Here is a 68,607-nt window from a genome sequence, read left to right as displayed (position 1 = left end):
CGAGAGTTTGGGAACCGAACTCAAGAAAAGATTGAAGGCTGCGGGACTCGAACCCGAGCTTTTCCCATTGCAGCCGACTCCTTAGCCCACTCAGCTACCAACTCGCTTGGCAAATGACGCCGCGAAACTTGTGCTGATGATACCAGATGAAACTGAAACTGATGAAAAGATATCATTGTGTTGGATTCGAACCCAGATCCTGCTCATAGCGGACGACAGTCATTCTTGAGTATAATATACACTCTTTCCCATTCAGCCACCGTTATACGGTACTCTGAGGGAGGAATCAATTGGTGGGGTCACACGTTCGGTTCGATTCGAGTTCTGGTTAGCGACACTGGAGCTCGAAACGCGTCGCGAGTTTTGGCCGCCCCCCACCGGTCTTCTGGCCCACTGTGCGCTGGCCGCCTGCCGCGAAGAGATGCCATCATAATTTCCGGCAGCGCTCAGAGGTGCTTAGAGTTGTATCGCTTCATCGCACGCTAGGTGCGGCGCTGCCCCGCGGCCCTGTGGCCCCACGCCGTCCTGTGGGGCCCCGCCCTACGGCCTGCCTGGCCCCGCCTGTCCGCCGCGCCGCTACACCTGTTGAATTCCCTCACACCGGCCGGCCCCCTTAACAGCCTGTGCATGGGTGCCGTGTGCCCCTCCCCCTCGCGGGGGGAAATTGCTGGGCCGATCGGGCAGTCCACTGTACTTGGCGGCCTGGCTGGCCTACAGGCTGGGCGGGGGGTCGCGTTGAACGGGCGGCGTCGGCAACGACTTGAGCTCGAGTTGGTCGTGGGCGGAGGCCTCGGTGGGGCGTGGCGTGGCGTGGCGGCGTGCATGGCAACGCCGGCAACGCCGCACAGCCCAGCCGGCAGGGGCAGGGCAGTCCGCCCTCTGGGAATGGCTCCGTTGAATAAGGAAGCAGCGTGCATTCTGCCGGCGAATCCATTCAACGCCGCGCCGCCTCGGCCTCAGCCGCCCGTCGCTCTGTCTCTCTCGCACCTATACGGGACGCCCCACGAGTGCGAGAGAGACAGAGCGACGACTCTCCGGAATCAGTCTGCGGAAAGCAAGGAAGCAAAGGGAGGACGGGTGGGTCGGGGACGGCGCGGTGGCGAGGCTCGGCGCACAGTGGGCCAGAAGCCCGGTGGAGGCGGCCAAAACTCTACACGCGTTTTGAGCTTTACAGTCACTAAACAGAACTCGAACCGAACGTGTGACCCCACCAATGGATTCCTCGTTCGAAGAGCAATCCATTGGTGGGGTCACACGTTTGATTCGAGTCCCATTTAGCGCGGCTGGAGCTCAAAACGCGTCAAGAGTTTTGGCCGCCTCCACCGGCCTTCTGGCCCACTGTGCGGCGCCGCGTCGCACACGGACTCAAACGCCGCCGCCTCCCCTCCCCCTCTTGACTCTATTCCGTTGCCTCTTTCCGTCTTACGTCCCACTCTGCGGCCCCGGGCAAGGCGGGCAAGGCCCCGGGCGCTCCGCCGCGGCGCGGGTCTTCGTCCCCCAGCGCTCTGAAGCGCGTAAAATGTTCATTTCTGTCTACATTGCGGTGCGGCGCTGACTCCTCCGGGCTCCGTCGTCGTCCCACTCCGAGTCCCACTCCGTGCAGACAGAGCGAGACAGAGCGACCGCCTCTCCCTCTCGTCCGTGATGGTCTGGCTGGGCTGGTTCAACTCCCGACTCGCGGCACGCACATCGCATTCATCATCGTTTCAATGACTGCCCGCATGGCTCGGGTTCAAATCCCGACTTGTCAGCGGATTTTTTTTCTCTCTCTCTTTCCTCCCTCTCGACGTCCCATTCAGCCTATCCGCCTTTGGCGCGTTGGATCTCACAAGGAACTGCGTGCAGTGCGCCTTGAAACCTCAATATGGACTCCGTGAATGCGCGCCGGCTTCCGTCTCTGAGAGCTGCAGGAGGCCCTGGGGCCCCGGGGCTGGCGGGGGAGGGGCATGGCTGGAGGCTCTCGTGAAAGGGTTGTGGCTGGAGGGATTGTCACTGCACAGGATTCATTGGATTCACTCTGGAAAGCGCCACCACTGGAGTCACACTGCACAGTGAGCCAGCGGACCGCTGGAGGCGGACAACATTTTAGACGCGTTTTCAGCTCCAGAGTCGCTAAATAGGACTCGAATCGAACGTGTGACCCCACCGACGGATTGCTCTCCGAACGAGGAATCCATTGGTGGGGTCACACGTTCAGTTCGAGTCCTCTTTAGGCACTCTGAAGCTCAAAACGCGTTTAAAATTTCAGCCTCCTCCACCAGTTTTCTAGCTCACTGTGCACTGGAAAGTGCTCATGGGAAAGTGCTGCCACTGGAGGGAAGGATGAAGGCGCGCTGGAAAGGGTTGCCACTGGGCCGCAGCCAGACAGCATCTCGCTGGACGGGCTCGTGGAGGCACACTGGAGGGGCTCGTGGAGGCACACTGGAGGGGCTTGCCGCTGGGAGGGCAGCAGGGGGCAGGGCCCGGCGAGGGCTGCAGACTTAAACAAGGACTCGCTGGCCTCATCTCGCTGCCGCTCCGCGCCCCGCTCCGTGATGTCGTGTTTAATCTTGAAATTATAACAAGAACTGTGGCGAGCGAGCAAGTCGGGGGCGTCCCGCCTCAAGTCGCTGCGACGACGAGACGAGCCCGAATTAGGCACGTCAAACACTCCAACCTCGCCGCCAAATCTCCGAAAACGCGCGAGGAAAAAAAGAAGATGCGACGGAGGAGGAACTGTGTTTGCTTTGAATTAGCTCGAGTAAACCCGAAAGTAGCTCTATTCAAACACGACGTGACCGACGCAACAGCACAAACGCCGCACTCAAGGTCGAGTACAAGTTCGACGGGGTTGTTTTTTGCCGAGGCCGCGTCGTCGGGGTGGGTGTTGGTGGGGGTGGAGGTGGGGGCGGGGGAGGGTAATTTAAGGCCTTCGTCGTGATGTCAGAGAAAGGTCGTCTTGCCTCGCAAGGACACGCACAGTCGCACACGCCGCCGTCTCGTCTCACGCACGCCCCGCCCCGCCCGCCCCGCCCGCCCGCCCCGCCCCGCCCCGCCCCACACTGCTGTCCGACACAACGCGAGGCTGCATCTTTGCCTCGCCGCCCATTAGCATGGAAATAAAACTCGTGCCGTGGGTTTTGAGCGCCCCGCCCTGCCCCGCCCTGCGCGCTGCGTGCGCACGCCACCGTCGTCGCTCTGTCTCCCTCGCACTCGCGGGTCGTGGGGTGCGGGTGCGAGAGAGACAGAGAGAGTGCCGTTCGGGAGCGTCCTCGGCGACTCGCCGTTGTGTCGGCCCGACTCGGTCGCCTCCACGTCTCTCCTTCCCGGCGTTCCGCTCCGCTTCGCTTCGGTCGGGTTGAGTTCGCTGCGGCGGGGCGGCAGACTCATTCCGAGAGTCGTTTTCGTCGCTCTGTCTCTCTCGCACCTGAACGGGGCGCCCCATGAGTGCGAGAGAGACAGAGCGACGAAAACGACCCTCGGAATCAGTCTGCTGGCGAGGCGTCTCTTCACCGAAGCAAGCTCCGACCGACGCTCTGTCTCCCATGGTCTCCCGCCCCTCCTATCATAACGGGGTGGGCATGTTATCAGTGCAGCAGAACGAGCATCCGAAGGAGGGGAGGGGGAGGCAAGGGGGAGGGGATGACAAGGGCATTGTGCAGAAGAACGGTTCCACGAGGTGGCTGAGTCGGCATGTAAGGGTAGGCAAGATGGTGTATGTGTGTGTGCGTGTGTGTTGTGTTTGTCTCTCTCTCTCTCTCTCTCTCTCTCTCTCTCTCTCTCTCTCTCTCTCTCTCTCTCTCTGTGTGTGTCTGTGCGCGCGCGTGCGAGTGGATTCGTGTGGGCTGTGGAATTAGAGATAAGAGCACAAAGGGGGCTGATGGGGCCGCCACGGCACAGGTGGGGATGTCCGGGCGAATGGCGCTAACCAAACCGTCGACTCATCATCGCTGTGCGTCGCTGTGCGCGGAGTAGGCCTCGGCGCGCAGCGAGCTATAAAAGACCGGCGCAGGCGGCCAAATCGAACTCGAAGCGAACGTGTGACCCCACCAATGGATTGCTCTCCGAACGAGGAATGGGTTAGTGGGGTCACACGTCCGGTTCGAGTCCTGTTTAGCGACTCTGGAGCTCGAAACGCGTCCGGGATTTTGACCGTCTCCATCGGTCTTCTGGCCCACTGTGCACAGGTCGGAAAGTTTTGCCACTTCGCGGCCGGGAGGGGATTTCGCGCGGCAGGAGGGAATGGGAGAGGGGAGGGAGGACGCCCCGCTGGGAACATGTGTAAAGACCCAGCGCTAACATTTGACCTGGACTTACCCCAACAATTCGGCGTCATCCTCTTTTAATACTTTGCCGGCTTCTCCTCCCCCCACCCCTCCCCCCTTTTCCTCCCCCCACCCCTCCCCCCTTTTCCTCCCCCCACCCCTCCCCCTTCCAGGCTCGCTCCAGGCCGCTCCAGTCCGCGACCGTCCTTTGCATTCCCAGCGATGAAATAATAAATGCTGCCGCCAGACAGAGAGAGAGAGAGAGAGAGAGAGAGAGAGACAGAGAGAGAAAGAGAGAGAGGAAGTTTGGTCGAGTCAAAAGTACAGCGACGCGGAAAGTGCCGCGCGAAAGTGGGGGCCGCGTGTAATTCGCGTAATTGGGTCAAAGCGGTATAAGACTCGCATTGCGAGATCCATTGCCGGCGGCGTCGCCACTGTCACCGCCAGCGACAACAGCGGCGCACAGTGGGCCAGAAGACCGGCGGAGGCGGCCAAAACTCTAGACGCGTTTTGAGCTTCTGAGTCGCTAACCCGGACTCGAACCGAACGCGTGACTCCACCAATGGATTGCTCTCCGAACGAGGTATCCATTGGTGGGGTCACACGTTCGGTTCGAGTCCTGTTTAGCGACTCTGGAGCTCGAAACGCGTCGAGAGTTTTGGCCACCTCCACCGGTCTTCTGACCCACTGTGCGCGCTGTGCGGTATCAGTTGCACCAGAAGCCCCAGCGGCACTCGTAGCAGCTGCGGTGGCAGCAGCGATAGCGGCCGCGGCTCTCGAAAGTTGCCTCGTCAGTAGCATCCCTCCCACAATGCCTCTCGCCTTGCCTCTCGCCACCGCATCGCCAATTAGCCGGCGGCGCTGGAGGCTCCAGGGGCCACTGCTGGAGCCTGGAGCCCGGAGCCCGTCCGGCCGCAGCGCCGCCGTTCGGCACCTCTTCACGCCGCAGCGCCCCCACTGTTTAATTTTCCTTCGTCCCTGCCAGCCAGTCCGCCAGGCCGCCACCGACATTAACAATTCGAGCGGGCCGCCTGGGCCCCGCCTGGGCCCCGCCTGGGCCTCGGCCGCCGGAGATGTTTCATTTCCCGACAAAAATTGCCGCACGAACCAGGTTCGCGCGTCCGCGCCCCGGAGGGGTGTGCGGAACATCGGGAAATCGAACTGCGGAAGGAAGAAGGAAACGCTCGTAGTCTTTGGCTTTTTGTGGTGGTGGTGGTGGTGGTGGTCGTGCTGGTGGTGGTGGTCGAGGTGGTGGAGCTAGTCCTGCTGGTCCCGCTGCCGCTGAAGCTAGTGCTGGTGGGTGCTGGCTGCTAGTGCTGCTGCTGTGTTGATTGTGCCAAACATCCCCCTCCCCCCAACCCTCGCCGTCCCGGACGGCCCGGACAAGGGCCAGGCGGTCCCTGCTGACGGTGACAGCCAGGTGCCATAATCATGAATTACCACCGCCCATACATAGTTCTAGCGCACACACCCTCCGCGCCCCGCCGCCCTGCCGCCCTGCCGGCGGCGCCGTGGCCGAGGGGGCCAGGGGGGCAGGGGGGCCTCGGTGGAGGCGGCGGACGCACAAAAGGCTGCCTAGCGCACGCACATTCGTCAGACGCGCACGTCGCCGCGGACAGGAGGTGGTGGGGGGAGGCAGCAAGGGCCGTCGCGTTTTTAATTCGCGAGCCAGATTACTCAGAGAAAAGTATGAGAAATATTCGGGCCGCCTTTTGGCCTTTGTCACCGGTGCTCTTTGTGGCCCCGGGATGCCACGCCCACGTCCGCGGCCACCGCCAGGCCCGGATCCAGGAGGGGGGCGATTGCCTCCCATGACCCTAGACAGTCGCCTGAAAGAGAGAGGTACGAAAAAAGCAACACTTTGCCGCTGTTTGAACGGCAAAAAGTGCCACTTTCCCTGCCCCCCCCCTCAGGCCGGCTCTGGATCCGCCACTGAAGAGCGACTGTGGCGAGCCGCACCGGACTGGCCAATAAACATTTACTGCACGTCGAACACGCGGCATTACTAGTGGAGCGCACCGAGGACGTGCTTCGCCTGCGCACGGAATAGCAAGTCCTCATCTCCGGCGACCCGTGGCGGGTCGGCCGACCTAGAGGGCTGCCCGAGGGCTGCCGGGCCGGGCAAACTCCGGAATCACGGCAGGAATCCAGGAACCCAGTACCGGCCCGATAATTCCAGCGAGCCAGCCTCCGAGCTTCCGACCCCAGTTGTTGTTGTTGTTGTTGTTGATGTTGCCCTTGTTTTTATTCTGCGCGCGAGTTCAGCAATCCATCTTTCATCCCTCCCCCTCCACTTTTTCATTTTATTTTAATCTTTTTTTTTCAAGCCGAACTCGATTTGAGAGCGAGCCGCGCCACCCCGTGCGGTCCCTTCAAGTGTCCGCGGCCGCGTCGCTCCCCGCTCCACAGTGGGCCAGAAGACCGGCGGAGGTGGCCAGAACTCTGTACGCGTTTCCAGCTCCAGAGTCGCTAAACAGGACCCGAACCGAGTGTGCGACCCCACCAATCGATTGCTCTCCGAACGAGGAATCCATTGGGGTCTCACGCTCAGTTCGAGTCCTGTTAAGCGACTCTGGAGCTCAAAACGCATCTGGAGTTTGGGCCGCCTCCACCGGTCTTCTGGCCCACTGTGCGCTCGTCGCGATGGTCCAACCCCAAGGCCGGCGTCCATTAGCCCCGGCCGCCCCGGCCGGGCTGCCTTGACGAACGTCGTCTGCTAATGTCGTCTGCTGCCAAGTATTCGGCGCGCGTCGTGCATCCCGCCGGCTTCGGGCGGAAAAACTTTCCGGGAGAGAGACAGAGAGAGATTTGAAGCATTGATGAGCGGCGCTCGGCTCCAGTGGCGCGGCGGCGGCGCGGCGGAGAGCGCCTGGGAGGTAGGCAGTGCAGGCGCACGGCTGCCTTCGCGTTGCCTACTGCCCGGGCGCTCTCCGCAGACCTGCCGCCGCGGCCACACTGTGAAACACTGTGAAACACGACACTGAGGTAGGTCGCGCCCCGAAAGAGGTTCCTTACTCGGCCGGCGGGGCTGACTTAATACTTGATGCCACGCCCCGGGCGGGCCGAGGGCGGGCCCCGCGTGGGGTGGGTCGAGGGACAGGGTGGAGGGGCGAGAGGGGAAGGCGTGAAAACTGCAACGAGTTCGCAAAGGACCTCGGCCCTCCGGGCTTATCCGTCGCTCTGTCTCTCTCGCACTCACGGCGCGTCCGGCGGGCCGCGCGGGTGCGAGAGAGACAGCCTAGGCGGACCTATTACCGCGAGCTCGTTAGCCACGTTAGCTACGCTGGGAGGATGGCGCCACGGCGGTGTCGCTGCATGGCAGCGCGGTCTCGTTTAGCGGGGAATCGTACAGTGCAGGGCGCAAGCCGCGCAAGCCGCAAACCACACGGTACAAAGAAATCGCGGCCGCCAGGTCAGCCAGTGTGCCGCCCACGCCACCGATTCCCTCTCCTTGTCCACCTGCCCGCAGCGCCCGTGAGTGCGAGAGAGACAGAGCGACGTGTTTTGGAATCGGCCTACTGGCCTGCTGCTCTCGTGACCGCATCCGCCGCGTCGCTGTGGAATCCTCCGCCGGGGCCCGGCTTCACTTTTTCGACGACCTACTCGCAAACATCGCCGTCCCCCTCCCCCCGCCACTCCCCCTCCCTCGCACACATATACGCCCCCCTCCCCCGGGACTTACCACGCCGGAACCGCCGCCGAACCCCCTCTGGGACCGTAGACGCGGCACGGCGGCACGGCGGCAGCGCCCCCGTCGCGAGGCGCCAGCCAGCGCCGGCCCGGCGGGCAGGCAGGCAGGCAGGCAGGCAGGCAGGCAGCCAGCCAGCCAGCCAGGCAGAGAGAGGAGGGAGGATCTTTTGAACGGGGCCGCCCCGCCCGGCCTGCCTGCCGCGGCGACGCTACAAGGGCCGCGGGAAACCGCCGGGGCACCGCCGGCACCGCCGAGGCGCGCGGCTTTGCGCATTTCGCGACGCGCTGTCTCTCTCGCTCCCCACATCAAAGTCGTAATCATGGACAGGCGGGCAGACCGCGTCGGCAGGCGCGCGGGCGGCGCGGCACGGTGGGCCAGAAGACCGGTGGAGGCGGCCAAAACTCTAGACGCGTTTTGAGCTCCAGAGTCGCTGAATGGGACTCGAACCGAACGTGTGACCCCACCAATGGATTCCTCGTTCGGAGAGCAATCCAACGGTGGGATCACACGTTCGGTTCGAGTCCCATTTAGCGACTGGAGCTCAAAACGTGTCTAGAGTTTTGGCCACCTCCACCGGTCTTCTGGCCCACTGTGCGTCGCACACCTTGTTCGGGACGGCCTTTTGTTCGAGAAGGGCTTCTTTCCCTTGCCGCCCCACGCACCCCCTCCATCGGGATGCTCAGTTTGGCTCGGTTTGGCTCGGCTGCGAACGCCGCGGGGGACGGGAACCACGGCAACCGTTTCCCGCGACTCATCGGTTTCCTTCCATTTGCTCTCTCTCTCTTTCTTTCGAACCCGATTCAACCTTTCATTTTGCAGTACTGTTGCTACAAATTTTTGCCAACAAATGACAACTTACGGTGCAAATTGCATTATAAGTCAGCAGCAACAACCGCCCGTCAAGTTTCTAAAGTCAGTGAAAAAATATTTCACCCTAATTTCGGAGCCAAATTGTTCGCGCTTACTCATGTAGCGTCGACGGATGAGCCTGGGCGCTGAGTACTGAGTACATGCGAGCGAGGCATCCACGCGCGCGCGCGTGTGTGTGTGTTAGCGTGCGTTAGCGTGCGTGAGTGTGCGCTAGCGTGCGTTCCGGCACGCGTGCGCTCGCATCGCAAATGTGGCCCCGCGCTTCGGCAGCGCTAGTCCTTTTGCTGCGTTAACGTTTTACGACCCGCATTACGTTAATTCAAATTTACCGCGTACAGCGTCGGAGTTTAACCTCCGTCGTAAACCACACTGCTACGGTCACGGAAACAAAATCCTCTCCATTTTCCCCACTTTTCCATCTTCGTGCCATTCCATGATAAGGACATTTTAGTTCGCAAAGCTCGGAATTGAACCGGTGACACCCAGGCAGAACAAAAAAAAAGTCCAAATTATGTCAATTTGATCTCAAAATGAGCGATCTTTGGTCAAAATTTGGTTTATTTTGATATCCAAATTACATCATTGACTGACTTTTCTTCTTGGAACGTTATACAACTGGAATTGTGCACTGTTAAGCACTTAAGCCCAAAACCGTTTTGACCAGAAGAAGGAAGTTGTTGGTATTTTTTTTTTTTTGCGGGCGGCATCCTTGCCTACGCGCGTCCTTGGGCGAAACAGGGGTCCCGCACGGGGCGGCCTGAGAGGGAACTGAGGGAAGCCAAGTGCGAGCCCCGACACCTTAGCGCCACGCCGCCCGGCCCCGCCCGGCCCCGCCCCACACCGCGAGGGTCCGCGCGACACATCACGGCACGAGCCACGCGGCGCGGCGGGGAAGGGGTGGGGCGGCTGCTTCCAGGGGAGGGGAGGGGGGAGGGGGCCACGCCCAAATCAATACCACGCCGGGGAGAGGGGGCGGGGGATGGGCGCCATGGCGCGCCAGTAGGGGCTGTCCACGCCGAGCCGCTCCGGGAAGGGCCCTTCTCCGCTCTAGTGACACCGGAGCGCGCCCCTGCCCCCGCCACGCCCCGCCCCACCCCGCCCCCGCGCGTGCGGCCGGCCTGCAACATTGTCAGGCAACAAACTAAGCGGCGCCAATTAAAGAAAACGAAGCAGTTGCGCGCTGTTTGAGCCCGGGCCTTGTTTTGTTTACACTTTGTTGTCGTTTGCCGACGGCCCCACGGCCCCACGGCCCCACGGCCCGGCGCGAACAGCTGACGCGCCGGTTAGCGGAAGAACCGCTGTCAGGGAGTCAGCGCCGGCGGCAAAAAAAGAAAACAACAGAAAAAGTACGAAGCACGACGAAGCGTGTCTGCTCTATAATTTACCTGGACCGTCCCCGGCGTCCCGCTATCCGTACCAGTTTGAGATACTTAAGGAGACCGCCGTAACCCTTTTTTTCAGTACCCCATTTTCTACACATTCTACACGATGGAATGTTTCTCGCAGTGACGCGAGTCTGGTGGCCGCCAGACAGTGGGCTAGAAGACCGGTGGAGGTGGCCAAAACTCTACTCGAGTTTTGAGCTCCAGAGTCTCTAAACAGCCTCGAACCAAAAACGTGTGACCCCACCAATGGATTCCTCGTTCGGAGAGCAATCCATTGGTGGGGTCACACGTTCGGATCGAGTCCCATTTAGCCACTCTGGAGCTCAAAACGCGTCTTGAGTTTTGGCCACCGGTCGTCTGGCCCACTGTGTGCCAGTCCAGGAAGTAGACGAGGAAGTGCCAGATCCCTCAATTATATCGGCAAACAGCGCCGGCAGCGGCGGCAGCTCCGACCCCGGTGCGTCCAGCAGACGACGGTTCGCGTCCCTCGTCGTCGGCGAGCCTCGGCCACGCCAGTGTGGCGGTATCGGCCTGCGTCACGCCAAATAACGGCTATATTTCCGCACGGGCAGATCGACGCCCCGACTCTCTCTCTCTCTCTCTCTCTCTCTCTCTCTCTCTCTCATACACACACACACACACACACACACGGAAACGCATTTATCCACACGCACACACGGGCAAAAACACATTTACGCGTCTCTCTCTCTCTCTCTCTGTCACTCACTCACTCACTCACTCACACACACACACACACGTACTCACTCTCACGCCCGCTCGCGCCTCTTGCAGCTTTTAAAAGGTTCGCTCGGCATGCCCGCAGCGTCGCGTTCATGTTGCATGAATTTTGAACGCCCAGTCAACGCGCGCTGGCGCGTTTTTGTGCGTCCATGTGTTAGTATGCGCGCGCGTGTGAGTGTGCGTGTGTGAGTGTGCATGTGTGAGTGTGTTCTATTTTGGGCCGCAGCTCCCGCGGCAGCTGGCAGTGCCTGTACCGCTCTGCGTCGCTGCGTCGCTGCCCATAATGCCCATGTTCCGCCCCACTTTCCTAGATTCCAGCTTCCAGTGGAGGCACAGCCCCGTCTGCAGGCAAGGACAGGCGCTGGAGTTCGCCGTTCGAGAGTATTAGTCGAGCACCTATCCGCACGGTGGGCCAGAAGACCGGCGCAGGCGGCCGAAACTTTCCACGTGTTTTGAGCTCGAGAGTCGCTAAACAGACTCGAACCGCACTAAAAGTACGGGCCATGAGTACACCGACTCTCCCTTGGCCTAAAACGGTTTGTGAGGCTTCGAGAGATTTTCAAAAACTCGCAATAATTTATCTCAAGAAGCGTAGAGAGCGCGTTGTTTCATTTGACGATTCGTCTTGTCTCCGTCGGCGGCACCGGGACTGGGGCACTACACTGGTATGGGCCCAAAGGAACCATGAATTTCGGCCGGCGACGTCTATCAGGGCGTCGCGGCGCGCTGGGCTGGCCGGGGCGGGAGGAGGGGGTGGGGGGCTCTGAGATGCACACCCAAGTAGTGCTCCACCGTGGCACTACGAGGCACTACGTGGTGCTAGGCAGACCGCCGCCACCGCACTGATAATGGATTCTCCGCACTGTTCTCTTCCATGCAGCCAACTTGCCACTACCAGGTCCTGAGAGCCCCCCCCCTCCCCCCTCCCCTTTCGGCCGGCTCCCCTCGGCGTCCATTCAACCGGCCCCCTCCCCTCTCCGGCTGTTTGATAAATCTCCGATTGTCCGACCGAGGGACAACCTGTTAGTCTTGTTCTCAGGTATATAAAGGGAATTCCCCCCGTCGCTGTCCGTCTTGTTCACCCCGACCGGCTGCTGTACACCGTTTCGTGAAAAAATCACAAAAAAAAATTCCTAATCTCCCCGCTGAAGGAGGGGCGAAAATGGCGGCTGTATTTATCCAAACCTAAATAAACTTGGCGTGTACTTTTGTTTTCCGTCTCTGTCGCGCAAGCTTTCTTTGCCGGTGAGAATTAGGAAAGGCAGAAGAGAAACAAAAGAACAGAGTCGCCTAATGAGGGTAGACCGGCCGACAGAGGGCTGGAGACACCGCGCCCGGCGAAGCCATGGCGAAGCCCTGCGCCTTCGGCCTTAAGCCAGTCGCAATCCATCATGCCTTTCTCTCTCTCTCCCTCTCTCTCCCCCTCTCTCTCTCTCTCTCTCTCTCTCTCTCTCTCTCTCTCTCTCCTCCCTCTCTCGCACCGCTCAAGTTGGTGCCAACACAGGAATTGAAAGTGACTGCCATAACTTTACTCGAGGTGCGAAATCGGCTGTCGCCGGCGGCGCGCCCCGCCTTGCGGCCCGGCGTGGCGTGCGCACTGGAGGCTGGCTGGAGCCGCTGGAGGCGCTGGAGCCCCGCCCGCTGCGCCGCTCTTCATGCGCCTCCCGTTTTGTTGCTGCGGTTAGTTTGGAAAGGAGGAGGGGGAGCGTTTAGGGGCGTTAAACGCAGAGCACGCACCCGGAATAGGACACTTTTCTGAGTTGTCATCATTTTGAACCCCGTTTTGGCACATAATGCGAAGTACACCCCCGAAAAAAAAAACCGAATCTCTCGATTTGTTTTTTTTTTCTAAGAAACAGTGTTGATTGAAAAATTTTTCCAGCCTTATTCAAGAAAAGAAAATATGGATCAAGACTATTTCTTTTTAAATAAAATGAAATAAAACAATTTTTTTCTTGTCATTTTTTGGGTGCAGTTGGCGTCCGTGGAGCAGAGTGCAGTAGTTGGGGTCTCTAACGTATTCGTGGACGATGCCTAATACCTCACAGTAACTCGAGCAGACGGGACGGGACGGAGTGAGGTGGGGTGGCGCGGGGCGGGATGCAGGCCGGTGGGCCCCACACAGTGGGCCAGAAGACCGGTAGGGGTGGCCAACCTCTAGACGCGTTTTGAGCTCCAGAGTTGCTAAGCAGGACTCGAACCGAACGTGTGACTCCACCAATGGATTCCTCGTTTGGGAAGCATTCTATTGGTGAGGTAACACGTTCGGTTCGAGTCCCACTTAGCGACTCTGGAGCTCAAAACGCGTCTAGAGTTTTGGCCGCCTCCGCCGGTCTTCTGGCCCACTGTGCCCCGCCGCGTGTAAGAGACCCAAGTCCATCCTTTCAGCAAGTTCGACGCCCCCTTCGGTCCCGCCCGGTCCCCCTAGGTCCCGCCAAGTCACGGAATATCGAATTATCCCCACGCTGCCGGCGTACCTATGCAGACGTTTTTAGATTGCTGGATCAAAGAAGGAATTCAAGTTTTCTTCGAGTCGAACTGAGAAAACAATGGGTCTGGTGATGGGATGGGAGGGCTCTGGCCTGGCTCGGCTGCAATGCCAATGCGGCGGCGTCGACCGCCATTCATGGCAGAGCCGTTTTCTTTTGAAACTCTTATCCGAGGCTCAAGATGGGCTCGGTTCCCGGAAGACGCCCTCCCTTTATTCGTTATATATCGCTTCGAATTTTGTCTTAGATTTCAAAGCCTCTGCTTTATAATACTAAAAAAAAAACTAAAAAAAGAAAAGAAAACTAAATGTTAAACTAGACATAGTGCGGCTTCAGCTCAAAATCTTTTCGCGTGTCTAAGCGATTTAAATTCTTTTTCCTTCTGTCTTTTTTTTGCAAAATGATGCTAAACCAGGGTTTATGCCGGCGAGGCGAAAAATGAAGCGCTGATGTGAAACGGTACGGCGCAGCGGGTCCTAATCAAACAGGGTGGACGAACCCTTTTTTTTTTTTTTGCCTCGGTTCCTCGCGCACGCGCTTCCGCCAGGTCGTTGTTGTTGCCTTTTTTCGCGCGAGGCCTGTGTGCGTGTAACGAGAGAGGTACAGGGCGTGTGCGAGACAGACACGGAATCGAGTGAGTGTGTCTGTGTGTGTATGCGTCAGCGTGGGGGATTTATGTGCCCGTGATCCGAACGCCCCCAATTAGAACCAATCAAAGGGCCCCGTGTTTCCCTATCGAACTCGTGCCCCGTTCGGCCGCTCCTCCTGTCTCTGCACCTCGTCACTCCGGCGGCTAGAACGGCTGGACCGACCACCGCGTCAAAAATAAAATGTTACCCTTTTCAGCAAGAGGCCGACCACTGCTTCAAATATATAATTTTACCCTTTTTTGGCGTGAGGCGCACTCTTAAAAGCCTTCGAAGCATTTGCTTCATAACTACGACGAAAATGAAGGCGTTGTAGAATTGGTTCGTATTATGAAGAAATGCTTCGTATTGCGAAGGATTTTGCTTCATAATACGAAGCATTTCTTCGTAGATTTTACAATGCCTTCATTTTCTTCGTATTACGAAGCGATTCTTCGTAGAGTTTTTACTGTGCGGTGCACTGCTCTGAAAGGATATAACATTGCCCTTTTCGCGGGCTGGAGTGGAGAGGGGTTAGCGGCACCTGACTGACTGACAGACGAAACCTTGGGGTCAAAATAGCACCGCTCTCTCTCCGAACTCGGTATCAAGGCCAGTGGTATGCACCCGAACTGCAGAGGAGGAGGGGGGAGGAGGAGGAGGAGGGGGAGGTAATTCTCTTCGGAGACCGTTCCGTGTTTGTGTAACCACGAGAGGGCACCCAAGGGACACTCGGGGGAGTCCCCTGGGAGCACTTTCACCCACTGCGTTACGATTGCGGTACCAGGTAGCGCAAGTGCTTCCGAATTTCGTCACATCGCTAAGTGAGACCGCCTGAGACCGCATCACTGCTCCAGCTGCGGGACCACCTTCAACGCGGACCTTTGCCCTATGGTTGCCCTCGAGAGCGGCGCCGTGGCCTAGACCTAGTGGGCCAGGGAGGCCGCCAGGGAGGCCGCCAGGCCGGGGTCGGACTGGCACGGGTCGAACCGGCCCGGCGCTGGCGAGGCACGTCAATGTGAAACTACCGATGCCGCCAGCCGAGGCGCAGCGAGCCGGCAGGCAGCCCCTGACGCTGACAAGGACCCTGCCTGAGGCTAATCAAAGTAAAATGTGTGAAAGAGAGCGACGGGCAGACGGGACGAGGCTGTCGCCCGTATTTACCCCCAGCACGCCTGATTGGGCCACTCCCCGGCGAGGCCGTGCTCTGGCAGTGGGCCGCCTCTCTCTCGCCCCTTCGGAGCGCCCCACGAGTGCGAGAGAGACGGCGCGACGACAGGCACCTTTCCGGCGCCGTGCTTTCGCGCTGCGCACAGTGGGCCAGAAGACCGGTGGAGGCGGCCAAAACTCTAGACGCGTTTTGAGCTCCATAGTCGCTAAACAGGCCTCGAACCGAGTGTGTGACCCCACCAATGGATTTCTCGTTCGGAGAGCAACCCATTGGTGGGGTCACACGTTCGGTTCGAGTCCTATTTAGCGACTCTGGAGCTCAAAACGCGTCTGGAGTTTTGGCCGCCTCCACCGGTCTTCTGGCCCACTGTGCCTGGCTCGGCCTGGCGCACGGTTCGTTGCCGCTGCAAACGATGAAGGCAGCACCGAGAAGGAAAGCCACTCTCCGGCGGATATTCGTTCCGCAAACGCCACCACTGCGAAGTCGCCCGGGATGAGGAGACCGGGGCGACACCGGAAACGGGAAAACTAGTGATTTCTCCCCCCGCCCCGGAAGGAGGGGGAGAAATAAAAACAGAGCGAGGCGAGAGGTTTGCTTCCCTGGCTTTCCTCGGGAGAAGCTTTCAGTCGCACGCCGTCGCGCTTCACCCATGGCTTGCCCATGGCCGCGATTGGACGCCAGTTTTCCGCACCATTGACTCCCCTCCACAGCCTTGGGCTGGGGCCTGGGGCCTCGCGCTGGGCCAGGCACAGTGGGCCAGAAGACCGGTGCAGGCGGCCAAAACTCAAGACGCGTTTTGATCCCCAGAGTTGCTAAACAGGACTCAGAACGAGTGACCCTACCAATGGATTCCTCGTTCGGAGAGCAATCCATTGGTGGGGTCACACGTTTGTTTCGAGTCCCACTTAGCGACTCTGGAGCTCAAAACGCGTCTGGAATTTTGACCACCTTCTGGGCACCCCCTGCCTTTTATGAAAGTAGCGGCAGTGTAGCGGCAACACTGTTCCCAGAGCGAGGGGCTGGCTGTGAACAAGGCTGTGTTAGGGAGCTGCCGTCGTCGTGATAGAAATCCATTTAACCTAAGGGGATGAGATTTTCCGTCCCTGGATGTCAGACGACAAGCTCGCCTATCTTCGAGGCGTTCTCCCGCTGGCTCTCGCACCTCTCGGCTTTCGAGGCTCTCAGGCTTCCCGCGCTCCGGCCTTATTTTCACCAATCACAAAACGTGTCATCACCTGGGACACTTTTGAGGATGCTGTGACCGCTCTGCCGCAAATGACGCAAAAGCGAGCAAAAGCCCGCGAAAGCGAGTAAAAAGCTCGCGAAAGCGAGCAAGAAGCCCGCCAAAGCGAGCAAAAAGCCCGCCAAAGCGAGCAAAAAGCCCGCGAAAGCGATAAAAAGCCCGCCAAAGCCGGCCAAAGCCCGTGAAAGGTCGTGAAAGCCCGCGAATGCCCATCGAAGGGCCGAACGAGGCGTGGCAGGCGATCAGCGCCAATAAAGTTGAGGGTGTTCATCAGCAAATGACCGCCATCGCGCCCAAGGCGGAGGGAAGCCGGGCGGCGGCGGCCGGCGCGGCACTTGGCGCGTCCGGCAGGACCTTGCCGCCCTCGTCGGCGGCGTCCTCGTCAACGTCCTCGTCAACGTCCTCGTCAACCGCCAGGCCCCAGACGCCACCCGTCCGGCTTTGTGTGTCCACGGCGCGGTTTTGATGGATCCGACGCCCCTCTCGGCTCTTTCGCTGACCCGCCGCACCCACCGCGCGTTGTTGAAATACAGAAAGGGAAAAAAAGCCGAGGCTGTTGTGTGGAGCGGGAGATGTGGCAGAGTAATATCACACCAAGGGCTGCCAAGGGCCCGACCTCCTTTCACGGCAGTCGGCCAAGGCGCAAAATTAAATCCCGACCGTGAAGCCCCTGGAGGTGGCGGGGGTGAGAGTTCGCTGACGCGTACGCGCGCGTGTGTGTGTGTGTGTGTGTGTGTGTGTGTGTGTGTGTGTGTGGCCGTCGAGGAGCCGGTAGGATCAAAGGCGCGGCGACCCACACTTTCGACACCACTCCACGCCCGACGTGTTTAAAAGCGCGCGTGCGCAATTTCTCATCATAATCGCGACGTCACTGAAAACAAAAATAAAACCGGGCGCTGCTTGCGGGAGCACCCGGCTGGAAGGTGAGCCGACACTGTAACGGGCACCGCCGACAAGACACGGCCCCGGCACGGCAAGGCACGGCAATTTAGGGGTCGGGTTCTATCCGCCACTAGCAGCTGACTGGCACCGATGGGTCCCCGATGGGGTCTCGGCGGTCAAGTTTGGGTCAGTGATCAAAGCCTAGACTCGAGCGGGGACACGCAGAGGGCGCGGGGAGGGGAAGGGGAGGGGCGGAGTGGGTGCCAGGCTGTTAATGCGCCGCAAAAGTAGTCGACGGCTAACTTTGCCAATTTCCAAATGAAGGCACCGTCTCTGTCTCTCTCGGCGGTCACCGCCCCGCCTCATTACCTCTCACTACCTCGCGTTGCCTCGCACTACCCCCAGTTACCCCGCGTCACCCCGCACGGCCCAGCATTACCGCGCGCCGCCTGTTCGTAATCTCGATGATGATGATCCGGACGGCGACGCGCGGCCCGGCACGGCACGGCGCGGCCACGCCGGCCGGCACACCTCGGTAACGCGATACCAAAACATTATACCGCAGGCTCCCTGCTTAATTAAGTCACAGCCTCGTCACCCCTTCCCCTCCACACTTGCCCCCGTCCCCCTCCCCTCCCCCGCCACCGCAGTGCACCCTCTTCTCACGCGCGGAAAACCCCCGGCGGCCAGATTATCGCCAAATCGTTGGGTATGGCTTTGGGATTCGAAACCGGAAACCGGCGCTGAAGAGTCCATTATCCACTAACTGGCCTCCTGCTTCGCTAATCTCCGAGCGGCGCTGTGGCCCCTGCGGCAGTCGTTTTCAATCGGGGCGCCGGTTCGACCACCACCCCACCCTGTGCTTTCATTTGTTTTTCGTGGGTCGCTAATGATAGTGAGAAAGACCTTTTGCAAAAAGAAAAATTGGAACTTCGTGAATTTTACACTGCACTGGTTACGTTGATTGTCGACCATAGCTCTGGACGACAAAAAATGGAAACAGCTGTCTCTGGAGAAAAACAGAATCATACTTTTCTAATTAACTCGGACAGGTTTATTTCAACAAGTTCCCCAGAAATTCCCATGACTCGAACTGTCTCCTGTTCTGACCGGCTCTGGCAACTGAAACTTTGCTCTCCCTTTCTGTTGCAGGGGCGGGCCAGCACCATGACTACAGCACCTCCAGCTCGGAGAGGCGTTCCGAAAAGCCGCTGTCCAGCGCTTGGCAGGCGGCCCTCGACGCCACGACCATGAGCGGTACCAAAGGGGCGGGCCCGGGGGCGGGCGGGGCGGTGGGCGCGCTGGGACAGGCAACGCTGGGTGCCGCCCCCGCCGCCCCCAAGCGCCCCGTGCGTCGCGGAGGCAAGCCGCCCCCGGACCGGCCGGCGCGGGCCCTGTTCTGCCTCAAGCTCAACAACCCCCTGAGGAAGGTGTGCATCGACACGGTGGAATGGAAGTATCCTTTTTGAGGCTTTTTTGGGGCGCTAAATCTACAACCCCCTCGTAACGATTAAGCCCTTGGCGGAGCGAGGGAACACACCGCGCCGCGCCACTGCGCCCGTCATCCACGGCCATTCCATTTGGCTTGTAGATGAGCGGCGCGGCCTCAAACCGGACGTGTTTTCCGACTCACTCCCTCGCGGGGGGGGGGGGGGGCTGACCGGCTCAGGGCCGCGCGGTCACAACTGCCTGCCGCCGGCAGCCTCTCATCGGATCACTTCTTCCCCGACATGAAAAATATTGGCCTTCCCTCCTGGCTCCCTGCGTTGGAAAACAGCACCGGAGGCCAACCCCCTCGCCTTTTCTCTCTTCCTCTCTCTCTTTCTCTCTCTCTCTCTTTCTGCCCCTCTCCCTCTCTCAACCGCCTGCTCCCGGCTCCGATACCCACGGCGAAGGCACTGGGACGCACGAATGGCTGGTTGACAGACACGCCGGCAGAGCGCGCGCGGCAGGGCGAGTCCTTCGCTCCGGAACCCCGATTTCCCATAAAGTTTCGGGAGTTTTTTTTCTCTCGTTTTCCCTACCTGTTCCTCTACCCAGAAATAAATTAAAATGCTAATTTTAAATCGAAAATAAAAAGTCTCCGGTCATGCAAACCATTAATCGGAAACTGTAAAAACAGAAGGAAAAAGGTATGTTTAAAAAATCTCATGCCATGATTTGACTTGGTCGTAGCACCAGGCACCCACCCAGTATGACTTATATATAGAATCTTCTTTCTGTTTTTAGTTGCTCGTAATTGTTTTTTCCTTTCTTGAAACAAAATATGCCCGTGACTAGGAATAACATTTTCCCAGATAGAAGGGCGGGCTTGTGGTTTTATGGGACGTCCCGGTCGTGACGACGCTAGGCGGACCCACACCATTGAAAGGCACTTGACCTCCCATCCCCCTCCCTCCACCCTTCCCCACCACTCCCCTCCGGTCCCTAACTGAAGGGCCGCTTCCATCCTCTTTTGGCTTTCCACTTGAGCCCTGCCTCCCTTCGCCCTCCCTTCACCCTCCCTGCACCGCCCCACCCCCCTCTGGAGCCGCGGCCGCAATATGCATTTCGTTCCAATATAGAATCACTTGAGCACACTGTTATTTTATTATTACTTTTTTCCTTCGGCCGAGTTTCTTTTTCCTTGACTCCGACCTCCAGACCATTTGAGTACCTGATCCTGCTGACTATTTTCGCGAACTGCGTAGCCCTGGCTGTGTACACTCCGTACCCCAACAGTGATTCCAACACAACAAATTTGTATTTGGTGAGTGAGTGACGGTGAGCTGGCCCTGTATTTTGCGTCTCTGGAGCGTCTCTATTGTCTTGTTTTTTTGTTCCCAGGAAAAAATTGAAAATGTCTTTCTAGTTATATTCACAGCAGAATGTGTAATGAAGATCGTAGCGTATGGTTTTGTGGCGCATTCGGGCGCCTACCTTCGTAACGGTTGGAATTTATTAGATTTTACAATTGTAGTTATAGGGTAAGTCGATCCCAAAGTCTGCGGCATCTATTTTGCTGGTGCTTTCGAGCTAACTGTTTCAATCTTGTCTGCAGAATGTTAAGCACAGCGCTTTCAAACCTTATGAAAGAAGGTTTCGATGTAAAGGCGCTAAGAGCATTTCGTGTGTTACGGCCCTTGAGGCTAGTGTCTGGTGTGCCAAGTAAGTGCCGGAAAAATTCTTAGGGATTCTCTCTGAACAAATAAAGTACCTCCAAAGACACTCTCTTTTTTTGTTCTCTAGGTTTGCAGGTGGTGCTCAATTCAATTCTCCGTGCCATGGTGCCATTATTACACATAGCTCTACTTGTACTTTTTGTGATTATTATATACGCCATTATAGGCTTGGAATTATTCTCAGGGAAAATGCACAAAACGTGTTTCAATAATATAACAGGTGAGTTGGTAGTCTGTTCGCAACATTCAATTTATTTTTCCTCGGCGAGTTAGGTTAGGCTAGTTTGCTGCCCTTGCTCTGGGAGCGTAGAACGCAGTCTACGCACGACCGTGTGCCGCAACTTTTAAACTGCTCTCTGCGGGAACTCTTTTTCGCTCTGCGAGATTGCCAAGGCGAAAGCGCACGCGTTTCCTCGCAACGCTTCCTCGCCACGGCGCGACAGCCAGGGACGCATATGTCCCCTGTCAGGCTGATAAGGAAGGGCCTAGGGCAGTGGGCCAGCCTAGAGCCTGTCCTCTTCATCAAACAAAAGAGCGTTCCTTCTTTTTCTTTCAAGAAGGCAGACGCTTTGGCCGTGTTTACATTTAAAATGTCACTTTTGTGGGAGCTCAATGTCAGCTTGCTCCAGTGCACCAGAAAAAAAAACCGCTTAGTCACTTCTTTAACAGCCACTGAGTTAATTTTCAATCAACTTGTTACAAAAAAATCATAATTTGGTTCAAAATTACCGCGGGGATGATCATTCTAAGAACTTTTTAAAGAATCTTTGCACTTGAAGTCAGTATTTTAGCTGAATGCTCACGTGCTCAACCCTGTTGGGTCTTTTTTCGTCCCCAGTTGGTTTCTCGGAGACAAAAGGAAGGTATGCTTATTTGTTTTTGTTGTGTGGTCGCCGCAGGGGAAATGATGGACGAGCCGAACCCCTGTGGCGAAGGTGGCTTCGAGTGCCCGCCCCCAATGGTCTGCGCCCTCTACTGGGAAGGGCCCAACTTCGGCATCACCAACTTTGACAACTTCGGCCTGTCCATGCTCACCGTCTTCCAATGCATAACGCTCGAGGGCTGGACTGACGTGTTGTACGATGTAAGTGTGCCTCGCGCCGTGCTAATTTTAGACTGTCACACTTTTGGGTTGGTCGTCATGGCGAGTCAGCAGTCACAATCATGCAAAAAAGGCGTTTTCATTATAAGAAAGATGTCCTGTTTTTTTTGTCACATTTATGGAGACTGACTCGCTTGAGAGACTGCCGCACATTTTCATGTAAACGTGCACAGTACGTCGCATATCCCGACGATTGTGCGGACACCGGTTTGTCATTTTAAGCTTGCCACCGTTACGAGACAAGCATTGTCAAACCGGACTGCATGTGGGATTGATTTGCATTCTTCTGAGCAGCAGTAGTGTCATAAACAAACCAGATTAAATGTTGACTTCTAAATAATTCACATTAAACTACGATTTAAATTTACAGTTCGACAGGATAAGTACACGACTGTAGTGGGAGGGACACAATGTACCTGAGGAGGCGGTAAATCGAGGACCACCGTCTTTACCAGCACAGCAGACTGTCATCTATCAGCTTGATATACTCGACCTGGCTCTATATTCAGTTTTTCCTTCCTTTTCTTTAATCAAACAATTTGCATTTACTTTAAATTGATAAATACGGTGACTCTTCAAACTTGTACTAGCATCAGAGAGACTGGAGAGTGTTTCGAGATGAGCGGACGCATTATTTTGTATAAAAAGCTAGAGTGGATTACAGGGAGCGCTCGTGCCTTACAAGTAGGCAGCCCTCTTTCCAGACAATGTGATGGTTTGCCTACCCTCCAGGCTTGCAACCGTTGCGGAGAATCCACTTCTTTCCAAAGTAGCTCACACCATTTGATGGACATGCTTTGTGCCACGACACGAACTTACTGGCAGTTGCCAGATAAATAATTGAGCTCTTGATTAAAATTCAGCCAATGGCGCTGACGGATAAAAAAAGGATTGTGTTTTTGCTTACGTTTTTGTAGCAGAGTAGTAGTTAAAGTGGAACAGTCGTCACATGCACAATAATCAAAGCCGCATGATAGTATTTTCGCTTTTTTATGACGTAGACTCAATCACGAACGATGCCAGCATGCATTCAGGGAAAAGAACAAAGTCTTTGAAAACTTCAAGAAGGGTTTCTCCAAGACAGAGATTGCGCTCAAGGCAGGCGCAGAGTCCTGGACCCACGGAGTCCTTGAGACGGATGACAGGGATGCCATCCCTATGGAGGCATGGCATTCCATGGCAGCCCACTGCAGCAACATTGTCCTTACCGCCTGTTCTCTGTGGTGTTTACGCAGATCCAGGACGCGATGGGAAATAGCTGGCAGTGGATGTACTTCATTTCAATGGTTATTCTTGGAGCGTTTTTCGTTATGAATCTAATTCTCGGTGTGTTGAGCGGGTGAGTGACGCTTTTTATCTTGTTTTCCGTTATTTGTTTTACTTTTTTTCTGAGTAGATACAATCTTCATTATTGATTTGCTGCTGATGCGAAATGCATGGGTTATTGGAAGTCCAGTTCCACTCGTTATCTTTAGTCGAGTAGTTATCAAATTCAGCACATAGTTAATGTTTTTTGTTAGTTACTTTGTCTGGTAAGTACGTTATTTTGAGCATTAGGAGCAACTTGTTGACCCAACTGTAATGTCTTGTTTCTTATCCCAGCTCATAAAAGTGAACCTTGCGCTGCGGTGTCCTGAACACACTCCTTTTGTTCTGTTTTGCAGAGAGTTCTCAAAAGAAAGAGAAAAGGCCAAAGCCCGGGGAGATTTCCACAAGCTTCGCGAGAAGCAGCAGATTGAAGAGGACCTGCGGGGCTACCTGGACTGGATAACGCAGGCCGAGGACATCGAGCCAGAGGACGGCGGCAACGAGAACCGACAGCAAGGCCAGGACGGCAAAAGTACGTCCAGGAACAGAAGTGCTTGTGTTTTGATTTTCAGTGTTGTTCTCGTACACGTGTTTAGCTGTGGAACTAACCTAGCTTTTGGACTTTAACCAAAGTTACCGAAGTAACATGGCCGCGACGAACGCTTCGTTGGGGACGTGACTCGCGACGCCGGTAGAACCACTAGTTAGGACTAGCGACTAGAACTCGTGACTTCACTAGGTAGACAATAGTGTGACTCTTTGGCAACTAAACGGTTTCGAAGCAGTTTGCGCACACTGTGACGCGACTCGAGACCTAGTTGCGTTTTATTTTATGTGTGTTAAAATTAATTAGCTTCACTCTTACTAAAAATCGCACGGGACTCTAGGGAGTCTAGTTCTGAAACGGCATGCCTGTTACTTACTGTTCACAGGCCGTTTCCCCCACCACTCTTTCCTAGCTGGCTGGAGAAGAAGAAGCAGCAGAACATGGGGTGGTGGGGGCACTGAAGGACTTCATCAAGGACAATATCAAGGTGTCACTAACATCTGCATGTGTTGGGCTGTCTCTGCTTTTGCATGTGGCTTTGTTTGTGTCTATGGTGCTTCTATTCGTCGAATCGAAACAGCTTGCACAACCACAACGCCCCAGCTGGATGAATGTCAGAATGGGGCTGCGCTTGGCGTAGCCTGTCGCTGGCATAGCCAGCCGTAGCCTCGCAGGGCAGGCCATCCGGTCTCCAGCCGCGTTCAGCGGTCTGGCCTACCAGACGCACGACTCTGGGACCCCACACGACACGGCAGGGCCGATGTAGTCGCCACAGGCGCCACTGCCCCATCGAACCGTGCGGTCCCCGCCAGTCCCCGCCCAACCCGTATCACACGCTTGGTCAGGGACAATGTGCATTTGACCCATTTTGGCCGCTTCATTAGTTGTCTGCAAAACAACCGAATGGAGCTTTTGGAAGGTGCATGCTACCGATAAATGCCAGCGTCCCCAAAACAGAGGCAGAAAAGGGGAAAAAAATGGCTTTTTGCTTTTGTGGTTGGGCTGTTAATCTTTCCACCAATCCACCCTTGCCATACAGTTTCCCCACAATTTATTCAAATATCCATTGGAGAAAATCAAGACTGGCACACGCCTTCAGTTTGCAGCAGCGTACACTCTTATTTTTTGGAAGTATGCATCTCGATCTTAATCCTATTTTCCATTTTTGCAGATAAAAATGAAAATAACTCAGCGGACCAGTTAGATGGGGAGGAAGAAGTTCTCCAGGAGTCGTGGGTCAAAAGAAAGAAGAGAGACATTGACAGGTAACCAATAGTCAATTAGATCGTTTTTCGCATCTTGACGCAGCTAACGTCTTACGATCTTTCCTTCCTGCAGGGTTAACCGGCGAATAAGACGAGCCTGCAGGAAGGCGGTGAAATCACAAGGATTTTACTGGCTTATCATTCTTCTTGTGTTTTTAAACACAGGAGTGCTCGCCACAGAACATTACAAGCAGCCAGAGTGGTTGGACTTTTTTCAGGAAGTAACCAACCTGTTCTTCGTAGCTTTATTTACAATGGAGATGCTTTTGAAAATGTATAGCTTAGGATTTCAAGTAAGTCTATGTTAGTTGAGTTATGCTTTTCATTTAGTGTCTCAAACATCGCCGTATTGTTATTTTTGGTCTCCTTCGCAGGGATATTTTGTTTCCTTGTTCAATCGTTTCGATTGCTTTGTGGTAATCGGTAGTATTGCAGAACTGATTTTAACCAACACCGAAGTGATACCTCCACTCGGAGTGTCTGTGCTGCGTTGTGTCCGACTGCTAAGAGTATTCAAAGTCACAAAGTGAGTGCGAACCAATTGCTTCAAACTCCGGGAAACAAAAAAGGTTCCCTTTCTAAGTCGCTTTATTTTTCAGGTACTGGAGATCTCTTTCAAATTTAGTAGCATCCCTTTTGAACTCAATTCAGTCCATCGCTTCACTGCTGCTGCTGCTCTTCCTGTTTATAGTTATCTTTGCTCTGTTGGGAATGCAAGTTTTTGGAGGAAAATTTAATTTTTTAGAAACTGAAGATAAGCCAAGAAGTAATTTTGACAGCTTTTGGCAGAGTCTTCTCACAGTTTTTCAGGTAATTACTTATTCAGAGTTTCTTTTGAGACATGTTTCAAACTTTATAGTTGAAAAAAAAAACAACAACGAAAAAATTTTGCAGATATTGACTGGTGAAGATTGGAACGTGGTTATGTATGACGGCATCAGGGCGTACGGAGGCGTGGCGTCTTTTGGCATTCTAGCCTGTATTTACTTCATCATTCTCTTCATCTGCGGTAACTGTATCCTTTTCCAAATCAGTGTGTGTTTCTCAGAATTTACAGCCAAACAGTGTCAGTGTTCTTTAACATAACGTACAGACATTCTACTAAACGTTTTCTTGGCCATCGCTGTCGACAACTTGGCCGACGCGGAGTCTCTCGCGACCATCGAAAAGGAAGAGGAGAACGAGGAGGTGAGCTCGTGGGCCGCAGACGGATCCCCACAGCATGGTGTGGCGTGTTTGACCTAACCTAACCCACCTTAGTTGGCTTGATAATGTCTGCATTAAACCTTTCCTCCTCCCAGCAACGCAAAAACGATTGGCTCAAAGAAGTGGGCAAGACGACTAAAGACGAAACTAAACCCGCTGAAGTAAGTGCGCTGTGCATGCTAATTCCTTGCTACCCTGGTAGTATCCTATCCGTTAATAATTAAAATCACGACTCTGTGCAAACAATATTCTTCTTTGTCTTTATTTAATGACTATTATAATGACTGTTACATTGTATTTAGCGGTTATGGCATTTTTACTTTGCATTAGGAGTGAAAGAAATAACCAACTAACTGACGTTCTAAAATACAAGTTGTTTTATCAGTGTGCCCAGGGTCTTGGCTCGGATGTAATTCTGCCTTTTCTTTTCCGTCTAATCCATGTTTGTGTGTTTTAGGGCGAGAATGCTGAGGGAGAAGAGGGGGAAGGCGGGGAGGGCGAGGGAGAGGGGGATGAAGGCCTAGACGAGGAGGCCGAGGAAGAAGAGGAGGAGGAGATGGAGGAGGAGGAAGGGTGCGTACCGCTACTGCACGCCAACCTTGTCGGCAAGGCTTCACCTGCTTCGCTGCCTCGAGCGTCTATTCAAGTGCCGCTCTTTTTTGGCAGATCTGAAAAGGGTGACGGCACTACCAGCCGGTCGAAGGTGCGCATCGACCTCGGGGAAAGCGAGGAGTACGCGTACGACGACCAGAACGAAAACCCGGGTAAGTCTGTAGCCATAGTCCGCGGCAGCTAGGTTACTTTACTTAACCCCTTTTGCAAGGTCTTCTGGCGGCGGCCTGGCGGCGGCGCGCGTCGGGGTGGAACTCTGTTTAACCGTGTGCTGGCCGTGTAGGAGCCGCCAGCCCGCCCTCCGAGATGCTCTCGCAGTCGGACGCAGAGAGGGAGCCACTGCAGTCCAGGAGAGAGAGCAGGCCGGAGCGGCCAAAGACGCTCCCCGTCCGAATGGGGCCGCGTATGGTGCCGAGGCGCTTGTCTCTAGAGAGCGACCATGCCGACGCGGGCAAGCCCATGCCTCAGGCCACCTCGCTCCTAGTGTTTTCCGTTGACAACCGGTGAGGTCTAGGGCGCACTACCCCTGCCGCACGTTTTCCCGTATGCCTCGACAGCCCCGCTCCAACCCAAGGGAGCTGTGTTTTTGGTTGCCGTAAATGTGGTACAAAGCTCGTCGGTGTTCCTCCTACTTTTCGTTGGTATTTCGTTCGATGTTTACCTGTATGCTTGGTTGTTGTCTCGGCCCATGGTGCCCAGCGTCTCTCCTTGTATGCTCGTCTCGCTGTTCCCTCTATCGTAGCACGCCAAGCAACGACCCAGACTTCCAGCCGTAAAGAGCGCGCTCCGCAAATCGTCCTCTCGAACTTTTCCACGTTCTTATATGCACCCGAGGGGTTACAGACTGTCTCAATGTTGTTACTGTTTTGTAGTATTTTTGTACTTATGTTCTTCTGGTGATTCTGGTGTTAAGACTTTTGTTTATATTTGACATTTGAGCAGATAACCTTATAAAAGGATGAATGGATTTCAAACCAAGCGAATTTCTTTCTGCCAAAGGCACATAAGGTATGTGTTTAAGGTCGATCTTGACCTTGTAACACTCGATAAAAGTTATTAAGGGATGTGGAGTCAGAAAGCCGGATCCCAGTAGGGCCAACTGTGATTGGGGATATGACTTCTAGCCATTCAGTCTGAACCGACCAAATGCCGGCCACACCCCTGTTACAACTTTTTAGGGACCATTGATACTGCATGGTTTTTAACTCTTCATAACAATCGTGCATGCATCTTGGCGTGTTGTAATCTATAAAACCTTGTGTGGGGTAACACCTCGGGTGCATCTTATGGAAAGAGTACGATATCTTTCGTGCATTTGAATAAAAAGAAACAGTTTTTACGTGGATATGTTGATAAACTGGATTGAATTTCATTGATTTGTAAAAATTTAATACCAATCACAATACTTGCTCACCCACTTTTCTGGTTATGCATTTTGAAGTGCCCCTATCCCTGCCAGTGAGACGCGGAGTCGACATGGAAGTTGTGTTGTGTTGTGCGCCGCTTGCCTTGACCCTCGTGTTGATTCTGTCTTATCCCTGCCCGCCCCGTAGAGTTGGACGAGGAAGAGGGAGGTGGGGAGGGAGCCGGGGATAGCGCTGGGGCTCGGCCTCGCAGAATGTCAGAGTTCAGCCCGGCCACCAAGGTTCAGCCGATCCCACCAGCGTCGTCCTTCTTCATCTTCTCCCAAACCAACAGGTGACATCAGTAGTACCAACAACCACCTCAAAAACGAAAAAAGCAGTGTGGTTTAACCTGCCGCAAAGCAACACACAGAACTAATTGAATTCACGCGTAGCACACTTCGGCACCATTAGAAAGAGCGCTGGTGTTGAGGGAGCCATCTGCCCGTTCCCGGCTTTATATACGCAGCCTTCATGGGCAGCTCCGGATCAAAGTGCCTATATCCCAGCAACACCAGCGCTTTTTCATTTGTGTCACAGTGTAGACGGTCCCACATAACTTGTAATAAAAAAGCTTAGAATCAAGTTCTTGCCTTCTAACTCTGCATGGCGCTGTTCACGGTTTTGGTACGCGCCGCTCCAACATAGAGGCCTTAGTCCACAGTAAAAAATAATATTTGAGATTTTACGCATCCCTGTGCTCTTTCCGAATCCAAACTTCCTTTCTTGTCTTTTTTTCCTTGTGAATGAAACACTTGTTGCTTTTGCTTGTGGCTTTTGCAGATTTCTCGCTTTATAAATGTGTAAAAATAGATAAATTGCATGGCGATGCTTTTTTTACGGAGTGGTGAGTAGAAAAGATTTATTTTGCATCAAGACAAAGGAGGAATTAATTGTACTTACGCAAACAATAAAAATGTTACAGGCATATAAAATTTAAAACATTTATGTCCGAAAAAAGTTTGTGTCATTTAGCTTTGAAGTCAGATCCAATAAGAAGCATAAGCCCTATAGAAAATGACCTGATGTAACGTTTTAATATTTCTTGCAGGTTCAGAGTGTTTTGCCATTGGGCAAGTAACCACAGCTATTTCAGCAACGCAATTCTCGTTTGTATCATGGTATCATCGGCGCTGCTTGGGGCTGAAAACCCATTAAGAAGTGAAACGCCAACAAATAGGGTTAGTTGGAAACTTGGGGCATTGTTTTATTCCAAATTAAATCACTTAATTTTTTAAATTGTCTTTCCTTTTTGTAACAGGTTTTGCAATACTTTGACTACTTTTTTACAACGGTTTTCACAATAGAACTTGTGTTGAAAATTGTATCGGCCGGGTTTGTGCTGCATGATGGCGCCTTCTGTCGATCCGCGTTCAACTTGCTTGACCTGTTGGTCGTTTGCGTATCTTTAGTTTCCGTGTTTTTCAGGTGTGTACATTTGTCAGTAAGCCACTATCGTGCGTCCGTGGACAGAATTCAGAACCCGTCTTTTGTTTCAGTTCTGGGGCCATTTCTGTTATCAAAATCCTCAGGGTACTCAGAGTGTTAAGGCCGCTTAGGGCCATTAATAGAGCCAAGGGGTTAAAAGTAAGTCGCCTTCATTGAAATTGACAATTAAGTGGACCAAGGCGAGAATTTAATACGGTTTCGTTCTCTTGCAGCATGTTGTACAATGTGTGATAGTGGCAGTAAAGACTATAGGCAATATTGTGCTGGTCACATGCCTTCTGCAATTTATGTTTGCTGTTATTGGTGTTCAGCTATTTAAGGTAATTTTCAACGGGATTGAAAGGCAAGTATCTTGACAAGGTTTAAATATTTTCTCACTATTTTTTCATTTAAACAGGGCAAGTTTTTTTCTTGTACTGATGGATCAAAGACGCGTCAAGAAGACTGCCAAGGGACCTTTTTGGTTTACGAAAATGGCGATGTAGACAACATTAGGGTAGAAACAAGAAAATGGGGACTGAACGATAGGACTTTTCATTTTGATAACGTAGCTAAGGCAATGCTTACTCTGTTCACAATCTCGACGTTTGAAGGCTGGCCAGGGTAAGTACTTAGGGTAATCCCAGAAAAAAAAACTACAAAAAAAAATATGTCATCGCAGGAATGCACGAATAAAGTTGCATACATCTTTTTCAGCCTTCTCTACGTCTCTATTGATTCAAACGCCGAAGAGCGCGGGCCAATTCACAATTACCGACCAATTGTTGCCACATACTACATCATCTACATTATTATCATAGCATTTTTCATGGTTAACATTTTCGTAGGTTTTGTCATTGTCACATTCCAAAATGAGGGTGAACAGGAATATAAAAACTGCGAGCTTGATAAAAACCAGGTAAGTTAAGTGGTGCACTACCGTTTCTGTTGCTGCCTACCTAGGTCCATCAAATGGACGGGTCATTCTATGATTCATATCTATTTTACAGCGAAATTGTATTGAGTTTGCATTAAAAGCAAAGCCGGTGCGTCGTTACATACCTAAGCAGCGACTTCAGTATAAAATATGGTGGTTTGTCACGTCACAGCCTTTTGAGTACACTATATTCACACTCATCATGATCAATACCGTGACGCTTGCGATGAAGTTCTACCGACAGCCTGACGCCTACACGGATGCGCTGGACAAGCTCAACATGATCTTCACTGCCGTCTTTGCGTTCGAGTTTGTGTTCAAGCTGGCCGCATTCCGATTTAAGGTAAAAATTTAAGTATGTCCTTTTCTAAATAATGTTTAAAATTTTCCATTCAGTATATACATAGGATTTGCTTTTCAGAACTATTTCGGCGATGCGTGGAACGTTTTTGACTTCATCATCGTGTTGGGAAGCTTCATCGATATAGTATATTCCGAATTTAACGTAAGTTTCTTTTCGCCCTGTCAATTGACGTTTTTGTGTAGTTTGAGTTAGGCAGAACAAATTTCGGATTATGGTTAAAATTCGTATTCTGTCTGTTTTTTGTCCAATTGTTCTTTTTTCTTTTCTTCTTTGAGCCTCAAGGCATTGACTGCATGAAATGGTTCCTTTGTTTTTGCTCTGTGGTCAATTATCCCACTTCTTCCAATTACCTTCAAGTGTTTTCAATGGATTTTTTTTGGAAATGTTTTTTTCCCATTTTGTGTTTTTATCTGTCGTATTGTTTCCGCGAAAAGGTATTTTAACAGCACAAGCTTACCAAATGTTCGTTGCTTTTTCATCTTTTACAATCGGCGGACGTGTATCTGTTTGAGTTTTTCTGCTTCACACGTCTTTTTGTTCTTTGGTTCATGTGCTACACGTGTAGTACACAATCACTAACCATTCATTTTTTGTCAAAGTTCATTTTTTGAACCGTTTACCCCACGTTCACTCGCCAAAGAGCTACAGGTGTCAGTAAATTGTGTCCGAACACTTAATTCGAATTCACCCTAGAACACAAAAGTACGCTACATTTCACAGGCTGGCGCACGTATCGGCAAAGAATACATTTGACTTTAGTTGCATATTGTTTTATTTTAGCCCCAGGACAAGGCAAGTCGGACTCCACTCGTATCTTGAGGTAGAGAACCGCTTGTCACGGCACCTAAAAAAGTCAATCAAATTCCGTTAGTAATTTTCTGCAAACTGGAAAAGTTGCTTTTTGTCGTCATTTTGAGCATTTATAAAAACAGCAAATAAAAAAGCTAACGAACATCCAACATGCGCGTTTGCTTCTGTTGGACGGTCTGTCTGTATCCGTATTGCACGTGTGTTAAGATCGTACCTTCGTGGCCCCAGTGCCTGCGTTGTGTAACCTATCTGTCTTGTCTGTGCAAAATTACTAATGGGAAACCTTTTTTCACGCACCTTCCGCACAGCCCCCCCAGAAAACCAAGGTTGGTAACGTCTGACAATTTTAGCATGCAGCGCCGGGTGCATGGCCTGTGTTTCACTCTTATGCATGGCTACTTGAATAAGTTAATTTTCAGTGCAGCCGCCAAAGTTTTCTGTCTGAGCAGGAGCTGCCTTCTACCGACCCCTATCTGTGTGGCCCAGCAACAACCTTTTAATTGGTGAAATAGAGTATAACCCCTTAGAACGTCCCATAAAGCGGCAACCTAGATACGCATGTAAAATTAGTAGTCTACGCTTTTTAAAAACAAAGAAAAAAGTTGTGATGTTTTTATGGCGTAGACAGGTGTCCTGTAGAAAAAGGCCCACTTAAGAAAACAGACTAATGGGCATGACTCACGTAGTGTAGGTGTATTTTCCATTTCCTAGTCATGTAAGCTTTGTAGCCGCCCCTTGAAGGACTCGCCGCTGTTATGTAAATTGGCGACATGCTTTAATCCCAGGGGATCACCCACAAGCCACGTGGTCGGTCATCCCCCACCCCTCCCTTGCTGTGGTCTGGCTAACGTAATCCTCCCATAGACAGGGCGTTGCCTAATGCCCATCCCCCGGAAAGCCACGACCACGTGGTTTACCCCAGCCAGAAACGAAGCGTCAGGGCGACGTCGAATCGTGGGCAAACTTCTCAAATGTGTCGATTTGACGGATTAAGGGTAGATGCGTCACTGCGGATTTCATTTCTGGCCTGGGTGGAATGCCTCCATGCACGACCCCGAACCCTCGTAGTGGCTGTGCATCTGTCCATCGTTATCATCTCATTCATCTTACGTCAAATAATTTTGAACAATTTTTGTTTGGTTGTAAAAAAATTAAACAAAGAAAAGTCTAATGAAAATATGCTGTGAATGTGGTGCTGAGGGTTGCCTACCCAGTTGGGCGTTCACACCGGTCAGGTTGCCTACACCGTCACGAGCAATCGTCAGCATTCGGCCGAACTAACACTCTGCCCTTGCAGCCGGGGACCAACATCATCTCCATCAACTTCTTCCGCCTGTTCCGAGTGATGCGTCTCGTGAAGCTGCTGTCCAGGGGAGAGGGCATCCGGACGCTCCTCTGGACCTTCATCAAGTCGTTCCAGGCGCTGCCGTACGTCGCTCTGCTCATCGTCATGCTGTTCTTCATCTACGCCGTCATCGGCATGCAGGTAGGCGCGGCCCTGCCGACAGTGCGCTGCGAATAACAAAGAATCGTGCGAATAACCCCCTCCCCACGCAGGTGTTTGGCAAAATCGCGCTGGACAGCGGCACGGCCATCACCCGGAACAACAACTTCCAGACGTTCCCGCAAGCCGTGCTGGTGCTGTTCCGCTCGGCCACGGGCGAGGCGTGGCAGGACATCATGATGGACTGCTCCAGCCAGCCGGGCGAAGTCAAATGCGACGCTAACTCGGACCAGTACGGCATCTCGGAGACCTGCGGCTCCGACCTGGCCTTCCCGTACTTCATCTCCTTCTACGTGCTGTGCTCGTTTCTGGTGAGGCGACTTTGAACTGACGACTCTTAACGCACAGGTCTCTATACCGCCACTGATTGCTGATTTGCGTCTAGATCATCAACCTGTTCGTGGCCGTCATCATGGACAACTTCGACTACCTGACGCGTGATTGGTCCATCCTGGGCCCGCACCACCTGGACGAGTTCATCCGCCTGTGGAGCGAGTACGACCCCGACGCCAAGGGCCGCATCAAGCACCTAGACGTGGTGACGCTGCTGCGAAAGATCTCGCCGCCCCTGGGCTTCGGCAAGCTGTGCCCGCACCGGGTGGCGTGCAAGGTAAGGGCGTATGGCCTGCGTCGCCACGCCGGACGGCCGTCGCTACCCCCCGCACCGAGGGCGCACCCCACGCCAGGGGTATTGACTTCGTTTCTTTCCGCAGCGTCTGGTGTCCATGAACATGCCGCTCAACAGCGACGGCACGGTGCTGTTCAACGCCACGCTGTTCGCCGTGGTCAGGACCTCGCTCAAGATCAAGACGGAGGGCAACATCGACGACGCTAACGCGGAGCTCCGGGCCGTCATCAAGAAGATCTGGAAGCGGACCAGCCCAAAGCTGCTGGATCAGGTGGTGCCACCGCCCGGAGGTGCGTCCGGGCTAATGGCCCTGCAAAAAAATTTCTGTCCGAAGTTTGAACGGGCCGGGCATTAACTTGATTTTCCTCTGCAGTGGACGACGAGGTGACCGTCGGCAAGTTCTACGCTACATTCCTCATCCAAGACTACTTCCGGCGCTTCAAGAAGAGGAAAGAGCAGGAGATGAAGGACACCGACAAGGACTCGCACAACACAGTGACGCTGCAGGTGAGCCACGACGCCTCACAGTGGGCCAGAAGACCGGTGGAGGCGGCCAAAATTCTAGGCACGTTTTGAGCTCCAGAGTCGCTCAATGGACTCGAATCGAGCATGTGACCCCTCCAATGGATTCCGCGTACAAAGAACAATCCATTGGTGTGGTTACACGTTCGGTTCAAGTCCTGTTTAGAGACTCTGGAGCTCAAAACGCGTCTGGAATTTTGGTCGACTCCACCGGTCTTCTGGCTCACAGTGCGCCTGGGCACCGCGCTACTTGTGGTTGCACAGCGTGACTCGTTCGTGACCGTGCTCTCCTTTCCAGGCCGGATTGCGCACCCTGCACGACGCGGGGCCCGAGCTCAAGAGAGCCATTTCAGGAAACCTGGAGGAGATGATGGAGGACCAGCAGGAACCGTCCCACAGGGTGAGGCTAGACGCTCGCCCACCAGCTTTTAAAATACTAGTTTAAAGTTGCCTTAAATAAATAAACTCTTTTTACCCTTCCAGCGAAACCACTCCCTATTTGGAAGCGTATGGTCGTCCATGCGTCGGGGCCACGGCGGCTTCAACCGTGCCAGGTCACTCAAAGTGAACCCCACGCAGATCAAGGCAAGTACCCTATTTTGAAATCATCTCTAAGTTTTATAAAATTTTCACTGGCAAGCAACGGCGTCTTTTCGTGCTTTGTAAAATAATACATATTTTCCCAACAAAATTCAAGATTTTTCAAAAAACAGAAATGCATCTTGTAATTTATTTCCCCCTTTTCCGTGTGAACGTCAACCTGTTCACAGAATCTTTAAATAAAGCTATGTTGTTCCACAGATGATGCACTTGGATGTACCTGGAAGGAACCTTAGAAAGGTAGCAAACGGTGCATGTTTATTTCATTTGCTGTACAACGAGTAGAATGACACATAATGCTTTGTCACTTTCCAGCACTGGCTATTCTGCTCAGATAGAGTCGCCACATCATGCCATCATCAGTCGTTTATCTTATGTGAAAAGTTGTTGTCATTTTCCTTTCTTTTGTCTATCTGTCTGTATGTCTTAGAATGTATTATTCGTTTGGCTAAAAGCAGCCCTTTGGAGTGCCACCTTAAAATTCTCATGGCTGCCAGCCCACAAGACTCAAAAATAATGACAGGGCTTCAATCTTTGAAAAAAAGAGAGAGAAATTTTGGCCGGAAGTCTGTTTGAAAAAGGCAGGAAGGGTCTGCATGATAGACCGACGAATGTCATTATTTATACTACTTACAGTAAACCAGTAGAGCTGTACATCCAGTTTTTTCAGTATTTCTGCACACCTTGCTTCACGGCGCTATCGAATCATTTGTTCTCCGCTCTCTTCTCCTTTCAAATGCCTTTTACTTTTCCTTGAGCATTGTGGAGGAGCCCCGCGCCGGGCGCAGAGAAGGGTCGGGAGCTCGATGATCACAGTAATTACAGTAATTACAATCGCATTACTAATTCGAGCTGTAAGTACATTACGTAAAGTCGTTAGAGCGTAATCAGCGTTGGGCGCACGAAACCGTACCGTAGAGTGTAGGCGCACCAGGTGAGAACACACACACACACTCACACACACACGATCAACTGTGCTAGTCAGTAAACCAACTATAGGGTACTTTGCCTACGAGCTTCACTTATTTGCTAGTACTGTACGTATCTTGGATCAAATTCACCATAATGTATCACGGTGTCTTGTACCGACAGCTGTAGGGACAGATCCCAGTAAACTATAGAACTCTAGCTAGCGTCCTAGCTGGTTTAGACAGCGCCGCCGGTCTACAGGATCTCGCAGCCATTTTCGCCTCTGTTTGAGTCCTGCTAATTTTGTGGCGCTGCTGTCGCAGGTGTCGCCCACCAACTCGATCGACTACCTGCCCTACAACGCGCTGCAGCGCGCCGTCAACGACGGCATGAACCACATCACCGCCCTCACCAAGTCGGCGCTCGGCCCCGGGTGGGTCTCCATTCACCAGCGATTCGCCGCGCCCAGTGGGCCAGAAGACCGGTGGAGGAGGCCAAAGTTCTAGCCACGTTTTGAGCTCCAGAGTCGCTAAATGGGACCCGAACCGATCGTGTGACCCCATCAATGGACTGCTCTCCGAAAGAGGAATCCATTGGTGGGGTCACACGTCCGGTTTGAGTCTCATTTAGCGACTCTGGAGCTCAAAACGCGTCTAGAATTTTGGTCGTCTTCACTAGTCATCTGGCCCACTGTATCGCGCTAGTTTCAAACGAGTGTTGCTGACGGCACGTTCCGCTTGCTTCCCTTGCAGGGCCATCTCGATGCAGGACGTGGGCTACAAAGGCGGTGAGAGCATCCCCATGAGACCCCTGGCGGTCCCCAACGGCGACCCGGACCGGGCGCACGGCCACTACCAAGAGTAAGTGCTCACTCGCCCTCCCAAAAATGATGTCTCGATTAGCGTCTTTTTTTCTTTTAGTCGGTTAGTCGAAGACGGATGCGGCGAGGAAGATAAACACCGCAATCCCCGCCCCCAGAGCACAGCACGCGTTTTTAATTAATTTCTTCTTTAAGGCCCTCCGAGGCGATCTCGGGCCCCAGGCGCGCACTCCCGAGCACTCCGGCGTGCGCCGGGCTAACTTGTTTCTTTTTAATTTGACCCTCTCTACTTCCTTTCCAGAAAACCTGGAGGGGTTACTTTCCTTCATCCATATAGTTATGGTAAGAGCCACAGACCCCGGAAACACCGCCCTAAAATAGAGACTAACACGTTGGTTTGCTGTGGTGGTACTAACCTAGCCTAGGAGTTAACCCATCGGCCCGGAGAGGGGGAGGGAGGGGGGGGCGACGAGGTGGCTTGTGGTGTGCGTGCTTGCATGCGTGTGTGTGTGTGTGTGTCGCAGAGCCGAGGCAGAGCTGACGACGCAGGCGTCGCGGCGGCACCAGGACGACGACGAGGGCATGATCGCGGGCGGGCTCAAGCTGGCCCAGAAGCAGGCCCTGGCCGTGGCGGGCTTCCTCCCGGACACGCCGCGCGCGCAGGGCGCCCAGGGCACGCCGCGCACCGTGTCCGTGGCCGTGACCGCGCCGGCGCCCACCCCGGACGACGAGCAGCAGCGGTCGCCGGCCTCGCCGCCAGGGGCCTTCCCTCTGACGCCCAGCCCCGGGCAACCCAGCCCCGGGCAGCCCAGCCCCAACCGGGGCCTCCGGGTGCCGTTCGGGGTGCGGGCACTCCGGCGCAGCGTCCCCGCGGGCCGGGCGGGCTGGCGCGCCATGGCCGGTAGCGCCCCGGAGCTGCTCGACACCCCGCCCACGCACAGAGCCTCGTTTCACGGCCGAGGTGTGTGTGCGTGTGTTGTTGTTTTCTTTGTCTTTTGTTCGGCGGGCTTTGCATTGCTTTGCATGCACGCGCCGGCAATGCTAAGACGCCGCTGGCTGCCAGCGTCATCTGCTTCATCAACAAGGTCCCCGCCGCGGCGACGCCGTGGCGGAGGAAGGCTGCGGAAACTTGGAATGCAAAGGACGCCCGCGAGTTTCCAGGGTAGCCTGCCAGTGGCTCGGGGCCGGGCCACGCAGTATGTCTTCCAGACGCACGCGCTAGGGCAGCTATCCCCCTGGAGCCACACAGCCCGACACAGCCACACTCCCGAGTGACGGGGCGTCCTCGTTCCACTTGGCTTGCTTGGCCTGCCACGGGATCTGGCTTGAGGCCAAGTCGGACGGAGGCGGACCGAGGCAGCGCGGTGACGGTCTTGTGCTTGCAGGGAACCAGCCGATGGGCGCCAACGGCGACATGGGCCGCGGCGCGCACTCCGTGCCCTCCAGCCCCGCGGACCGCCGGCCCAACTCCAACTTCTCGCACGTGGTGGGCAGCGCGGAGAGCCTGGTGGGCAGGGTGAGTAGCGCGGCAGCGCCACCAGAAAGGCCCCTCTGCTCCAAGCACGTGCACACACAAGCCAAATCGACTCTCTTTCCCAGGTGCTGGTTCAGCAAGGCCTGGGCAAGTTCTGCGACCCCGAGTTCGTGCGCAACACGTCCCGAGAGATGCAGGAGGCCCTCAACATGACGCAAGAGGAGATGGACCGCGCGGCGCACCAGCTGCTGGCCCAAGAGAGGGAGGGCCGAGGGCCCCTGGTCTTCAGTGACCAGCCGTCCGGGTACCAGCCCTCCGGCTATCCCCCCAGCCCCAACCCCAACCCCGCCTACTCCCCGGGGTACTCGCCCGGGCCCCACGGCCCGCCGGGGCCCCATGGACCCGGCTCAAACAACTAAACTGTGCCTTTGATCTAAAGAAATTGATCCAAATGACTTTGTTTTTTGTTTTTTTTTTCTATGAAAAAGAATGTGTTCAAGTGTTTCAAGTATTTTCTATTATTATGTGTAAAGATGTTGTTACATCATGATTAACAGTTATGATTTGTACAGTCGAAATGATGTTTTTTTCCCGTATGTTATACATATCTAAAGCGTAAACATTGCTGGCGGGTCCAGTGACAACACATAAAATCAAAATGTATACTATGTCTACGACAAAAGTTATTGTTCTGTGAACATTTGTCTGCGTATATTTTTCAGCCTTGCGGATCCAGAGGGACTGACTTAAGCAGGAGTTAAGTTTTCCCCTTCTTCCAGACTCTTCTTTAATGGCTTTGTTTCTGGGTTCTTTTATCCATCAAATGGTATTTCTGAGGGAGTCTTGCTTATTTGTTTCAAAGGCTGCCTCCAAGGCAGCTGAGGGAAACGATCCACTTGGTTCAAGACCATGGGACCATTTTTAACTACGCAAATCTATTCAAGGTAGCAAAATTACCTACTTTCTTATTGCTACTCTGGGTCCAGGCTTATGAAATGTCTGCAAAAATGTTCCTCTTTGTTGAATTTACGACTTTGGAAACAAAATTTAGTCTGCTCTTCAAAGACCAACTCTCCTTCAGAACGTTGTGATTTTTGTACTCAATAAAAACTGAAGAGAGCTTCTATTCAAAATAATTTATAATTGTTTTAAATTGTGTGAGAGGCCCAAGACGATTATTTCGGTGTTGCAATGACCAATCAAGATTAAGCGCCACCGGGAATTCGAATTAACTTTCAAAAATTATGTTGCTATGGTTAAACTGTGTTTTTTCCGTCCTGTTTAATGTCTCTCTAAATTGGATGATTTATGATTTCGCCATTTTCCATTTTGTACAATTGAAAATAAAGGCTGCAAGAAAGGCTTCCTTATTGTACATGTGAGCTTTAACAGAACTACAAGACCACAACACCATTTCAAACGTGAAAATTGATTGGAAAGTACACACAAAACTTAAGTGTTTTCTTGAATGAACATGCGCTTCTTAGTATTCTTGGTCAGCAAGCACTAAGAGGCGCGTGCTTCATCCATGCCCACGCATTAAAGTTTGTGTGTATATACAGAATTTCTTAATGCCCTCTAAACTTATCAAAAATCAAATAAAATTTACATATCACGTTTCAACACTATCACAGAGTTGATATTAAACACATCAATCACAATTCATATCATAATTATATATGAGTAAAATCAATAAATAGGAAACAAAAACAAAAACCCACGCTGAGTGGTGTACAAAATGCAGCCACTTGTCTTGTCTTACAGAATGGCCATGTATCGCTTCAGCTTATCTAACTCCAAAGCTGTCTGCTCTAGAGATGTTGAGGCAAAAGAGTCCTTGACTAGGTGCACTTTGAGCTTGCCACACGCAGTCCCCAGGGCCTGACATATAAATGATGCTCTCAATTCCAGAAAAGTTGCGAGAAAACTTTCTTTTTCGACTTGACTTACCAAGAAAGGACAGGCCTTGGCAGCGTGACGGCTGGGCGAGAGCTCCATGGTGGAGATGGTCTTGCCGCGGAAGGGCACGGTCAGGATGGGGTACATATCACTGGCACCCAGGTCCCACACGTGCAGCCTGAAACAATGAGGAAGCATGTTTTCATCTGTCGACGGGGAAAAGAGGCAGCTGTCTCTCTCGCTCTCATGCAGTCCCGGAGGTGTGCGAGGGAGACAGAGCGACGGCGTACCTGGACTCGGTGTCAAGTGCGAAGAAGACGCACGGCCGGCACGTGGACCACTGCAGGCAGGCGATGGCCGGGCCCGCACCCACCGCCCCGCCGGTCCCAGCCACGCTGAGCAGCGGCCGCGCGCTGTGCCGGCTGTGAAGCCGCACCGTGCCGTCCGCGCACCCCAGCTAGAAACAGAAATCAGAGAAAATCAGCAACCACCGCCAGCCACTGCCAGTGTTCGAATCGAAGCCACGACACTCGAAGATACATACCAAGAAGTACGGCAGGCTGAAGGGGCACGGGCACAAGCACGTGGCCGGCGAGACGCATTCTGTGGAGCACAGACAGGAGTGTGAGCAGGCAGTCGAACGGCCCTGCTTTGACAGTACACCCATAGCAGGCTTGCAACGCTAGTGAAACGCGTGGCGTGGCGCGCCTGCACTGTATGCACGCACAATACAGCGGTGTGCGGCGGGCTGGCCTACGCTGGAGTTCACAGGCGCTAGGCGCCTGCACTGTATGCAACCGCGGTACAGCGGTGTGCGGCGGGCTGGCCTACGCTGGAGTTCACAGGCGCTAGCGCCTGCAGCTTATGCAACTACAGTACAGCGGTGTGCGGCGGGCTTGCCTACCCCGGAGTTCACAGGCGCTCTCTCCCTCTCTACACAACTTCCATCAGCGGAAAAACAAATGCCAACATTTCTCTACACCCTTGGCTTTGCCATTAATTTGCTTCGCATGCCCACTTTGCCAGCTTTTGCAATTTCACCGCACTTCAGGTTGATAAAAGAAAGGTGCAGTTGTGTCTTGAAACTTATGCACCTTTAATTAGGTTTTCTCCCAGGCTACTCACCCCAGTCCGGGAGGTACACTGCTGGGTGGGCTCGGCTGCCGCTACTCAGGCTGTGCGCGACGTGTCCAGTGTTGGTCGCCGCCCAGAGATGCGCCGAATCCGCGCTGTCCAGCCTCAAGTCACTGAACTGTAGGTTCTCCCCACCATCCTCACTGAAAGTAGACAAAGGTTTAATTCACAGCGGGTTGTCCTGACCAAGTTTTCTTTGGACCATGGATTTTCTATGCTTTTTATTAGATTCACTAAACTCCTTGCGGAGAAAATGTTCTACTCACATGGCTGGGGCAACACGCTGAACAAGTGAGAATGATTCATTTTGAAGCAGTCTTATACTACTCCAGGGAGCAGTGCCTACATCCTCAGTCACTCCTGCTGAGCTGCTCAACAATGTCCAAATGATGCAAAGACCGCTCTCATCAAGACTGCAGATCTAAGCAGCCAAAAGGAGCAACAAATAAGAAATTGGTTTGTCATCCTTTATTATTTAAGTACGTTATGACCTTCATGTGATAGCCACCTGAGTTGGTGAGAGTTCAGAAGTTTGGTTGGGTGAGTCTTTCATTCCATCAATGACTTCAACACCAACAACTGCTGATGAGTGCTTTGTTCCGATGTGGTCCACTGGATCAAAGAACAAGAATATTAAAAATATTTACTAAAGTTTGTTAAAATGACTAAGAAATAGTACTATACCTGTGGTGTAGGCTGGAGATTTTAGCCCCCAATCAGTATTCTGATATGTCACCTTGCTTTGAAATATGGTTTGTTCTTTCAGGTCCCAGACATTCAACAGACTACGGTAAAGAGTCAATTTTAGAAACTTGACAAAAATGCAGCCAAAGCAGTTTGAACACTGAGTACTCACCCATCTACTAGTCCTGCAAACAGGAGATTTGGACGGGAAGGATGGAAGGAGCAAGCCCTGACATCAGAGCTTGAGACAAGGATCTTAAGAGGCTGTGATGGTTGGGATAAGCTCCAAAGGCAAAGAATACACCGTTTCACCAGCTGACTAGACAGTTCTTCACTGTAGTTGACCTAGAGATCATAAAGAGAAAAACAGTGACAAATGTGCACCTACAGAGTAAGCACAAGTAAGATTTGAAAAATAATCCCACAATAAATTACTTCTTGGGGCTTTAGGTGAACAGAGAGAAGAGTGTTCGGTTGATGGGGTACAAAACATATTCTTGAAACTTTACGATTTTTCAAAAATGGAACTGAATCTGTGCCCAAAGTCATAAAACCCTGGCTAAATCCAAGATCTACTTTATTACTCTTCAGAAGTCCTTGTGCACCGCTTGACATTTCCTCCAGAACACTGAGCATGAGCTGCAAATTTTAAAATGTAGTCATGTTAACATATTTTTTTACAGTTACTGCTACTGCACAAATTGACTGCCTTACTTGTCCAGTATTTAAAATGAAGTTTTCAAGCTTCACCACATCCGTTTGAAGGCCTTTCCTCCACAGCAGGAGGTCACTTGGATCACAAGGGTCAGAACTAACAGCGCAAAGCTACGCAAGAAAACATTAAATGAGAGATCAATCAGTTCCTTACAAGAGAAAATAAATTGGGGGCCCTATTTAGTTTTCATTACCAGAGGATGAGCTATGGAATCATCTGGTTGATAGAGAGAAGGTGGATGTTGGGTCCATTTATTTATTGACACTATTTCATCTGTCTGAACCTCTTCAGTCATCCCATCTTCATTTGTTTGGCAAGAAACCTACCGAGGAAGGGAGAAAAGCAAGAATTAACATGGAACAAGTATGAAGGAAAATGGTGTGTTCACCACTTTTTAAATGTACCTGTTGAGCATTGGAACGGCCATAACTTCTCATGTAGATTTCATACGGCACTGGGGCTGCTTCAAACAGTGGAAAGCTTACACAATCAAGGCGTATCATGTTGAGAAGAACTTCTCCTCTTTGTTTCACTTTGCTGGAAGCCTAAAGAAAAAATTCAATAATCAAGTTAGTATAGTACTCCCCTTGTCAAAGGAAGTAAGGTGATTTACCTTTCTTTCTTGCTGTCTTTTTTTAGCTTGAGCAAAATTAATGGCTTTTACTTCAAAACTGCCACTTTGATTTGTTGTTTCACCAACAGAGATCTGTGAGCTGAAAGAAAAATACCATTGATTATTTTCTGGGGGAAGATTTTGCAGTATATTGGTGTTATGCATGCACTATTATACCAACCTAATCTCTCTGAGAGGCAAATTTTCTCTCTCATACACATTTAAATTGTTGTTGACAACACTACCTACAAATTTACGGCTAAGTCTTTGGTCATCAGCAAGGTCATAATGTCCTGAATCCATTTTCTTTTCTTCCACTCCGGATTTGCCATTAGCGGATGACAGCACATCTTTATTGGTTTGTAATTCACTTAATGAAGATGAGGAATCACCATAATCATAATTTTCTTTGTCATCATCATCATCTTCATTGTCACCATCTTCACGTTTACTCACTTCTTCGTTTGTATCTTCCTCTGAGGTTACTTCTAAGCTTGGGGCCTCTTCAAAGTCTGATTCATAATCCTGTAACAAGTGAAACAAGTGAAAAAATATCCAGGCAGAGAAATTAACAGAGAAATCAAATTTGTGAGTATTTGCCTCAAAATCATCTTCATAATCAAGTTCTGTTTCAGCCGATTGAGGGTTTATGTCTGGAGGGAGCTGTTGAGCTGCATTCTGCAATGTTGTCAAGAGCTGCGAGTCCTCTGGGTTAAGGGTGCGTGTTTTGGTACGTTCTCTATTTAATCTACCCTCGCCACTGCCATTTTCAACAGATTTAGGCATGACTTTTGCTTCAGCCTTTTTCTTATTTTGTTCCGGTTGGAGAGATTTAGTAACTGTAGTTTTGCTTTCACCATTTCTTCTTGCCTGGCTAGCAATACCTTTTTGTTGATCTGGAACAAAGATTCAAATTAAGGATTCAGGAGCCTTGTAAAGCCTTTCATAGTCAAATTATATGTCTTTCCAGGAATTCTCAACTGAACAATGAAGGTGTTCCTTTGGATAAGATTTAACACACTCACAAACAAACAAAATTCTGAAGTTTCTGATTAAACTACTAAAGTTTCACCTGAAATACGAGGAGAAGATTTTAACTCTGCGCCTGGTTTAACCTTTGTTTTTGTAATTGCTTGTGATGGCTTGTTCGTAACCACAGGTTTAGGTAGCTCTTTAGAGCGAGTCCTGTTGCCTACATTGCTTTCAGAGCGAGACTTTGATGCAGGCTTGGTGGCCTCTCGTGGTTGATTTAGAGACGAAGGCTTAGAAGTAGAAGTCTTTGGCTGCCTCTCCGCAATAACCCGTTGGGATGGTACCTTGCTTTTAGATTCCTTGGACAAATCAATGCTAGACTCGGCTGCTTTCTGCCTCTTTATTTCTGTTGCAGTTCTCTTGCTACCCACATCCTCGCTAGCTTTCACTTTCTGACTCGAAACAGCACTTTCACGTCTTGAGACAGAAGAGGATCTTGTCTTGTCAGTCATGTTCTTCGACATGTCTCTTGTCGAGATTTGTGCCTGTGGACAAGTAAGATTGTTTAAAATGTAAGCTTCTAACCACGTCTAGAAATGACAGAGCCTGCAAAATCAGTCTAGATCAATGGCACAGCATATTAATGGCACCAGACCCACCTTACTCCTGGACATGGATGAGAAGACACGAGACGGCGACGTCCACTGGAATGCAGCGAGAGACAGTGCTGTTGAAAACAACATAACCCACTTCGGTGGCCGACAGTTCGCTGCTTTTGTGTTTCAAAAACCACAACAAACCGTTGCTAGGCAAAAGGTCACGTGGTAACGTTCGCAATCCACTTGTGCTGCCCTCTAGCGGACTCACTGGTGAACCTTGATGGGAACCCTTACACGTTGTCCAACACCTAATGTGGTGTGAGTAAAGAAAAGCCCGACGCAGCGCCCTCAGAACATATTAAATTTCTTTTGATTCAAAGTATTAGGAATGCCATGATTACTAAAAATAAAGGAAAGTAGTAAATAAAGACCCTAGCAACTTTGGGCGTGCTCTCTTGCGCAGTTTGAAAAGTCGTAAGGATGGTACTGTTACAAATTTGGTTATAATAAATTTCTCATCCGTAGGTTTTGTAGCCTCGTACACAGCCGGTTGTCGATATCAATATATGTAGATTTAAGACTTGCACGTTAAGCAGAAGACGTCAACAGTTTACGGCAACTTACTGCTTGATACAACCGCATTAATTTTGACCATGGGAAAGACATCAAAGGACAAGCGTGATGTTTACTATAGATTAGCGAAGGAGGAAGGATGGAGAGCTAGGAGTGCGTTTAAACTGATGCAAATAGATGACGAATTCAAACTTCTGGAAGGTCTGTTGCTTCATAACCTCTGTCCTCAGAGTGGTCCAATGCTTCATCAACAAACTCCTTAACCTGACTTGATTTGTTTCCTAATGCACATATCTGTTTATTTTTCAGGTGTCAAGAATGTTGTCGACTTATGTGCAGCCCCAGGAAGCTGGAGTCAAGTTCTTGCAAAGCGTCTTCTGAAGTAAGATATTCGTGTCCTCTTCCAATTTATACTCTTCTTGTTTCTTCTTGTTTATCACACCTTTATTTTCTTTTAGAGATGGGAGTGACAACGCCAAAATTGTTGCTGTAGACCTCCAAGCAATGGCCCCTTTAAAAGGAGTCATTCAATTACAGGGCGATATAACTCAGGTATCAACTGCGAACGCCATCATAGATCATTTTAAAGGAGAGTCGGCTGACCTTGTCATTTGTGATGGAGCCCCAGATGGTAAGTTTGCCAAAGTTGTTCTTACATCTGTTATATGTAAAACACCTCCTCGTGTCATTACTTATTTAATTTACATTGCTTTACAGTTACTGGTCTTCATGAAATGGATGAATATATTCAGGCACAGCTTCTTCTAGCAGCTCTGAATATAACCACACACATTTTAAAGCCAGGTGGTTCATTTTTAGCTAAAATATTTAGGGGAAAAGATATTACTCTTCTATACTCCCAGTTAAAAATATTCTTCCCAATCGTTACCGTGACAAAACCTCTTAGCAGCAGGAACTCGAGTATTGGTAAGTGGCACATTCATCTTTAACAGTTTTTGTGTTTGCACGTTATTATATTTTAAAGTAACCACTGCCCTTCCAATATCAATGCCTGTTTTCTGTGTTTACAGAATCATTTGTTGTTTGTCAAAATTATTCGCCACCTGCCGATTATATTCCAAACATGAGCAATCCCCTGCTTGATCACAAGTACACTGACTGGAACCAACTAACTGGGTCCAACCGAGTAATTGTACCCTTCCTTGCATGTGGTGACCTTAGTGCCTATGACTCAGATACAAATTACCCTTTGGAGGCAAGTAGCAACAAAAGTGAAGTCAATTTGTATTAGTTGAGATACAGTCAACATCTAAGTGGCAAATTTGTTCTTTTACTTTAGTTGGAGGGCCGTCAACCTTATCAGTACCGTCCTCCTGTGCAATCACCGATCAGCCCACCATATGAGGAGTCAGTTCAACTGAAGAAAAGCAAAGGTTTAGGGAAATGTGTGGACCCTGCTTCATCCTCTGATGAAATTATCAAGTCAGCTGAGGAAACTGTAAATAAATTGAACCTCAATTCAGAGTGACCAATGAAAGTCAGAAATAAGATAATAAATTGGGAATTATTTTTAATTATGTGTCAATGGTCTCTGCGGTGTTTCGTTTAACTAAACCATGAGTTTTAATGAGAACAGATTTGTACCTTCTTGGTGTATGTAACCCTTAGTGTAAATAAATCAACAACACCTGTTTTTTTTAACATTCAAATCTTTCTTTTCCTTGAGCCTGGATTTTCTACTATTGTAATTTCAAACAAGAAAGAAAATGACTCCACCTTTTTTAACTTAAACCTAGAGATGAGCTTACAAAAAATTTTCCGTGGGAATTTATGCGGTATTCCATTTTTGCATGTAAATGAAAGTTGCGGAACGAGGGAGGGGGTAACCAGGTGCTCTGACCCCACTTTCTCCAAACATCAGTGAAACAACAGGATACAGATAATCGAACAAATGCCAAACTCCTTAAAAAAGGCTTCACTACACTCAATTTTCTAAAAGCAAAATATTATTTTTATGAGTTGCATGTATTTTTTTTTGGAAGCGCTCAAAGCCACCCTAAAAAATCCCGGTGGATGTTTCCGTGACGTGGATCACACTGCCAGCGTTTTCAAGCCTCGTTGGGGTGGGTAGGCAGCTTGCGCGATAAAAATTCTTTTCTCTCCGGCATCCGTTACGTGAATTATGAACTACCCTTCGTCGGAGTGAAACGGTTAAAGGAGGAGGGCGGGGAGGGGGTGCACTGTGGAGCCGCTTTACTTAAGGCTGACCCCACCCCCGCCCCCACCGGCCCCCGCCCCACCCCACCCCCACCCCCGCCCCCAGCCTTGCCCCACACGGGGCGTATCGGTCAGGGCTGGGTCGGGGCCGGCAGTGGGAAGGGAGGGGCCCTGCCGCCCTGCCACTATCGCTGTACGCTGCCGCCGCCGCTCCCGGGGCCGTGGGGGGCAGGGGGCTGTGGGGGCGGCGGCGGGGCAGGGCGCGGTCCATTTGGTGACGCAACTCTGACGTCATACACCAGGCGGTCGATAGGCTCTCTCTGCCCCGACTCTCTCTCTCTCTCGCTCTCTCTCTCTCTCTCTCTCTCTCCCTCCCTCTCTCTCCCTCACACACTCTCTCGCAACCTCTCTCTCCTCTCTCTCTGCCCCGCAGCGCACCGCCACTCTTCCTCGCGGATGTGGGTCATCTGACACACTCCGCCGTAGTCATTGGAGTGTCCCCACTAATTCGCTGGAATCGGGCCGCACTATTGGCCACTGGCTGCCACTGGCTGGCATTGGCTTCCAGGAAACCAAGGAAACCCGGCACGGGCCGAGGCGGCCAGGCCGAGCAGGCAGACAGGCCGCGCGCTCTCCGGTTTCGCGCATAAAGTTACCGTCGCCGGCCTCGGTCTGCCTGCCAGCCCCGGCCTCTGCTTTGGCCTCTGCCCCGGCCTCTGCGCCGCCGGCCTCGGCCTCGGCCTCGGCCCCGGCGCCTCTGCCCCGGCCTCGGCCTCTGCCCAGGTCTCTGCCCCGGCCTCTGCCTGGGCCTCTGCCCTGCCCCGGCCTCTGCCCCGGCCTCTGCCCTGCCCCGGCCTCTGCCTCGGCCTCTGCCTCGGCCTCTACCCCGGCCTCTGCTTCGGCCTCTGCCCCGGCCTCTGCTTCGGCCTCTGCCCCGGCCTCTGCTTCGGCCTCTGCCCCGGCCTCTGCCTGGGCCTCTACCCCGGCCTCTGCCTGGGCCTCTACCCCGGCCTCTGCCTCGGCCTCTGCCCCGGCCTCTGCCCCGGCCTCTGCTTCGGCCTCTGCCTGGCCTCTGCCCCGGCCTCTGCCTCGGCCTCTGCCCCGGCCTCTGCCCCGGCCTCTGCCTCGGCTCCGTCCGGAAGCGCCCGGCGTCGTCCTGGGAGCGCCGTCCCGTCCCCGTCACGCGAGCGGAGCGGCGGGGCGTTCCGGGGGAGCGGCCCGGGGGAAAAACAACTTTTTCAATTTTCATGAAGTCGCAACAACGCCGTCTTTAATCTTTTTTTTCCGCCTTTGTGAAATGGCTGAAACGTAGACGAACGGGCATTCGAAACGGGACTACCGTCGACGTCGGCAGGCCTTGCTTGTCGAGCCCCGGGGCCTTGGCCGGGCCCGCGAGGCTTCAGCCCGCGGAACGCAGGGTAGGCAACTCTGAGGCAAAGCTGCGCGGCGGGACGGCCTACGCGGCAGGCTGTCGGGCGCTTTGGAGGCCCTCCAGCGACGGCCGGTGTCGTCGGTCCACTGCGACTCTCTGACCACAACCGCGCCCAGTTGCCAATATCTGTTTGATTTGAAACTTTGAAATTTTACTCCGGTAGGAAAAAACGAAACAGAAGAAGTGCAGTCCGTATTTTCTCAACATGTTTTCTGGACCATTTTACAGGAGATCCTCATGGGGACCACGAAGAACCAGAGCGGGAAGTCCGTTTTCCGTGATCGGTACCGATCTACGAAAGTTTTCACAGTGTATGTCGTTTTTGTTATGCCCTGCAACTGTCGCTCCGTTTCGGACATTTTTGCGATTCTCCTCGCGTGTCACGATCGCTTTCACACGAACTGGGTCTTTTTTTTACCCCCTTTCCCCGGATCGCTTTTCAGTGGATCAGTGGATTCTTTGAGGTTTCCGTTTTTTATTTCCGAAAGAAGGGCCGCGCTGATTGTCCAATTCGCCGCGGCAGGGACACTGCTGCGGGAAACGGCAATTAAATGCTCGTTCGCCGAGCGAAAATAATATCGAAAAGGCGACAAGAAAAAAAAGGAAACATAAAAAAAGCGGCGGACGGCGGGGCGCGCGGGCTGCGGAAACGGGGCCGGGGGTGTTTCCCTGTTTTTGTGGAAACCGTTCGCGCAAATAACGTATTAATACGCCGCCATGTCGGCGCGCGGCCGCGCCATCGGGGCCTGGCGCCAAATTCGAATCATTACCCTTTGTAACAGATTTGCATTAATTACAACCGCCCGGAGGGGGGGGGGAGAGCAGTCGGAGCGACACATCTTGCGCCGCGCTAACCACGCGTAGCTTGATGCTCTCTGGAATGCGGGCCACGAGCCATCGATAGCTATCGATAGCTATCGATGGCCGCCATGAACACGTGTGTGTGCTAGACAAAACGAGAGCGGAGGGCCGCAGGGCCGCGGGGGGGGTGTACCACTGTATCTGGAGAGAAGGTCACCACATGTAGAAGAGCGCCACCGCGGGCGGAAGCGAGGGAAGGGGGTCGCTGCGAGCAAATTTATGGCACACGCCTTTTTTCCCCCTCCCTCCTGTGTTTGTGAGGAGTGTTCGCGTGTGTGCGCATGTTAGAGTCCCATAAAAGCCAAATTGACTGAAGCTATTAGGTTCAGCTCGTTTGGCAAAATCTTAGGGAAGAATTCATCGCCCCCCCCCTCCCCCAAAAATGACTGCTTGGATTTAAAAAAAAAATTAACCTACATTTTTTTGACAAAATTTTTTGTTGTAGTAAAAACCATGCAAGTAACCAAATAACAGTGTTTCTTGACGTGGATACTTTGTAAAAATTATATTACCCACATAATCAACCCAATTTAATCGAAATTGAACTTTTTTTAGTCGACTCGACAGTGTGGCCGTTGCAGCAACTGTCGGCCCAAGGGCTTGCCATCGGCCCGGCCTTCGGCTCAGCCTTCGGCATGCCTCTCGGTCTCGGTCCCACACAGGTATGGCGCATGGGAATGCCCACAGGAGGATGATAACGCTCAAAGTTGGAAATCCGAAATGGCCCACGCGAGCCCCCTCTTTGGTGGCGGGCTCGTAGCTGTAGAGCCGGAGATAGAGTACGGGCTAGAGAGAGATAGTTAGAGATAGAGATCGCCCGGCGGCGCCGTCTTCTTCTCTTTCGCTGCGCCTTCAAAGAGCGAGCGCGTCTGTTTCGGTCTAAAGCCGCTGCCACGCCTCGCGACACCCCGCCACGCCCCGCCAGGCCTGCCACGCCCGCCGCGCCCCGCCGCGCCCCGCCACGCCCCGCCACGCCCCGCCACGCCCCGCCACGCCCCGCCCCGCCTCGCGTGTGCCCGGCCCTTTCTTGTGGTGGGATGTCCCGATGACTCCACCCGGGGGTGGGGTCGGTGGGGCGCTGGCGCTCCGGGTGCCCGCTGGAGGGGCTGGAGGGGCTGGGGCTGGAGGGGCTGGAGTGCGGGCAAGGACTTAGCCTACTTGGGCGGGATGAGGACTCGGCTTGTGCTTTTTTTTTCGCTGCGCGGTGGATCTCCGCCTCCAGTGCGCCGAGTGCGCCCCGCAAGGACAAGTGCGTCTTCGTGAAGGCTGGACGGCAAGGAGTCAGTCCAGTTGCTCGGCCTTCTGCCGCCAGCCCCAAGGGCGAAGACGCATAAGTGAGTCGGCTGCCTCCTCGCGGCTAACACGGCCCCACGCTGACCCTCCAATTTTTCCTCCTAGCTCGACCTCCGATATGTTCGCCTCTATCGGCGAAGACGCGCGTTCGTCCGGTCGGTGATCCTTGCCATCAATAATTTCCGTGCATCGTCCCCTCGCCACCCCGGCCTCCGCCACGGCCGCCACGTGCGTGCAGCTGGCCCCGCCTGAGAGCGTCCCGTTCCCCGGCCTCCTCCAGGGCCAGGGCCTCCACCACGGCCTCCACCACGGCCTCAACAACGGCCTCCACCACGGCCTCCACCACGGCCTCCACCACGGCCTCCACCACGGCCTCACACGGCCTCCACCACGGCCTCCACCACGGCCTCCACCACGGCCTCCACCACGGCCCCCACCACGGCCTCAACAACGGCCTCCACCACGGCCTCCACCACGGCCTCCACCACGGCCTCCACCACGGCCTCAACAACGGCCTCCACCACGGCCTCCACCACGGCCTCCACCACGGCCTCCACCACGGCCCCCACCACGGCCTCAACAACGGCCTCCACCACGGCCTCCACCACGGCCTCCACCACGGCCCCCACCACGGCCTCAACAACGGCCTCCACCACGGCCTCCACCACGGCCTCCACCACGGCCTCCACCACGGCCTCCACCACGGCCCCCACCACGGCCTCCACCACGGCCTCCACCACGGCCTCCACCACGGCCTCCACCTCGACTTCCCCGCGGCCTCCGCGTGCGTGCAGCTGGCCCCGCCAGAGGGCGTCTCCGTCTCTAGCCGCGCCGCCATGCCGCCGCATCGCACGGGGCGGCGGGGCCTCACGGCCGGGCGGCGGGCGCTGGGCCGGGCGGCGCATGTCCCGCCGTACCCTTGAGGGTGCAGGAGCCACGCACTGGGAGCGCGGTCTGAGCTCCTCCTCGTAGCCTTTGAACGAGCCCCCTCCCTTTTCAACCCTCCCAGAGGCCTAGAGGGGTTGGGGAGCAGCCCTCTCCCCCACCCCTCCCCACCCCTCCCCGCCCCTCCGCGCCCCCTCCCTTTGCTCTCTGGCCCCTGTTCTGCCCCCCTCCCCATACAGCCTGGCTCTCCACCGATCGATGTCTTTTCTCCTCTCGCCTTCAGCTCTCCTGGCCCTCCACGCCGTGCTGTGCCGTGCTGTGCCGTGCTGTGCCCTGCCGTGCCCTGCCGAGCCCTGCCCTGCCCTGCCGTGCCGTGCCACCCCCAGGCTAGAACCCTCCCTGAGTGCACGGGCCGCGCGGGCAAGCGGGGCTGGCAGGGCACGCCGCGCGGCCGGGGCGGGCGGGCCGCATTCGAAGTCGCGGGTGGAGGCAACAGGAAGACTTGTGTAAATGCCAAATGTGAATTTCCAGAGCGAGACGTTAAAATAATTCAGGACGGCGAGGCGGAGGCGCGCCCGAAGATGTACAAGTCTGTCCGCCGGAACGCCGAGCCCGGCGTGCCCCACCCGCCCGGCCCAACCCGGACGGCGGCGATGGCGGCGATAGCGGAGCGGCGGTATTCGAGAATTGCACTGATTCATTGCTCGGAGGCGTTGCCCGAAAACACGGCAGCAACGCCATCTTGCTTTTATTGATGTTGTAAAATGAACTCGAAATGAAAACGGTGTTTTTTGTGAGTGTGTTTCTTTACCTGGCCCACTTGCCACCGGCTAGCACCCTCCGCCCTCTCTGACCCCTCCCTCTCTCCCTCTCTCTACCTTCTCTCTCCCTCTCTCTCCTCTCTCTCCCTCTCTCTCCTCTCTCTCCTCTCTCTCCCTCTCTCTCCCTCTCTCTCCCTCTCTCTCCCTCTTCAGGCCCCTTCCCTTCGCTCCGACACTCTTCAACATCTTCCTCACCCCCGGGCCGCGCCGGCCGCGCCCCCCTCGTGCAGCCGTCTCTATCCGTTGTGAAGGCCTTTCTCCCCTCTCAGTTTCATATTTTCTTTCGCCTCCTCCCTTTTCTCCGTCTCTTTCTTTCCCCTGTGGATGCGTGTGTCTACGAGCAGGTGAGCGAAAGGGATGGAAACTAATTTTCGTTCGCCATCAGTCTGGCTAATTCCCCGTATTAGGTTAATTTGCGACTTGGGCTGCGCCCGCCCCGCCCCACTACGCCTTCGCAGGCAGGCTGTGTTAGGTGAGAAATGATGGCCATGCACCTGGGCCGCCGCCATGCCGCCCTGCCGCTGCTGGGCCGTCACCTCCAGCAGGGCCTCCGCCAGCCAGGGCCTTGGCCAGGGCGGGGCGAGGCGGCGCGGAGGACACTGATATTTGACAAACGACGTATCGACCCGCCTTACCCTGTCAAGCGCTGCCAAGCGCTGCCAAGCGCTGCCAAGCGCTGCCAAGCGCTGCCAAGCGCTGCCAAGCGCTGCCAAGCGCTGCCAAGCGCTGCCAAGCGCTGCCAGGCCAGGCCCTGCCAAGCCCAAGGCAGCACCATGGAAAGTTTGGTCATGTCGCACCACAACAGCTGCTCCGCCACAGGCATCCACTGCCAGCCTCGGGTAGCCGGAGCCTTGGCCTGTGCCAGCCAGCCAGTCGCAGAGCCAAGCCAACACCACCAGACCCGGAGCCATCCAGACGCAGCCAGATGCAGCCAGCCACATCCAGACACGGCCAGATACAGCCGGATACGGAGCCCCCTTGCGTTAGCCGTGCACTGCCTCGCCAAAAATCCCGCAAGCTAGCCGGAGCAGCCCCCTACCCCTCCCCCGGACTGCGCCTATGATCTGCACAGAGCCCTCGATTCCAACGGCCCCATGCAGCCGCAGACTGACTGCGAGCCGCGTGCTGGCAGCGTCAAGGCTGACACGATCCATGGAGGAAGCCAGTGGCAAATCAAAAAGTCCATAGAGACGGCCGAAAACAGACACATTTAGCCACGAGCCCCATGACTATAAAGGCGGCCCCAGCCAGCTATGAGCCTCCATGTGCAGGCTCCCCCAACGAACCGTGTGAGCTTCAAAGGGGAAGCAAAATGCTACACTTTTGATGAACCAATGAGCGCTTGGTAGTGTCCACGGTTGCTTTATTCGGGGCGCATATTGCATGCCAAAACAGACAGACTCTCCCCGTAAAGCTCCGCAAAGGCAAACAAACCCTTTATTCTCTTACCTTTTGTTTCTTTCTCCCTTTGTACCACGAATTACTTTATTGGTAAAAATGTGGCTGTTTCTTCCACCCTCGGCCTCTTTCGGGTCCTGCACGGTCAAAATTATGCCAACATGTCAAAATGATGAGAGGTTTCAGTCAAAATTTGGACCAATTTTACGCCAAAATGACAGGCTGTGACTTGATTTTTTGGGCCCTTGTTCTCCTAGGGCAAGATCACATCCCTGTGCTTTGCTATGCTGTTTGCACAGCGATCAACACTTTGATCACCCCTGCTTTCGCTTTTCAAACTGAACAAAATAAACTCGCAGGGTATTTTTCTGGTAGGGTTGTTATTGCCATTCGTTAAATCCGGTTCATTTCCCGAGGCGGACGGCCACTGACCAATAATTGAAAAGAGCTAGTCGTATTGATCGACCCTGACCGGACACATCCGGGTTCGGGGTGGGGTGTGGCGGGGCGGGGCGGGGCGGGGCGAGGCGGGGTGGCCAGTTCCGATAGGCGATGAAACTTGGTCAAGTAGTGCCATTCCTTGGCACCACAGGCCAAGGCTGTGAACCACCCCGGCCGAGCCCAACCGGAACTCAACCCAATTCTAACCGAACTGGAACCCGGACCAAACCTTGCCCGAATTGGAACCCGGGTTGGCCGTCACCGCGCCACTCGCAAAAACCGAAAAAAAAAAGCAAACAAAAGGACGCTTTTTTGTTCCGTCGAGAATCGAGCGAAAGAAGTCTCGGCGAGACGGGGAGCATGAATAAGGTATTCACTCGCCGAGGCTTGTTTGCGGAGAATAACTTCTCGGAATTTCAGCGTCTGCGGCGCGTTCAATTTCAAGAAAACCATTTCTGAAATTCCCTGACCACGAGGAGTCAAATATCCTGCGGTGGGGTGGTTTCAGATTGGATGGATACTAACTACATCGCGAGCAGTCCAAAATAAGCCTACTATCAGTCACTGCTGTTCGATAAAGAAAAAAAGGTTGATTCTTAAATTTTATGAGTCTAGTGAACCACGGAAACCGATGCCGGTGTAGGGATATCCTCTTCCCCTTGCAAAAAAAAAGTATCGGCCCGTACGCAGTTTTCCCGTATTGCTCGTGCGAGTCGCGAGACTCCGGACGCCATTTTTTTCCCTCGCCGCTGCACAGTGGGCCAGAAGACCGGTGGAGGCGGCCAAAACTCTAAACGCGTTTTGAGCTCCAGAGTCGCTAAATGGGACTCTAACCAACGTGTGACCCCACCAATGGATTGCTCTCCGAATGAGTAATCCATTGGTGGGGTCACACGTTCGGTTCGAGTCCCATTTAGCGACTCTGGAGCTCGAAATGCATCTAGAGTTTTGTCCGCCTCCACCTGTCTTCTGGCCCACTGTGCGCTGGAGCCTCTGCGGGTGTGGGGTGGTCGGAACACGCTGGCCGCTGGCGTCGCTGCACAGTGTGGTGGCGCCGGCCCTGGAATCCGTGATCAATACGCCATTTTATTTTATGCCCGAGTACCAGTGTACCAGTGGCGGCGTGGCGCCAAGCAGCGCCAAGCAACAAGCAGGCCAAATAAAGGCGCTCGCTCGCTCGCTCGTTCGTTCCAATTGCAAAAGTGGCGACGGACTGCGACACGCCGCCACAACACATAAATCCGGCCGGCCAAATTAGCTGATGCACTTTTCATGTCGTTTTACGAGCGGTTCGCCTCGGACGTGCATTCTGCTGCATCGGACGGCATTCAACTGTCTTGCAGGGGACTCCAGGGACTCCAGGGACTCCAGGGACTCCAGGGTCGACCTTCACGTCCTCGCGACGCCCAGTTCAACGGCCAAGGGCCAAGGGTGGGTAGCTCGTAACGCGAATTTATTGCCCTTAGTGGCAATGAAAACAGTCTCTTCCTCGCGTGTGTATGGATGTGGGGCCGCGATCGAAAGGGCGGGGGAGGGGGTGGGGCAGAACAACTGCAGTATACAAATGAAAAAAAAAAGAGAGAGATAGAGGGAGAGAGAACAACTATGGGGCACTGATGGTACGGACTGAATTATTTGCGAGCGTGAGGTCCGTCAGGTCCGTTGACCCGGTACAGTCCCACCGACAAATTGACAAATCGATGCAACGAGAATGAGACTCGTGCGTGCGTGCGTGAAAGTCTCTCTCCGGCCACGACACGTCAGCCCGCGTCAGCCGATGAGCACAACGTGAAAGGCGATAAGAAAAATTCCTCGGCCGGCGGTACAAACAGGAGGATGGCTCGCCGTGACCCCGTCGGGGCCGCGGTGGGGGCGGTGGGGGCGGCGGGGGCGGCGGGGGCGGCGCGCTGGGCGTTGTAGCGCCGGTCGAAGCAGTCGTCACGGCGGAATAGTCAAGGCGGCCCACCAGCCCCGCCAGTCCCGCCACGGCCCCTTAATGGCAGCCCCGTCTCGCTGGAGTAGCGCCTGCCTTGCACTGTTTTTCAACCAATTCACATTCGGCGGGATGAGCGCGTGACCCCACCAATGGATTCCTCGTTCGGAGAGCAATCCATAGGTGGGGTCACACGTTCGGTTCGAGTCCCATTTAGCGACTCTGGAGCTCAAAACGCGTCCAGAGTTTCGGCCGCCTCCATCGGTCTTCTGGCCGCTGTGCCGCGGCACGGGTTTGATTCTTGTCCCGTTGGAGCGTAGGGCGCCCTTCTCTCACGGTTCGAGTCGCTCTAAACGTGTTACTCGCGATGATTCACGGCCTTGGCGAGGCCCCGCGCCCCGCGGCCCCACGGGGGGTCACTGCTCTGGATCATTTTCACGGCGCCAATGGCCGATGCCACCGGCGCCGGCGTTGCCGCAATAACCGAGGACGCATTACGGCCCCACCCTGCAGACTGAGCGTCCTTTTCGTCGCTCTGTCTCTCTCGCACTCATGGGGCGTCCCGTACAGGTGCGAGAGAGACAGAGCGACGAAAACGACTCTCGGAATCGGTCTGCTGGCCAGGCCAGGGTGGCTAGGCTAGGGCGGCTAGGCCAGGGCGGCTGGCCTCGGCTACACGACGTACTCTATAAGCTCAAGATAATGTCCGCCATGCACGCAACCTCGGCCGTTGGCCGGTGGCGCGAGGGGCGCGGCGTCGGCGGCGTCGGCGGCGTCGGCGGCGAGGTGTAAAGGCCAAGGGGCGCGGTGCAGGGGGGCGCGGAGTCAGGGACGCGGCCTGGCGGCGAGGTGAGCTGGAAGGGCACCGAATTTTGGCTTCTCAGGGGTGGGTTTGAAGGGAAGGTGTAGTGTAAGGGTGCGAAAAGGTGTGCGGGGCGTGGTGTGCAGGGCGTGGTGTGCGGGGCGTGGTGTGCGGGGCGTGGTGTGCGGGGCGTGGTGTGCGGGGCGTGGTGTGCGGGGCGTGGTGTGCGGGGCGTGGTGTGCGGGGCGTGGTGTGCGGGGCGTGGTGTGCGGGGCGTGGTGTGCGGGGCGTGGTGCGGGGCGTGGCGCGCGGGGGCGAGGGGCGTGGTGCGGCCTGGATGTTGAGGCGACGTGAACGGGGCGCGGTGCGAGGCGGTGTGAGGGTCACGCGGTAAAGGACGTCGACGTGGTGTCCTAGTGTAAAAGGCTGGTGGGGGTAACCCTGGGGTAACCCGGGTAACACAGGCCGTGGCTTTGCGGCGAATTGGTTAGCGTGGATGCGGGGCGTGGCCGCGCGACCTGGCTTGTCTCGACTGGGGAAAGGAAAAAGAGCGGGAAAAACTAGGAAACGCCCTTTGCACGGGGCCATGGCCTGGCTGCCTCGCGTCTGAACATCGTCCGAAAAAGCAACACTTAATAAAACGAATGTCGGACCACGTGGTGGGGGATTGGCCTCCAGGCTTCATCGTTCTACGTGTCCGCCCCCCTCCCCCTCCCAGCCCTCCAGCGCCCTCAAGGTTGACAACCCCATGGCATGTCGGCAATAAATTCGCCCCACACTGGAAATAACCGGTACTTTGTGTACACCGAAAACGCCCGCCAGACTCAAGGATAACTAAACAGAAATCTCGTGCGCCTCCTCCGGCGCGTGCACGTTGGCGTCGCCATGGCGTGCAGCGATGGATCGATTCCTCGAACCTCGAACCGCCGCATTCCCCATTCCGCGCACGTTCGCCGCGATGCAAGTGGCGTCTCTTGATCCGCGATGCACGCCGAGACGGCCGCGACGGCAAAGCGGCCGAAACGCCGCGCGGCATTCGTCACCACACCCTAATGACCATTATGAAGCGGCGAGGCAGCGGTCGCTTTTTCCGACCGCGTCGACCGTGTTCGTCGCGTGGCGAACCGGGCAGGCCGTCGCTTTCCTCATCGTCCGAATGTCCGAAAGTCCGAATCAATCGGAAACATCGCTGGAAGCGCAACTATCGTTTATCCGGCCTTTCCGTGGGCCCTGGGTCGTGGGCCGAGGCCAAATGAGGTGTCCGCTAATAGGGCGGTGCCCGGAAAACAAATGTTTTCCGTCGAAAAAAGAAACCATCGATTAATCGAAGGTACCTCCGATGGTTTCTTCATGATATTTTATTTTATTTCAACGCTATTTTGACGTTATGTCAACGTCATTTCAATTTTATTTCACGTTATGTCAAGCGAAACATACACCAAAATTCAAGTTTCACCCTCGTCTACAGACAATCATTTTGTAAGAAAAAATCTCAGAAAATTTTAAATATTTCAAGAAACGATAGTGTAAAACAAGTTAAAACGGCTTCCCTTAATTTTGAACGCCCTCCCCCCCCTCTCGCATTTCCTACTTGCCACCCTGGTTGGATCAATTTCCGGTGCTCCAATTTCGCCTGGCTGGAGTTAGTGGCGCTTATCTAACGAGCTAACCTGACCAGCAGCGCGATAAAGCGCGACACTGCTTTTAGTTTTTACCGTGCGCCGGCCGGGGGAAGGGGGTCTATTCCATCGGCGTGGCTTGGACGCTTGCTTGGAAGCACGCTGGAAGCGGGGCGTTGCGTGAGGGCTTGCTACCCATCCTCCTCCTCCTCCTCCCCCTCCTCCTCCTCTTCTTCTTCTTCTTCTTCTTCTTCTTCTTCTTCTTCTTCTTCTTCTTCTTCTTCTTCTTCTTCTTCTTCTTCTTCTCTTCTTCTTCATCTTCCTCCTCCTCCTCCTTCCCCGCTGGAAGAGGCGTTGCAGCGCTGGCCGGCCCGTATCGTCGTCTTGGCACGGTCGGCACGGCCGGCACGACGCGCAGCGATGCGGCTCTACAGTGTAGTCGTCTACAGTCACTACACTGGCGGGCCTGGCGGGCCTGGCGGGCCTGGCGGGCGCAGCGGGGCGGCGAGCGTATCGACCTGAAGAGGGGATGGGGATCGCGCAGGATCGCCCTTCTGGAATACGTTTAGCGCGATGAAGGGGCTATCACTATTTGCCGCCGCACCAGCCAAAGGCACTACAGCGCGCTACACAGCGCCGGCGCATCGGGGAACGAAAGGACGAAACAAGTTTCTCGTGGAAAGAAAGTTTGGCTTTGGCGGAGAGAAAACGACCGGAATAAAAACATTTGCTCTCCGAGCAGAGAAGAATGGAAACTCTTGGCGGCGACGGGAGATCACAAACTGACTGAAATCCTGAGAACTTAGAACGAGGACGCCCTTTTTTCATACCCTTTTTTTGCTGACACTTTTTTTTACTCCTTTTCTAATTTTCCGACGGATGTGGAATCTACGCGATGCACGTGGCATGGCCTGAGGACCTGGGGCGTGCCCTAGGGGGAGGCACGGCCACGGCTCGGCTCGCCACGGCAAGACGCGGCCAAGGCACGAGTTGCCAAGGACCACGTAAATTAGAAGAACGCCGGTGCAGGACTGTCGAAAACAGGTGAGTGCCTGAGTCCTCTTCGTGGAACCTTCGCTGGAGGGAGAGCCTCCCAGGGAGCCTCCCAGGGATCACTGTGAGAAAAAAGTACGGAAAAAGTACGGAACACGTCTGGTCAATAATTTGCCTGGCCGTCCGTACTTGCCAACTACGGAACGTTCCGTACTATTTTTCCGTACCCATTTACATGGGTTCATATGGAGCAAGTACGGAACGTTCCGTACTTTTCTCCGTACCTCCGTACTAAACTTTTCTGTACCATTTCCGTACAAAAGTACGGAATTTTTTACAGTGGAGGGTCCAGGCACGGGAGGGAGCTCGCCCACAGCCGGCAGGGGTCACGGGGAGGCGCGGGGGCGGGGCTGGAGAGGTGGCCAAGTTGAGCGCGGTGGTGTGGATACTCTAACAACATAAATTAACTCGAGAAAGGCTTCGTTTATTCCAAGTCCGACGAGGACCCGCGAGGACCCCGCTGACGCGCGCGGCGCGCCGTGCCCGCCCGTCGACGCCCCGGTGGCGGCGTGGCACAGTGGGCCAGAAGACCGGCGGAGGCGGCCAAAACTATAGACGCGTTTCGAGCTCCAGAGTCCAGAGTCGGTAAATGGGACTCGAACTGGACGTGTGACCCCACCAATGGATTGTTCTCCGAACGAGGAATCCATTGGTAGGGTCAGACGTTCGGTTCGAGTCCTGCTTAGCGACTCTGGAGCTCAAAACGCGTCTAGAATTTTGGCCACCTCCATCGGTCTTCTAGCCCACTGTGCGTGGTGGTGAGGCGACCCGGGGAAGAGTTCGCGCCGAGTCGCCCGTTAGAATGACGGAGTGGAGTCGAGGCATTTGTCATCCGGGGAGTTGATTGCGCCGAAACTTCCTTGCAAGGCTGGTTTTGCTTATTACCCGCGGACAAGCCCTGCCTGCCTGCCTGCCTGATGGGGCAGCAAAAAAACTTGGCCAGAGGGTGACACCGTCGGCGGCGCTGGCTGCGCGGAGCGGGCCTTTCTTTGTCTGCGAGGAAGTGCGTGCAGTTGGGTACAGCCCCTGCCTGCCAAGCGATTCCGAAGGCTTGCGCCGTCTCTCTCGCACTCATGGGGCGTCCCGAAGGGCCCGCGGGGCTCCGTAGGGGTGCGAGAGAGACAGGGTTGGTGTGGCCCCGGGGCTGCCGCCAGTCCATCCCAGGCCCGCATTCAGGGGCGGACTGGCCCGGGGTTGGTGGCGGGGAAATCCCCCCCGGGCCCCCCGGTATACGGGCCCCCTTTTGACCAAAAAACACGAAGTTGGTCAGAAATCCGAGCTTTCTGACCGGACATCTGCCTCCTCCCCATGGCATCAAAAGATGGCCGAGGGTGACACCGTGGGAAGCTGCTACGAGCGTCTTTTTTGTCTCAGGAAAGGTACGCCCCTGCAAGATAGGCATTGGCCCCTCTGCACTCATTCGTCCCGACCCGGGCCCTTCGAGAGAGACGTTGGTCCGGTCCGCCGTCCTCGCCGCATTCCACTCCCCAGGGCGACGCACGGTGGGCCAGAAGACCGGAGGAGGCGGCCAAAACTCTAGACGCGTTTTGAGCTCCAGAGTCGCTAAATAGCCCTTGAACCGATCGTGATCCCACCAATGGATTGCTTTCTGAACGAGGAATCCATTGGTGGGTTCACACGTTCGGTTCGAGTCCCATTTAGCGACCTGGAGCTCAAAACGCGTCTCGAGTTTTTGGCCGCCGCCACCGGTCTTCTGGCCCACTGTGCGACGACGCTGCCCTCGCTGCCCTCAATGCCACTGTCTCTCTCTCTCTCTCTCTCTCTTTTTGCAGTGTGCAGTGGCCGTCTCTCGGGCGCGGTGCGCGCGGTGTGCACGAGGGGGATGGGGGAGGGGAGTGACCCCCTTTCCCGTCCCTTATGGAAACCCCTGATGGGTAGGCAACCCCAAGGGCAATCCACATGGGAAAGCGTTGTCACACTCTAAAAAGTTAAAGCACCATTTGGTCAGTTGTATTAATTAAATAACGAAGAAAAAGAAAATCATTTTCATGTAAAAATAATACTGAAACTATGCTTGTTTGCGTCTTTCGACTCTGTTTTCGTGCACATAGTTCTTACTGAGTTTCTATCTGAGGGTCAGCTTCTGCGTTCGAGGAGAGACGCACCCGACGTGGTGACAGAGCGGTGACTTCCGGTTCGCTTCCGGTTTGCTTCCGGTTTGGCGGACTTCCGGTTCGACGGCGTTCCGGTGCATCGGCGCGTGTCTCTGGGATTCTATTTGCACGACGCCATTAATACACATGTAAATAATGGACCCTGTCCAAACGCTATTAGTGGAGCTGGCCGAGGCCTGACTCTAGCTGCTTTGGCCAGGCCGAGCCTGCAGACCGATTCCGAGAGTCGTTGTCGCCGCTCTGTCTCGCTCACCCCTCCACCCATGTGTGCGACAGAGGCAGAGCGACGAAAGCGACTCTCGGAATCAGTCTCCTGCCTGGCCGCAGCCGGTCGGGGGCAGGCGAGAACAAGGAAAGAAACCAACCAGAGAAACACAAAGGAGACAAAGAGGAATGGAGGAGGGGGAGAAAGAGGAAGCAATCCCAAAAAAAAATGAAGAGACGAAAATAAAGAGTTAGAAAGAAATAAAATAAAAGGGGGGCGAGAAGGGAGAAAAAGAAGAAAGGAAAATGCTTCCGCTGAGCTTCCTTCAAGGCGTTGCAAAGGAAGAGCCAATGCGTCCACTCAAGGCGGCAGAAGTGGAGCATCCCCCCCTCCCTCCCACCTACTTCCTCCCCCTCCCCTTTCATCCACTCGGAAGCTCCTGCTTCTCATTCAAATATCAATCATTCACAGAATCAATTCGACCATCCATCAATCCATCATATACTATCATCAGTCCGATGTTGTGAATCGGGGAGGAGTCTCCATTTTTCACCCCTTCATTTATTTTTGCTAAGGTTTTTCTATACGTCGTCCCTCAGTCATGCCACCGCACGTGTGAAATTTTGGCCGTTTTCTTTCGCGTTTTTTATGTTTTTTATATGTTGTTTTTTTGTTTGTTTGTTTTTGTGGCACGTTGGATGGGCACGTCATGTTGTGCTCGTCGAGACCTTCGGAACTGAGGAAAGTGGGAAACCCTGCAAGAATACAAATGGATCCAGGACCTCTATTGTTTTGTCAAAGTGGTAACAGAATTAGAAAAAGAAAGGCACTTAAAAATAAAACAAAGAAAAATAAAATAAAATTCGGCACTTTTTCCTTTGTGCTCTCAGTGCCTCGGAGTCAGTCCATCGACAGACGCTCCCTTCCCTCACCACGCAGCGTGCCTCCAGTGCGCCTCCAGTGCGCCTCCAAGCTTACTCGCGATCCGGTTACCGTATTGGCATTGGCAGTTCAACTCTCGCGTTTCAGGCATCGCAACTGCCTCCCCCCAAAAGCGGAGAAGGGGAATAGTGGAGCCGGCCTTGTCCTGGAGAAAGCGCTCTCCAGACAGGCGAGAGCCGGAGTTCGTTCGCACTGGAAAAGACAGCAGCATGCTGCTTTGAAGAATCAGCAGTCGTTAAAATAGTAGCGACAATTGAACAGGGCTGTGATCTTACCTTCTTTTTCGGCATTCCAATGTAGTTAATCATCGTCATCATCGTCATCATCGTCATCATCGTCATCATCGTCATCATCGTCATCATCGTCATCATCGTCATCATCGTCATCATCGTCATCATCGTCATCATCGTCATCAGCGGCAGTCCCGTTCGAGGTTCGAGGTATGAGGAAATGATGTGCACTGCACGGAATTACAATTCATAACGGCGTCCACGCGATGGACCCGACGTGTCGCATTTCGCGAGCGATTTCTCTTTTCGCTTTCACAAGTGAGTGACGCCGTTTGGCGGGGCGGCGGGCTGGCGGCCAGGCGAGCTGGCAGCCAGGCGGCCTGGCGAGCTGGCAGCCCGCACGGCACGGGCCGCGCGGTGCGAGCGGTGCGGGCAGAGCATCCCGTCAGTGCGAATGCGTGCGGCCTGCGCCCCGCGCCGTGCGCCCCGCGCCCCGGACGGCCCCGGCCCTGCCCGGAGTACACCAAGGCACACAGGACGATCGTACATGGAGGCTCAGCGTGGAGGGGGTCGTTGAAGGACGGGGGGTGAGGCTGCACTTAGGAGGGGGCTGTCCGCTATCGACCAGGGGGGTACGGCGGCCCGGCGCGGTGGTGGGGGGAGTGGAGGGGGAGGGGGGCCTCACTGCGGTACGGCGGGAGGCACTGCGGCAGCGGCACAGCCCATGCCGGCCCAGGCCGCCCGCTCAGGCCGACCCGGCACAGGCTGAACCTGAACCCGCAACGCGGGGCGGCGCGGGGCAGCGCGGGCACATGGCAGCACAGAGCGGTGCAAACGCCGCCACGGCCACCAAGTGCATGCTCACGACGAGTCATCTCGGCCCTCCCTCCCCTCCCCCTCTCCCCCTCCCCCTTCCCCTTTTCCTGGTAGGGTTTGCGACCTACATCCTACTTCGCAAAGGGCTCGGCACCCATGCCCCGCCCTGGCCCGGCCCGGGCCGCCCTGCCCCGACGCCCTCGAGCGGTCCCTCTGGGGCTCCGAAACGCGGCGCCCACAGGGCCCAAAGGGCCCAAAGCACACTCGAGGGCCCTTCACCGAGCCCTAAGGGCCGGCAAGGGCCGGCAAGGACCCTCGGCAGTGGCCTGAGGGCGAGCCGAGGGCCGCCGAAGATGTACACGCCTTCCCTTTTTTTTCGCGCGGTCCAACAGGCCATCCGAGACGAGTTAGATCCCGATGTCTAAAATGCCGTCCCAAAAAAATCCTCACAGCCACAGAAAAAAATCGCTAAAATAACAGTGACAACAGAAAAGAAGTTTCGCATTAAATGATCCGGCCGGTTCCCACTTTCCGTGCGGACTCAAGGACGGCCCCCGTTTGGGCGTGGCGTGGCCAAGGCGTGGCTAGTCCCAAGGGTAGGGCCGGGATGGGCCGGGGGGTGTCGGAAGGGCAGGTGGGTTTGTTGTGCACACACAGCGAGTACATAGCGCCGCCTCCCTCTCGCCCGCTCTCGCCCGCTCTCGCCCCTCTTCCAGAGCCCTCCAGCCCGAGTGACATTCAAACGGGCGGACGCGCAGGCACACTGTTGGAAAAGGCGGCGCGCCTGGCCGGCCGGAAGTGGGGAAGTGGCGCGGTCAAAGGGCGGCATACCGCGAACCTAGCGGCCCTGGCGGCCCCAGCGACGGCCGGCCCGCCCACTCCCACGCTTTCCGGGTGACAGCTCGCGGCGGTTTTAAAATTTCAAGCAGTTGGAGTAGTGTGAGCCGGCCCGATCCACCTGTCGCCTCGCGGTAGAGCGGTGGAGCGGTGGAGCGGTCGAGCTGTCCAGGCTGGCCGAGCTGCCCGGGCGCCTGGCAACGCGGTCACACCCGCGCGCCGCCCCATCGCCATCCCCCGCGCTGCCTATCCTCCGGGCGCCCGGGCGGTAGGCTACGAGGCGCACACCGGCGCGCTAGCGCAGTGTACCCTCCGGGCGTTCGGAGCGCGCTCCCTCCGGGCGCCTGGGCGGTAGGCAACACGGCGCACACCAGCGCGTCGCACTGCCCGCGCTGCCTACCCGCCGGGCGCTCGGCGCGCAACGCCGTCTTCTGACGGTGTACGTGCGGGGTGCTGGCTGGAGTCCTTCTTGCCGTCGGCCGCCTCCTCCATCGCCCGGGCCGAGGCGGTTTTTGCCCGGGCTGCTGCGAAATGATGACCATGATGGCGCCCGGCGAACCCCGACCCACAGTGGGCCAGAAGCCGGTGGAGGCGGCCAAAACTCTAGACGCGTTTTGAGCTCCAGAGTCGCTAAGTGGGACTCGAACCGAACGTGTGACCCCACCAATGGATTCCTCGTTCGGAGAGCAATCTATTAGTGGGGTCACACGTTCGGTTCGAGTCCCACTTAGCGACTCTGGAGCTCAAAACGCGTCTAGAGTTTTGGCCGCCTCCACCGGCTTCTGGCCCACTGTGCCACCGAGGCCCCGCCACCGAGGCCCCACCAAGGCCGGGCTGCCGGAGCGCCGCGGGGATGCGTTCTCCCGATTCTGGCTTTTTACCAAATGTGTTTCGACCCCCTTCCTCCTCCCCCTCCACTTTTTTTCATATTTCACCCGCTCAACAAGCGTCGCGGCGGGGGCGGCCGTAAGCAGCGCGGGTTTTTCTCTCGTCGAGCAGTACGAGCGTGGGTGCACTGCAAAGCCAGGCATGCACAAGGCAGCGTGGGACAAACGTCCGGGTCATTTTGCCGCACCTAGTGCATGCATGTCCAACTCTTGGATTTCGCAGTGTATGTAGATGAGCGTCTCTGCGCTGCTCGCGCTCGGAGGGGTTTGGCGATGGAGGAGGGCCCCCCGGGGGGTGGGGGTGGCGGAGTGGGGCCACCCCGCTTTTTCTCGCGGTCCCAGACCGTCCGAGACGCATCAATAAACAGCTGGCCGAAATACAGTAATAAAGCCAGGCCGTCATCTCCGGCATCGACCGCCGCCGTCCTTCTGGACTTTTGGCCGAGTGTGGCGGCACGGCGGCACCGTGGTGGGGGCCGCGGGGTCGTTCGCTCGCGACACACCGCGCGCTGATAGTTTGCAGACACCTTATTTACTAATAAAGGCAATAAAACAATAAAACGGCCGGCGAAATGGAAAGCGGCAATGGCGTGTGTGCAGACGGCGCGCAAACACCACACCAGCCGCGGGCCTGCACGGCCTGCCTCGCCCGCCCCGCCCGCACAGTGGGCCAGAAGACCGGTGGAGGCGGCCAAAATTCTAAACGCGTTTTCAAGCCCCAGAGTCGCTAAATGGAACTCGAACCGAACGTGTGACCCCACCAATGGATTCATCGTTCGGAGAGCAATCCATTGGTGGGGTCACACGTTCGGTTCGAGTCCTGTTCAGCGACTCTGGAGCTCAAAACGCGTCTACAGTTTTGGCCGCCCCCACCGGTCTTCTGGCCCACTGTGGCCCGCCTCGCTTGCTTTGCGTCGAATAATACACGAATGGCTGACGTTGTGTTTCAGGCGGCGGGGTGGTTGCAGCCCACACGTGTGTATGTGAGTGTGTGAGTGCATGTGTGTGAGTGCGTCTGTGTTCTGCACGCGTGCGTCAATGGGTGAATGTGTATACCTCAGTACGTCCGTGTGTGGGTGGGTGTCTGTGTGCATGTGCGTGTGTGCCCCCGCACGCGCGTGTAGGTTTGTGTGTGTGTGTGTGTGTGTGTGTGTGCGTGTGTGCGTGCGTGCGTGTGTGTGTTGCCACGTTATGTCCCTCCGTTCTCCATCAAATTGGCCGGCCCTGTCTGAGTGACAAGGCGCCCTCCGCGGTCACCCACAAGATAATGCCCATTTCTGCAACTCGGACACGAACACGTTTTCACGCTAGACTGATCATAAAGGCCTCGGAGGCCGAAGGGCAAATTAAAATTCGAAGTTGAGCGTATTTTTTGCCAAACACGTCCGTAAAACTGGGCGCGTCACCCAGACCCAGCCAGCCCGGCTGTCACGTCGGGGGCGTCACAAGCGCGTCACAAAAACGTCACGGACGTGGCGTGAGGGGCGTGTCACTACAACGTGACACGACACGAAACTATGGCCTGCCTTTGGCGCGCCTCGTTTGTACTCGCGATATGTCTGTCCTCGCCCCCCGAAAAAGCGGGGAAGGGGAAGGGGGCGCCGGGGCGGTGTGGCTGGCCGGGCTGGCCGGGCTGGCCCCAACAGCGACCGTACAGTGGCCTTGAGCGGTGCGAGGGTGGGGGTGGGGCGGGGCGGGGCGGGGTGCGGTGGGGTGGGGGCAAGCCTCGGGTTGGCCTTGGACGCGCTGGCGCTTCAGAGCTCCACATCCTGATTGGCCACTGAGGTGCTCCGCCGTGAGGCTCCGAAATGAAAAGGAAAAAGTGGCCGCGCCGCCGGGATTCGAACCCGGACCCGCGAGGCAGGCCGAGGCAGGGCGCGGCTCGCGGAAGTGGGCCCTCGCCTTATTTGCGGCTCGATGGGGAGTTTTTGATGAGTCCTCGCGGCGCTAAGCGTGTTGGGGGAAGTTCAAGGTCACTGTAAGATGGGGCGGGGGCCATGTGCTGGCCGCAGCCGCCAAGCTGGCCACTCCACGCGCGAGGACGTTTTTATGTCGAATTAGGATGGTCTGAATATACGAAAACTTTTCTCGGCGGGATAGGCTGTCCCGAAGCAGGGACGTCGTTACGGCGCCCGGGCCACAAATTGAGGCTTCGTCTCGGAGGCCACATCATACGGCGGCGCGTGCGTGGAGAAAACCCTCGGAAAAGGATACAGTTGAGTGTGAAACGGGAGTAAATAAAGGCAATTTTGCAAATGGTAAAACGAGGCGGGGGGCGCGTTATAGTGAGTGCACTGTTGCGATGATTCCAGGATTCCGGGAAACGGCTGCGTGGGGGAGGAAGGGGGAGGGGGAGGGAGAGAGAGGGAGGGAGAGGGAAGGCCACCCCGCCGCTTGGACCGTCCCTGTGGCACAGGGCCTGTGCTGCCTGTGCTTGGCGCCCTGCAGCGGCTAGGGCCGAACGGAGCCGAGCCGAGTCGCCAGCCACAGCCGAAGCCAGCCCCCGGCCGAGCCGAGTCGAGCCGAGCCGAGCGGAGCCGAGCCGAGCGGAGCCGAGCCGAGTGCCCCAGCCGAGCCGAACGGGACCGAACCGCGGGCCGAGCTGAGCCGAGCGGCGTTCAGTGTGTCAGCGGCAGTGTTCGTGGGTGGCGGCGTGCTAGGCGTGCTGCAGTGCGGGAGCCAGACAGGGCGGAGTGAAGTGCTGTGGG

General features: G+C 54.6%; 3 protein-coding genes across 6 annotated transcripts; 2 read left to right on the top strand and 1 right to left on the bottom strand.

Annotated features, from left to right (window-relative positions):
- The first annotated feature begins 19,991 nt into the window (after positions 1-19,991).
- On the top strand, positions 19,992-39,317 carry LOC117651643 (voltage-dependent calcium channel type D subunit alpha-1-like). 4 transcript variants are annotated; one of them, XM_034395831.1, is made up of 40 exons: positions 19,992-20,091; positions 20,169-20,308; positions 20,383-20,489; positions 20,571-20,723; positions 21,403-21,587; positions 22,841-22,944; positions 23,270-23,445; positions 23,846-23,947; positions 24,632-24,725; positions 24,799-25,018; positions 25,100-25,251; positions 25,325-25,535; positions 25,620-25,740; positions 25,819-25,913; positions 26,027-26,092; positions 26,389-26,504; positions 26,598-26,695; positions 28,097-28,241; positions 28,998-29,127; positions 29,208-29,374; positions 29,446-29,533; positions 29,608-29,715; positions 29,793-29,998; positions 30,092-30,293; positions 30,385-30,654; positions 30,733-30,816; positions 31,794-31,811; positions 32,783-32,971; positions 33,043-33,300; positions 33,375-33,599; positions 33,703-33,907; positions 33,991-34,124; positions 34,438-34,539; positions 34,623-34,724; positions 34,941-34,979; positions 35,972-36,081; positions 36,401-36,508; positions 36,770-36,810; positions 37,854-37,984; positions 38,068-39,317. In XM_034395831.1, the coding sequence occupies exons 2-40, from the start codon at positions 20,217-20,219 to the stop codon at positions 38,359-38,361; spliced, it is 5,448 nt and encodes a 1,815-aa protein (XP_034251722.1). In that variant the 5' UTR covers positions 19,992-20,091; positions 20,169-20,216; the 3' UTR covers positions 38,362-39,317. The 4 variants fall into 4 exon arrangements, with proteins under 4 accessions (XP_034251722.1, XP_034251721.1, XP_034251723.1 ...); XM_034395830.1 differs by lacking the exon at positions 28,097-28,241 and adding an exon at positions 26,827-27,046; XM_034395832.1 differs by lacking the exon at positions 31,794-31,811.
- Positions 39,318-39,700: 383 nt separating this feature from the next.
- On the bottom strand, positions 39,701-44,981 carry LOC117652013 (WD repeat-containing protein 60). Its single transcript, XM_034396638.1, has 18 exons — positions 44,619-44,981; positions 44,060-44,504; positions 43,588-43,883; positions 43,169-43,512; positions 42,988-43,087; positions 42,779-42,919; positions 42,568-42,696; positions 42,374-42,484; positions 42,095-42,298; positions 41,832-42,004; positions 41,660-41,760; positions 41,484-41,587; positions 41,242-41,396; positions 40,967-41,118; positions 40,386-40,444; positions 40,132-40,298; positions 39,893-40,019; positions 39,701-39,823 (listed from the first exon to the last, which is right to left on the bottom strand). Exons 1-18 carry the CDS (start codon positions 44,700-44,702, stop codon positions 39,701-39,703), a joined length of 3,015 nt encoding a protein of 1,004 aa, XP_034252529.1. The 5' UTR covers positions 44,703-44,981.
- Positions 44,982-45,114: 133 nt separating this feature from the next.
- Positions 45,115-46,795, top strand: LOC117651663 (putative tRNA (cytidine(32)/guanosine(34)-2'-O)-methyltransferase). The gene is made up of 6 exons (XM_034395895.1): positions 45,115-45,332; positions 45,441-45,513; positions 45,590-45,762; positions 45,849-46,058; positions 46,163-46,347; positions 46,432-46,795. Exons 1-6 carry the CDS (start codon positions 45,212-45,214, stop codon positions 46,618-46,620), a joined length of 951 nt encoding a protein of 316 aa, XP_034251786.1. The 5' UTR covers positions 45,115-45,211; the 3' UTR covers positions 46,621-46,795.
- The last annotated feature ends 21,812 nt before the right edge of the window (positions 46,796-68,607 follow it).

This window comes from Thrips palmi, unplaced genomic scaffold (assembly GCF_012932325.1).
Source record: "Thrips palmi isolate BJ-2018 unplaced genomic scaffold, TpBJ-2018v1 HiC_scaffold_6, whole genome shotgun sequence".
NCBI classification, from domain to species: domain Eukaryota; kingdom Metazoa; phylum Arthropoda; class Insecta; order Thysanoptera; family Thripidae; genus Thrips; species Thrips palmi.
This window is presented reverse-complemented; position numbering and strand designations above follow the sequence as displayed.

Coding starts and splice junctions, on each gene's coding strand:
- LOC117652013 (XM_034396638.1), bottom strand. CDS start 44,702: ATGTTGTTTTCAACAGCACTGTCTCTCGCTGCATTCCAGTGGACGTCG. Junction 41,761..41,831: donor TTTGCAGGACTAGTAGATGG/GTGAGTACTCAG, acceptor TCTTTACCGTAG/TCTGTTGAATGTCTGGGACC. Junction 40,020..40,131: donor GCACTTGACACCGAGTCCAG/GTACGCCGTCGC, acceptor TCATTGTTTCAG/GCTGCACGTGTGGGACCTGG.
- LOC117651663 (XM_034395895.1), top strand. CDS start 45,212: ATGGGAAAGACATCAAAGGACAAGCGTGATGTTTACTATAGATTAGCG. Junction 45,333..45,440: donor CGAATTCAAACTTCTGGAAG/GTCTGTTGCTTC, acceptor TTTATTTTTCAG/GTGTCAAGAATGTTGTCGAC. Junction 45,514..45,589: donor CTTGCAAAGCGTCTTCTGAA/GTAAGATATTCG, acceptor ATTTTCTTTTAG/AGATGGGAGTGACAACGCCA.
- LOC117651643 (XM_034395830.1), top strand. CDS start 20,217: ATGAAGATCGTAGCGTATGGTTTTGTGGCGCATTCGGGCGCCTACCTT. Junction 26,093..26,388: donor ACGAAACTAAACCCGCTGAA/GTAAGTGCGCTG, acceptor TGTGTGTTTTAG/GGCGAGAATGCTGAGGGAGA. Junction 29,534..29,607: donor ATAGAGCCAAGGGGTTAAAA/GTAAGTCGCCTT, acceptor GTTCTCTTGCAG/CATGTTGTACAATGTGTGAT.